We start from the raw sequence: 72,089 nt of genomic DNA, 5'->3' as shown, positions 1-72,089 counted from the left end.
CAAGGGTTGACAGTTTCCCCATGTGAAAAAGGGGAAATATCGACCAACCTATCTTTGTTGTGCTATGATTAATGAATATTCATTGTTTGTCCATAGTTATCAGTGTAATAGGCTTCTTAGAAATGCCTGAGATCAATTTCTTGTTTAAATCCTGGGCTGCAGCTTAGAAGCTCTGGGCTGCCTGGCAGGAAGCGTGGTAGTGAAGATACAGTCCTTGATCTTGGGGCTGGTGGGATGCTCGCCCAATTCAGTGTACACTAGGGCCATATGGATATAACAGTCGATCAAATGCATACAATAAACATCAATTCTAAATTCATAACCATCCATCAATGGACTATTTCAGTGTATATGGCTTGTTGTTACTGATGTGCTCTCTTTTGCTTAGTGCGCTGTATGAAACATACAAACATTATACACAAAGGCAGAAAGAATGAAAAATAGCCACTGGGTCTCATTTTATTTAAAAAAAAAAATCTAGTACCAGATCTCTCCATCTCTTGCTCTATTCTTGAAGCCTTAAACCAGGGGTGGGGAATCTAAGGCCTGGAGCCTGGATGCAGCCTGTGGCTTGCCTGGATCTGGACCCTGAGGCTTGGGGCTCCCTCCCAGAATTGGGGAGCCTGTGCAGGCACTACAGCCCCCTGCCATCCCACCATGGAGCAGAGCACAAAAATCTACTAACCTGGATCTCTCTAGGTTCTGGTGTGTGAAGGGAATGTGGGGAGTGTCTTTCTCCTTTTCAGTCAGGGGCCATGTCGGTGAGAGTTTGATAATGTTTTTCCACTTGTGTGCAGTCCCCGACTGATTTTTTTTTTCCTGCGGGTCAGCAGCCCCCAACCCAAAAGAGGTTCTCCAGCCTGCCTTAAACACACCTCTCATTGTATTTAAGTTTCTTCTTCAGTTTGATGTTCACTTGTTTATAGATGGGGAATATGCTGCCTGTAAACCATAAGCTCCCCCTCATCCAGCCTGTCCTGTTTCATCAGCACCAAGAAGACTTTTCCAAAATTCTCTGGTCACTGGTTGACTCATCACTGACCCCTGAAAGCTTCCACTCCAAAGGAATAACATTCCACCCAGGAATGATTTCAGCTCCCCCTCCTTGCACAAACATGCTATACAATAAATTCTAGCACGGGGAGGGAGAAAGCAGCTAATCTTTCTGCTAGCTAGATTTAGCTGTGCCATTAGCTGAATCCTACACATAAAACTAATTTTATAATTTGTAAACGTAGCTGAGTGGTTTTTATAGAGGAATGTCAGGAAGTGATAAAATACCATCAATAGATTTATAAAGAAGTTTAATGCCAATGACTTTTTTTTTCCTTGAGTCACGTACAACAGCAAACATGTCCAGAGTCAGGATTTTGTGGCCGACATCCAGGCCTTTAATTTTGTTTTTACAAGACATTTTTACAATGTTGAGAAGAATGGAAAAGCTGCAAGTACTGCATGCTTAGAGCCGTTTGGCTGGAGAGCTTTGGATAGAATCCAGACAACATTTGGTGGCAAAGGAAGATAAGATAAAGGTCTTTTTAAAAATCTTCTAAACAGAGCCATTCCATGTAACTTAGAAGTGTTGGAGGTTGGCATGGGTGGAGGATGCACCTCCCTGGAGCACCAAATGCTTGAGGATAAGTTTGGCAGCACAAGATGGTTGGCTCAAAATGAACTTCCTGAGCTGCTGGATTTCTTCCATTTATTCCTGTTTAAATTTTCCTTTCACATCTCCTCATTTAGATAATACAAATAAAAGTGCAGGGATGTTTTTTTTTAACAGATTTTTCTGGGAAATTGTGTAAACTTCCCCTTTAGAATGGGAAAATTCGGTTTGGCACCTGCATTCAGTCATAATATCCCTCCCTACACAAATGGAATCCCATTATACTGGTGGGTGGGGGTAGAAACCTAGAAAGATGGATTAGCAGGGAAGAAATTAGCATGTAAGTAATGCCAATGTGCATTATTATTGAAGTTGAGACCAACCCTGCACTCAGCCACCTGGGGCATTGTGTATGTGCCAAAAGTAGAAATCATGTCAGTACAAGGATCTGTCCGAGGGCCATAGCTGCTTGAGGCAGTCACACATCTAGGCCGGTTACCCTACCATTCCCCATTAGCTCCTCAACAATCAGGGTTCTGAGTTGCTGGTTTATGGTGCACTCTCAGACTTTCCAAAAACAGCAGAAAAGAGACAGACGACTCCTCTCATGCTCTCCCTTTTGGGGCTGGGATATTTTGGGTGCAAACAGATGGACAGTGCCAAGCAGAAGTTGGCTACTAGAAATTCAGTCCCAGACAATTGTCCGTGTGTGATTTAATATGACTATTATCCAGTGCTCAGCTACCTGCTGGCGCTGAGCCCACCAGGAATAGATAAGCATGTTTTCTGTGGGAATATTTGTATAATAAAACTATATTTTCCATACCTTTGCCATATATTTAATGAAATAATTTCACATTTATGCTATACATAGCACAGGCAACCAGTGCTCTTAACTGAACAGACCATTTGTTCCCAAATTGTTACATATCTAGGGTCTGTTCCAAGTCCTATTTGAAGTCCAATGGACTAGCTCCCTACTTTGGTCATGTGATAAATACACACCGTTAATAATGAGACTTCATGCCTAAGGTCTCTCATGTATATATGTTTTTTTTTCTTATATGAGCCTGAGCCTTGTTTACATAGGGTCAGCTCTTGTATACATCAAACACACATGTATCTGAAACATGAAAATGTATAGTGTGGTGCACAATATGTTTCCTTCCCTGTGTGGAAATCTGTGTGTGGGAAAAGGTTTCTCCAAAATGCAGAGACAGAGCCAAAGAAATGATGAAAGCTCAGGTTCTCGTGGGTGTGAATAAAGGAATTAAAGATGTCACTTAACGCTTTCCTGCTAAGGGTATGCAGAGGTCTTCCAGAGGTCTTCCACATCAACTCATCTAGACATTTGCCTAGTTTTACAACAGGCTACATAAAAAGCATTAGCAAAGTCAATACAAACTAAAATGTCATGCAGACAATGACTTGTTTATACTGCTCTCTCTATACTATGTAAGTAAAATATTTATATTCCAATTGATTTATTTCATAATTATACGGTAAAATGAGAAAGGAAGCAATTTTTCAGTAATAGTGTGCTGTGACCCTTTTTGTATTTTTATGTCTGATTTTTGTAAGCAAGTAGTGTTTTAAATGAGGCGAAATTTGGGGATACACAAGGCAAATGAGACTCTGGAAAGGTTGAGCGCCACTGGCTTAAGACATCCTCTACTACATAAATCCTGTTAGCTGGGCAAGAGGCCATAAGGAGAGATTGGGTGCGGATGGGTTGAAAGGTGGCTGGAAGGACTCTTTTTCCCCCCTACTTCTCTGAACAGAAGCCAGCAGTTGCTGGTGATTGTGGCTAAAAGTGCCTCACCCTGCACTCCAATTACACATTTTAGGACATGGTGTCTGAGCTAACGTATTGGGTTTGTGTTGTCTGCAGAAGAGAAGAGTGAGGGGGGATTTGATAGCAGCCTTCAACTTCCTGAAGGGAGGTTCCAAAGAGGATGGAGAGAGGCTGTTCTCAGTAGTGACAGATGGCAGAACAAGGAGCAATGGTCTCAAGTTACAGTGGGGGAGGTCTAGGTTGGATATTAGGGAAAACTTTTTCACTAGGAGGATGGTGAAGCACTGGAATGGGTTATCTAGGGAGGTGGTGGAATCTCCATCCCTAGAGGTTGTTAAGTCTCGGCTTGACAAAGCCCTGGCTGGGTTGAGTTAGTTGGGATTAGTCCTGCCTTGGGCAGGGGGCTGGACTTGATGATCTCCTGAGATCTCTTCCAGCTCTATGATTCTGTGATTAGCCAGCTTGCTTTTTTAGTTCTATACTGAGTGCTGTAGAATAATCATGCCCTGTCTCTAGTATGGAAGAGACTCCTTGTAAGCTAGGTCCTACCCATCTCTATACACGAGCACAATAGAAGGCAGAATTCATCCTGTTAAATGTTAAATCTACACACACATGAGAAGGCAGGGGCCCAAGGTGGTCAGAGGGCAGAGGAATTGCCTCGGGGAACATCTACACTGCGGCGCTATTTTAGGATACTTCTCATATCCTGAAATAGCTATTCCATGTCTTTTGAACAAGCCCGTTATTTCAAAATATAACAGGCTCACTATTCTGGCGTCCCTGTAAACCTCGTTCCACGAGGATTAAAGGGCATGTCAGAAGAGCAGTTTCTTTCAAAATTAACTCAAAATAGGCTGCACAATTTGCAGAGCTCAAATTGCATAGATTATTTCGAGCAAATGGTGCAGTGTAGATGCACCCTTACAGTAGAGCTCTGCTCAATTTTTAGTATTGGAAATGGCTCCCAATTAGGGCTGTCCCCTGATGTTCCTGTGGTTATATGATACTACACTGAGACCAGAGTTTCCTCTTGTCTAGATAAATCTTCAGCTGACTCAGTATAAAAGTCAATCACACTGCAAGCCTTCAAAGCTTGTTAACCAGTGATGGGCAACCTAGGCTAGTGAGTGGGCTGTATGAGTGGCCCTCCATGTCAGTGGGCTTCAAGATTGTCAGAACCAGATGGTCTCCTGGGACAGGCTAGTTTTGCTAACTGTTCTTGTGTACCTAGAATTTGCGGATTGTGCCGACTGAGCTGTAGCAGTGTTTTGGCTGTGAGAGCAGTGCGCTTCCACTGCAACCAGTGTATTGTGCAATCAGCACACCCTTCGTTTCATGTGCCCTTGCTTTATGTGTGTGCCATTTTATTAATACCGGTAGGGGGGGAAATTGCATTGCTAGAAACCAGTGGAATCTGGCAATCCTGAATGTGGGCAAAAAGTAAACAAAATGTCTTGCTGGCCACTCACAAAACCCCAATGGTCCACATGCAGCCCTTGAGCCTCAGGTTACCCACCTGTAAACCACCGAGTAAGAGAGGAGAAGAAGAGTCATCGGGCAAGATGTGTTTTGAAAAGCGTCAGAGTAAAGAATCTCCTTCCTTTAACTTGCTAGCTATGTTCATACAGATCATGCTCTGGTCAATTTTTTAACCTAGTATTTCTTTCCCATTATCTTTTTTCCTGCCTGCCTTTGTATCTGTAGTATTAATTTCTCTGGGGCACTTTGCCCCAGGAGAGTTTGAATCAGGTCACTAAAGCACAGGGACTTGGAGGCCCAGTGTATTGACAAGAAATCATTACTAAAACCTCTTAATGCATCTTCTGCAATTAATGTAGGAGGGGGAATGAGGAGAATTTCTTGCAGATGAAAGGTTTTTATGCTTTAAATGCACAGAGTATGCTGAACTTCAGTCATTTCTCAATGGGTTAAAAGATGCAGTTGCCATATATTTTTGGTTCTGTAAATACTGTACTGTCCTCTTTATCTGCAAATGCAAAGGTGGGAGGCAGCTGGTGCCCACGAACCAGATGGAATGAATCACTTTCCATCCAGAAAACGCAGGGTGAGGTTCATGGCAGAGAAGAAATCTGCTCAGTGTCCATTTGCACACTCATCTGAACTGACCCCAGCTTCACAGTTGCTTGCACCTTGCCCCACACTCATGTACTCAGCTATTTGATCTGCCACCACACACCCATCTGTTCATACACTCAAGCATGGTTTAAATTTGCAGTCCCTGGGAGCATGAAAGCTGAGCTACACCTTTGGATGGGCTGTCGTCTTCCGTCTCTGCTGCTGGGCAGCTCACTCTGCTGAGGTAGAGGCAAGGCAGGACCATAGCCCCTGTGCACCCTGTCCTCTTTTGGGCAATTTACTTCCCACTCTCAGCATAGGAACTGGGATGGCCCCTGTGCCCTGCATGCATAATTCACCAGAGAGTGGGTTACGTGTCCTCTTCTGTGTCTGACTCACACAGGATGTGAGTCCGCTGTATCAGCCAGCTATAGGGTCTGGCTTTTAGCTCAAACGTTAGACTCATGCCTTTAGTTCTGCAGATCCCTGTCTCAAGCCCCAGTGAGTCAGCAAATGGTGCAGCCATCACACAAGGAACATGGAAGCGGCTGTAAAGACCTTTGTTCCCATTGCCACCATTCCATGCAAGAGCCAAATACAGTCTGACACGTAATGTTATATAAGTCTGTCAGTGCACAAACATGACCATGTAATGGCTCTCACACACACAGTCCATGTTTAAGCTCCCCACACTTATCTATTCCTGCGAGGGTGACCATTATCCCACTTTGGCCAGGACAGTTTCTTTTCTAAGCCTTGCTCTGGCCATCCTGACTCTTTTTCCTTTTTTCCTCCTTCTTTTCATTTCAAAACGGGGCATTTGTCACTAGTAGACGAGAGCAAACTGGAGTTTTGCCAGAATAGTTGGGTGTGATCTTTCACTGGCTGAGGTGGAATGTACAGCGGGAGGAAGGGGTGAGTGCCAATACCAGCCTTATATGGCAGAGAGGGGCTCAGGAGAACATCTGGGTCTGGACCAGCCCCATGCATGCAAGTGGCCAGGAATCTTGGGCCTTGCAGGAGGGGACAGGGGCTTGGATGAGTGGCAGAGGCTCTTGAGCCAGCCCCACACATGTGGAAGGGAAAAAGAGGATGTCCTCAGACTGGCTGCACAAGTGGGAGGCGAGGTGGGGACGGGACTCATGCCAGCCCCACACATGGGGGAAGAAGGAGGCCCTAATGCCAGCCCCAGGTAGTGTTCCATTTTCCCTTTGAGAAGATATGGTCACTCTAACTCCTACTCATATATTCACAATGCTCCCCCAGATGTTTTGAGAGAGATTTCAGCCACTGGATACATTATTTTTTTGGATCAGTGTAGAGTTTCCCTTACCTGCTGGGCTTATTCTAGTATCTGTGCTGCTGTAGGCTGTACAATTTTCTTGATTTTTAGAAACAGGTTGTGTGCTAAGCTCAGATACTACAGCTACAGGTTCTGAAATAAGAACTTAGATAAGAAATTAGGTAGATAGTATGTCCCAGACCCTCCTAAATGGTCTGATCTTGGTCCCCTGCTATAAATGTATTTTACACTTGCTTTCATTTGTCAAACAAACTGTAAAAATTGTTCTGAGCTCTTTTAGCCTCTTGCAGACTTTTGTTTGTAAACCAGCTTCCACAGCGCCTGTTCTGTATAAGCAGAACAGGTGGTCACCTAGGGCAGCAAAATGTTTAGTGGCTGTTTATTGTGTAAGTGACATTTTCCAGTTTGCCTGCGGAAGCAAAAAAGCTCAAGAACTGGTGCTGACCTACATACATGCACAATTATGTCTGCGTGCGTGCACACACACAGCCCACTTCACAAGTTAAAGGCAGTGGATTGGGCTTGGGGTGATGATATGCCAAGATGAAAAATAGCCGGCGTGGAGTGTTTCTGAGAGAATGCCAGACTCGGGAGACTTTGGCAGATGGGGGAGGACCAGTGGCGAGTTCAGAGGAGACATACTGTCACATTAAGCCAAATGCCTATTTATTCACCATCAGAGTGAGAAATGCAGCTGATTCTGTGGTGAAGAAAAAGTAGCCCGACCTATGTCTCCTGGGACCTTCAATGACCTCCATTCATTATTAATCAGCGAAGACTGAGGGGTACCCAGATTTCTCAGTGCAGTTTCTGCCTGTCTGTCTTGAAGAGAAGTATGGCATTGGCCAAAGAACCTAGCAGTCTGAATAACTTCTGGTTTTGCCTCTGCACTGCTCTCTCTGATTTATAATTTCCCATATTTTGTTTCTATTGTAGCTTTTGGCTTCTTTGATTTTTTTTATTTGTTGTTTGAAAATGAAAGATGGGGGGGGGGAAGGGTTCTTCAGTTTGATTTTCATTTTATTTGATGTCCCTCACCTTACTTGTTTCTTCCCTTGGATATTGAAAGTTTGGAGGCAGCTTTTGCTGATGCATGGAGGCCTACTGGGGATATTTTATCTCCCTCCCCCATCTGAAAACTCTTGCTATCATCTGGGTTCCAGAAAGCATGTTGTTATATGTGATACACCCCCCCCAAAAAATGGAGATAGCTCTTCCTCCAAGATGGGTACATGCCAAGAGGCAATTCAGAAGAATGGAGAAGAGCCTGCCATTAGGCAGTATGTGATTCTCCATGGAGTGTGGCCTGGGGCAGCAAGTGCCTGGCGGGAAAGGAAAGATGATAGGTCTCTCAGTGACACTTACAATATTTTTGCTACTGTCAGCAGCTCAGGCTCACTCCTGCATTTACAGTGGCACCATTTAAGGAAGCTGAGAACTGTGGGTTTTAATATTTAGTAGAAGAATCGGCAACACAGACTTATGTCTAGGGAACGTTTGCTTCACTAGCCAGAGCTCTGGGAGTCACATGGTCTGTGGCTACCAAATGGTTGTGTATGGATCCTGGGGAATATAAACTGGGCATATGAACTCTCTGTTGCTCTGAAGAGTTACTGTCCTCATACATGCGATGGAACTAAGAGGGAGGGGGAGTCGGCATTGGGTAACAGGGGCAAGAGAGGAGAGGGTGGGGCAACAATAAGCTTGCTCTGTAGTAAGATATTGAATGTCCTCAAATCAAACAATACAAACCACTTCCCCCCGCCCATTGTGTTTTCCCTCGTATACCATTCAGCCACTCAAACTAATTAGCTAAATCAATCACCCAGCAAAATCCTCTCTCCCTCTCTTAACCTCCTTCCCACCACCCCCGGGCAGGCCATCCATCTTTGCTTTCCTCTTTGCAGGGTGGAGGCAGCAGGGTGTGTGTGACTGAATTCTAACCCCCTCCCAGAGAGGAGAGACGGGACCGAGGGAAGCCTGTCGAATGGCAACCAGTGTGCTTCTCCCATTAGACCACCACCAGTGTAACCACAAAATTTATTGCTTGGTCCCCTCTCCTTCACCTCACAGCAGGTCATAATTGCTTGAGCCAGTGTCACCATCACCCCTCATAATTTAGATAGTCTGACCTTAGGCACCCCATTGGCATGCTGCTGCTGTAGGCTACAGATGATGGAAAAACGGGAAGGGCTGCAAGGATGAAATGTTACAATTAAAAGACAATATTTCACCAGCATTAGACTCTGCATTTTCAGTATTGATATTAATAATCCTAGTTTAGCTAGCAGGCATCTGCATGAGATCCTGTTTCTAGCCATAAGAAAACCCATTACAAGCACCTCTTGAGTCTTTGGTAACAGACACTTCTCTCTTTGACACAAATTGTTTGCTCAAGGGGAAAAAAAAAGAAAAGAAAAGAAAATTACCAAGAGAAAGAGCTGTATTACAGAGAAATTGTAAACTTCAATATTTATTTTTAATGCCCAGTCTCTGTAAATCCCCACTTAGATGTGCAGAAATAACATTTCCCACCTCCGCTCCTGCTAATGTTGTCATTTTGACAAAGATTGTTTGTGCGAGTCAGTTTCTAATGGTTCTTGAAGTTAACATGGATTTTTTGTGTGTGTATCCTTGCACCAGCATTACTTGTGATAGCGACATGACAGAGAAGGGAAATAACTGCTGCTCCGTTTTATTTCTTGGCATCATGGCTACATTTTTGTAACTTAAGGGACAGAGTTCCTCTGGGGTACCTCTCATGTTCCTCCTCCATATTTTCTCTCTACCACCCTCCTCATTCATATTGCAGGGATTCGATCCCTGGCTATTGCAGCCGTCTCTCCCCATTTTGATCTGGAATATCTACGGAATGTTCAAAAATGACACTCAGAGCCTGTGAAATTTCAAGTTGTGAATTGACATAATATCGTGATGTCTTGTAAATGGTGGCATGATGGCATTTGGAGGTAATGTGCTGTTTGTAAGTGTGTGTTTATGTTGCATCATGGTGCCACGTCTCTATGTTGTCATGGGTCTCAAATTTCATATAGTTACTACACCTCTGGACGGAGTATCATATAGATTCCATCAACGCTTCTCCCAGCATTTACACGAAATGCTGCTTCCACAAAAGGGAGATCGTGTTGGCTGCACAACAATCCCACCATCTGCTGGCAAGAGCTCAGTGGAGCTCAGGCTCTGAACCCAGAGATTCCCACATGTTGCTGTAAAGGGCTGCCATTAAGCCAGTAAAGTGATCCAGGCCATGTAGTGGGGCGGCGGTGGGGGTGGGGAGAGGTAGCTCTCTAGAATCCAGAGGTTGTTTATCACTAGATTCACATTGTTGTTCTCATGTCCCTCTTGGAAAAGCAAAACACCAGGGGTGCGTCTAGACTGGCAAGATATTGCGCAAAAGTGGCTGCTTTTGCGCAAAAACTTGCCACCTGTCTACACTGGCCACGAGAATTTGCGCAAGAACATTGACGTTCTAATGTATGAAATCAGTGGTTCTTGCGCAAATACTCTGACGCTCCCGCTCAGGGATAAGCCCTCTTGCGCAAGAGGGCCGGTGTAGACAGCCAAGTTAATTTCTTGCGCAAGAAAGCCCGATGGCTAAAATGGCCATCGGAGCTTTCTTGCGCAAGAGAGCGTCTAGACTGGCACAGATGCTTTTGCGCCAAAGCACCCATGCCAGTCTAGATGCTCTTTTGCGCAAATACTTTTAACAGAAAAACTTTTCCGTTAAAAGTATTTGCGCGAAATCATGCCAGTCTAGACGTAGCCCAGGGGTTTGATGCTGAGAAGTGCTGAGCTCCAGCAAGTGTCATAGGCTTCTGCAGCTCCACATGGCAATTTAAATCTGAGCTCCACGAGATGTTACATACATGGAGAGCCTTCTCCAAACTAAAACTACACATTTTATAACCCCTTGGATCCAATTTTAAAACTGTTCTCCTTGGCTGTTTGTATCCGATTACTGAGACTTGACTATAGCTGGTGAAATCTAGCAGACACACGCTGTCAGGAAAGATAAAATGGGGTTTTCTGAACAATTGTTTTAATGAAGAAGTTGGTTGGTTAGCCCTGGACCTAGTTGAGATTGGGAATGGATTGGGGTTCATCCCAGTAAAGACACAGGCAATCTTGGTTTGTTTGTGGAAATAACTAGAGGAAATGGCTGAGATCTCTGTCCCCTCAGCTGAGTGCAGGGCCGGCCCAATGGTTTTTGGTGCCTATGCAAACTATGGCTTTGGCGTGTTCCCTCTCCCCCCCCCGCCCCATGCATTGAACCTTTCCCAGGGTACGTCTACACTACAGCGCTAGTTCGAACTAACTTAGTTCGAATTAGTTAATTCGAACTAAGCTAGTTCGAACTAACGCATCTAGAACTAAAAACTAGTTCGAACTAGCGTTTTGCTAGTTCGAACTAGTAAGTCCACATTGAGTGGACTCTGAACAGGGCTTAAGGATGGCCGGAAGCAGTGCCGGCAGGGCATAAAAGGAGGACTTAGAGCATGGAGATGCTGTCTCAGGCTAGCCGAGGGCTGCGCTTAAAGGGTCCCGACCCCCACCCCGGACACACAGTTCTAAGGGGTGCCCCGCTTGCAAAGAAGTTCTGGCTTGGAGTGCCCTGAGTGCCCACACTGGGCACATCACACCACTCGGCCATCAGCCCGGCTGCACTTGCCGCAGGCTGCCATCTGGGGAGAGGGAGTAATTGGGGGGCTGCAGGAGAGCTTCCACCCCCAGAAGCCCGCAGAGCCAGCCCAGTCCTCCCCATCGGGGGCTCGTACCCCATTCCTCCCTCACCTCCTTCCACTTGCCCTTCCCTAGCCCCCCTTCTTATTGATGTACAAAATAAAGATAACGTTTCTTCCAACATTGACTCTGTCTTTATTGAACAAAACTGGGGGAGACTGGGAAAAGGAGGTGGGAGAGGGGAAGAGAAAGGCTGGGAGAGGGGAGGGCAACTAACATGATCAGGGGTTGGGAACAGGTCCCAGATGAAGAGAGGCTACAGAGACTGGGACTGTTCAGCTTAGAAAAGAGGAGACGGAGGGGGGACAGGATAGAGGTCTCTAAAAGCAGGGGTTGGGTGGAGAGGGTGCATTCAGAAAAGTTCTTCCTGAGTTCCCATCAAGAAGGACTAGAGGACACCAAAGGAAAGGAATGGGTAGCAGGCTTGAAACTAGTAAGAGAAAGTTGTTGTTCTTGACAAAGCAAATAGTTAACCTGTGGAACTCCTTGCTGCAGGAGGCTGTGAAGGCTACAACTAGAACAGAGTTGAAAGGGAAGTGAGATAAAGTGATGGAGGTTGGGTCCATGGAGTCCTATTAGCCAGAGGGTAGGAGTGGTATCCCTGCCCAAAGTTTGTGGAAGGCTGGAGAGGGATGGCACGAGACAAATGGCTTGGTCATTGTCTTCGGTCCATCCCCTCCAGGGTCCCTAGGGTTGGCCGCTGTTGGCAGACAGGCTACTGGGCTAGATGGACCTTTGGTCTGACCCAGTACGGCCATTGTAAGCTCAGGGCTCAGTGTCGGGGGTCTCAGTGGACCCCCTTGATTTTCATGCACACCTGGTCCTGGGTGGCCAGGCTGGCAGCTCTCCTGCCCTAGACGGCCACTTTCCTGTGCCTAGTGCGGAGATCGTGGACGAGGTCCACGATGTCCGCACTAGCCCAGGAAGGTGCCCGCCTCTTGCGGTCCAGGGCAAGCTCCCGGGAGCCGCCAGCCTGGTCCCGGCAAGAGGGGGTGGGCTGGGGGGCATCGGGTGGGTGGGTCTGTGCCGTGCCAGGTTCAGGGTCTGCTAGCTGGGTGCTGGCAGGCTTGCACCTGGCACGGGCAGCGTAGCCAGCCCGTGCCCCTTTAAGGGGTCCGGGGCCGGGAGGGGGGCATAGAGTTTCCCTGGTGTTGGCCAGAGTGGCCACCAGGGAAACCTGGGGAGGGCTAGCCTCCCACTAGTTCGAACTAAAGGGCTACACAGCCCTTAGTTCGAACTAGCTAGTTCGAACTAGGCGTTAGTCCTCGTAAAATGAGGTTTACCTAGTTCGAACTAAGCGCTCCGCTAGTTCGATTCAAATTCGAACTAGCGGAGCGCTAGTGTAGCGCATAGGAAAGTTAGTTCGAACTAACGTCCGTTAGTTCGAACTAACTTTGTAGTGTAGACATACCCCCAGTGAGTTATTCCCATGTAACACAAATCTGATAAATGTTAATGTACTTGATCATTTTTACACTATTTTAAAAATTAAACCGGCCAGAATTTCTATTTTTATTGTAATTATAACTGAAAGAATTGTATATGTTAAGTGGTATTTAGTATTAGCAGTCAAGTGTTCAAAAATCAGGGCTTAACTATTTTAACTGTAATTGTACATTTATTATAGACTATCTTAATCTGATAAGTACTCGTGATTCTCTTTTTATAGTCTTGTTAAAACCTCTTACAAAATTTTTCAGGTCCAACACATAGGGTTGCCAGGTGTCTGGTTTTCACCCGGACTCTCCATTATTTGGGGGTCTCATCCGGTAAAGAAACCAGAAAATACCGCACATGTGAAATGTCTGGTATTTCCTGTTTCCCTCAGACGGAAGCCTGGTGGGGACAATTTTCCCCTGTCTGGCAGGAGCGGGGGAGTGGGCAGTGCGGGGCCATTTAAAGGCACAGCACCCCTTTTTTTTCTCAACAACTTTGGTCTCCCCCTTTTTTTTTCCCAACAGAATTTTTTCCTGGTGCTTTTTGTGTGTGTGTGGGGGGGGGGGGGGTTCGTTATTTTTTGTTAACCCATCTGGCAACCCTATCAACACAATACAAATTCTTTATGAGCACAGCGTTTTTGGGATCATAGCTTGTAACACAGCAGAACAACTGTTGCAGGTTGCTGACCAGCCTTCACTAAGCAGCAAGCAACGCTGATTCAGCTGCATGACTGGTCAACACTGGGCTACTGAGAATGACTGACTGAATTGCCAGGCCCCGTTCCCAGGTAGCAAAGCCAGGCAGTGCTCTTTTGAAGTTACACCGTAACACATTTTAGCTATATTTTCTTACACAGCCATACTCCATAATATAAAATAAATAATATAACTCAACTTCTGAAATGGCAGTGATGCACTGTTTTACAAGTGCAAAATTTGGGTATGTCTACACTTGCACCCTCTTTTGATAGAGGGATGCAAATGCAGACATTCGAAATTGTAAATGAAGCCTGGATTTAAATATCCCACACTTCATTCCTTATAAAATGAGGTTTAACAGTTATTTCAGAATAAGGGTTTTCTTTCAAAATAGCTGCATCTACACAGCGTTTTTATTTTGAAATAGTGCCATAATGTGATTATGCAAATGAAGCACGGGATATTTAAATCCCGGCTTCATTTACAATTTTGAATGCCTGCATTTGCATCCCTCTATCAAAAGAGGGTGCAAGTGTGGACATACCCTTTGATATTTTTGTTCCTAGGAGTAACATATTAATGATCTTTTAAATAGAGTAAAAAATCACTTCTATCTAATTTGGTACCCCTTAAAGCCTGGTGCGCTAGACAACCGCCTGGTTCATCTGTATGGTCTGGCTGGCCCTGGCTGAGGGAGTTTGCCTGGCTTTTGATATCAGGTTCACAATGTGGAGTTCTACTGTATGTCTCCTTCTGAATATGTAAAAGGCTGCAGAAGTCAAGAGTGTGAGCTTTCATCTGTCTTAGGCCAGAAGGTTACAAAGCTTATTGTCTTGTGTGCCAGACTTGCCACAATTATTCAGACCTTTGTCATGTGATTGGAGTATCACTGTTTGGGGCTGCACCTGAGAAGCATTTTGAAACTTTTGCTAGAATACACTGATCTCTTTATTTAGTGATGACTCCCACAATAAATGTATTATAACCATGTTGCAGGATCCAAACTGGTTTCTTGTTTATTTCCAAATACAAATTAAGGGGTTGGACCTATAAAGCCCTTTATGGCTTAGGTTCTGCATATCTACTTCTCCTGTCTCCTCCCAGAAATGGAGACCAGTTTAATCCAACAGAGCCCTAGTTCGTAGGCCTGTCAGTCACAAGAAAAGGCCTTGTGTTCTGGGATGTTTTCTGAGCATGCAGTCTGTGGGGAGAGATTTACTTGTCCAGGTTTAGTGGGAGAGAACATTTTATGTGTTTGACAAAACAGTCTGAAGCTTTTGCATGCATATTTATAACACAGTGACAATGTTCAGAAAGTTTAGGAAAGACTCACAAACCTGAATAAATCAAATAATTAATTGAACTGTTAATAAGACTGGTGGTTAAAATAACACTTCCCCATTATGAGAGGTTCTAATCATAATCTGTGTGGGCCAATATGTGAATTAACTGGAGTAAATTTATATAAATCTTTTCAGCATTGTTATTTAAGGCCAGGATTTTCAAAGAGGCCTGAGGGGCTTAAGGGCCTAGTGGAATTTGAGCATCTAATAATTCCCTTAAGGCCCCTGGCAGATCCACCTCAATACAAATTCTTCATTTATTATTTCAATGTCAACTCCGAGTTATTTCTACCCAAAAGCACACCCCCTCATCCTAATATTTGAACCATTATTTTGATGAAGAAGCAAAGCAAAATGCACAGTATTGAAGCTAATTTGTGTAGAATTCTGAATGCATCTAGGACCCCCTAAGAACTAGTGAGAGCATCCATTCTGAACATTGTACCCCATTCAACTGTTTGGTTTTTTTTTAAGCTAGTTGTTCTCAATTATTTATCACACTGATGGAAAAATATGGATGTTCTTCAGTAACTGGATCAACACCTCTGCATTTAGATGTGCTGTCACTTCACATTTCAAATCCTGAAAAGGTTGAGCTTTTATGAAACACAGTTACTTATTTTTCTTTATTGTGGGTTTAGATTAATTCTTACTTTTTTTTTCCATTGTAAGAAAACAAAACTAGAGAAGATATTTGGCTGAAGCCACATTAAAGCCACAGCTATGATAATGAAAGGAGAGCCTGGACACACACAGCTTTTTTATTTTCCTGAAACACCCACACATAATTGACTGCAGGTAAAGCTAAATTAATCACTCATGACAGAAGAAGGGCTAACCTGACTCTTAGTCCTTTGGAGAATTAAGCTAATGATTAGGACCTATTATATTGATGGGTGTTGGTTTTTTTTCTAACTCTGACTGGTTTGCACTCTTACAATGTTTCCCTGGTCAATCAGGCAGGAACACATGGGAGCTTTCATCTTCCTCTGCAGAATGGGGCACGGGGCACTTGCTGGTTTGAACTAGATCAGAGTAAATGGTAGATTCAATGTAACTTCAGGTCTTTAACTCAAGATTTGAGGACTTCACTAACTCAGTCAGAGGTATGGGGTCTGTCACATAAGTCATATATGAGGCCTACAGCTCAGCAGGCTAGGATGGAAGTTTCCATCGTAGCTGTACACAGCCTGGTAACCTCGTACCCTGTAAGTGCAAACAGAAGCTGGCTTTATCAGCTTAAATCCTAGCCTTGATCTGGGAAACTACTAAGAGGTAAACAAGTTTGACCTCCGTCTCAGCTCATGAGAATGTTGAAAGTGGTGTTGAGCCAGTACGCACACAGCCGGTAAACAATTGTAGTATAACTGGTGTAGGGAGTCCCGTGCCCGGTGAGTCTCACCAGGGACCTAGACATTGGAGGGTGCCCTGGATTCCCCCAGCTGGAGCTACAGCCACTGCGGCTTGGTGTGAAGTGACAGGAATGGGACTCCCTGAAGACTGAAGGTGCGTAAGCATTTCTAAGTACCTGTTGCTCTCTTATGCATTGCTCTGCCTGTGCTTATTAATGTGACACTTTGCTGTGTAACCATTTGGCAGTATTAAGTCTGTAATAGTAGTGATGTAGTGAGATTAATAAAAGCAACTATCCCTAATCAACTCTGTTGTGAAGCATATCCATAATCCTGTTTGGCCAGGAGCCTGTGAGTTGATAGGTCTATTACAGGAGTGGCTGGATGAGGTTCTGTGGCCTGCAATGTGCAGGAGGTCAGACTAGATTATATTGACGGTCCCTTCTGTTCTTAGAGTCTAAGGCTGCGTCTAGGCTGGCAAGATTTTCCGCAAAAGCACTTGCTTTTGCCGAAAAATTTGACAGCTGTCTACACTGGCCACTTGAATTTGCACAAGAACACTGACAATCTAATGTATGATCATCAGTGTTCTTGCACAAATACAATGACTCTCCCGCTCGGGAAAAAGTCCTCTTGCGCAAATGCTTTTGTGCAAGAGGGCCAGCGTAGACAACTGAGAACCATTTTGTGCAAAAAAGCCCTGATGACGTAAATGGCGATCAGGGCTTTCTTGCGCAAAACTGCATCTAGATTGGCACAGACGCTTTTCCGCAAAAAGTGCTTTTGCGCAAAAGCGTCCGGGCCAATTTAGACGCTCTTTTCCGCAAATGCTTTTAATGGAAAAACTTTTCCGTTAAAAGCATTTGCGGAAAATCATGCCAGTCTAGACGCAGCCTAAGTGTCTGAGTTAAACTCATTTTAATTGATAGCAATAAACACATCTAAGTTCTCCTTAAGTTGTGTGGCTGCACAGCTTTCCATTAAGCCCTGTGCAGGGACTCAGAGCTACTGTGGGGCTGATATAATTCACCGCCTATGACTCCAACCACATGAATTTTGTTATTTGCACCAATAAGAAGGTGATATGTCGCTTACTTGCACATCTCCTCCCTGTGTCACACATCACCTCCACATTGGTGCACATCAGAAAATTCATTCCACTCAGGGGTGTAAAGAATTAGAGGGAACACTGAAACTCACCCCATATCTTCTGAACATTCTGCCCACATCCACTATTCAGAAAGTATCCTGGCTTTCTCATGTAAATCCTAAACAAAGTTCCAGGGGTATTTTTCTTTCATCTTACACTGACTTGCTTCCACACCATTTAAACTGATTGACTTCTGAAGTGATGATTCATGCGCCAGATTTCACTGACAATGTGTCTTGAATCCAGCTAATCTTGCATCATTTTATCTTCCCTACTTCCCTATTCCTTTTTGTGCTACTTGTATTAGGGCTGTGTCCCTATTTTAAAAGTTCTATATTTAAGCTAGATCTGTGCTGAGAGAGAACAGAATCTGTCATAGCTACCTATGCACGCTCCATAACCCCAGAGCCCCAAACTTCTTGGGAGCCACAGAGATTCTCTCTCTGTCCACTGCAAGGCATCAGGGGATACAGCAGCATAGCTGCCTTTTGTGCTGGCAGCTTCAGTCTCTCAGGAAACATGCCTCATGGCTCTTCAGTCATACTCACTGCTTTGAACTGGGAAGTAGCAGAAAACAAGGCTGGACTGAAGGTTTCTCACTCCCTTTTCCCCCTCCTCTCCCTTTCCCCATTCTCCATCTATGTGTTTGCATGTGTGTGTCTGGTGGCTTAAAGGAAAAATGTCATGTTAATTTTCATTCTAAACTCTGCTGAAAAATTAACCTCATTTAGATTTGTGCCAGTTGCTTAAAGCAATCAGTGAGACCCCAGAGTGATTCATGTGCTGGGGACAGTGGTGTCAGACTGGTAATGTTTCAGAAACAAAACATCCCTCACAGCTGGTTCCAGTGGGTGTGCAGGAAAGTTTTGCTTTTGGAAATAGGGGTGAATTTGATTCCATATTCACAACAGGGCCAAATGGAGCATTTCTGCTAGCTCAGCAAAATATGGCACCATCAACCTGTCCTTTCTGTCTAACTCTTTGCCCTTCCAAAATGATTCCTGTCCCTCCCTTGCAATAATAAATATTAATGGACTCTTGTTCACTATGCTCTCACCCAGTGGGACATTAATATGAGCAAGGAACACTAGCCAGTTCTTATAAACAAGCAAGGTAGCCAGGTGTCCCTGAAAACCATGAATGACCTATTCCCAGGGCCTGATGTGGGGTGTCTCTTGGGTGTTTTTTTTTAAATCCCAGCAGACTGGCCATCTGCTAAATAAACTACCCATCACCAGGTTGAGTGGGCTGATATGCAACATAGTCCCCCTCTTTCAACTCTTGCCAGTCCTCCCAGTGACCACCTCCTTCACGCAGCCTTCCCCTTCCCCTTGTGTCAGATCCGTGTGCAGGAGACACAACTGATAGCACAAAGCCTAGCCACTCAGCTACACTTCCATCAAACACAGGGGCTTCTGCCTCATAGGAAAGCACTGGGTTGTAGCAGATTCTAGGGATGCAGAGAACAAGGGGGAACAAGTGGGAGGAGACAGTGGGATGGCAGAGTGAAAAGGTGTGTTAATGGGAAAATGGGGGCAGAGATGAACTGAGAGATAGGGAAGGAAAATGAAAAGGGAATAGGTTGATTGTAAAGAGAAGGAGGAAGGGTAGAAAGAATTAAAAGTCTCTAAAGCAAAGCAGAATAGGCATCATTTTCTCTCCTCCCTCCCTTGTACCTTCAGCTGCCAAACTCTCCTTTACATATTTCTCTGACCACCCCCTCCCCCCAAGAAAAATATCTACTGTGATTTAGCTTTCTGTAGTAAGACAGAATAACATCAAGTATGTAAATTGAGGTACCAGTAATAGTCCCAAAAAAGAATATAAAAGCTTATCTCCCAGAGTCTCACACCCGTCTTTTTAGCTTATGAGATAAGAACATAAGAATGGCCACTGGGTTAGACCAATTGTCCATCTAGGCTAATGTCTTGCATTCTGACTGTGGCCAGTATTGGCTGCCCATAGGGAATGGAACAGGCAATCAAGTGCTCCATCCCTTGTTGCCCATTTTTAGCTTCTAGAAAACAGAGCTTGAAGGATGAATTTGGTTCTCTGTGCTGTGGTTACCTCACCTGTGAAATAGTGATGGCATTTGCTCATTTCAGCAAAGCACATTCAGATATTGGAGTGGAGCCTGCAATTTAAGCACAGCCAGCCATAGTTAATTCGCTTTCTAATTTCTGCATTTTTAAAGGTTTTTATGATTTTATAAAATTGTAAGGTGCTTATGTTTTATTTTCAACATTAATTACCCTCTGTCCCTATTCCTTGATAGGAACAACTATGGAAAGGCCTAGCTGATTTATATCGGCATGAATTGCCTCTCACATTTTAGAAGAGACATTAGTATGTGTGGCCCCATTGCTCATGTGACTGGCCGAAAAATCAGTTACTTTATCAATTAAAGGACTGTCTTTCCAGGCTGTGTAGATATTGCCCAGCACAAAGGGGTTCTGATCTTCAGTTGGGGCTCTAGGTGTCATCAATATAAATATTACTTCACATTCTTAAAACAGTAGTATTAGAACTTCATCTGAACCAAACTTCCTGGATCTGAACACCTTACTTTTGGGGAATTGGAGCCAGGTCCAAATTTTATAGCTTGAGCTTATCTCTGCTTAGAGAGCTGTATTGTGTTTGCTTTGTGTACTTGTCTTCAGGCCTCTAATTATGGTTGGTACGTTTCCCTGCTCAGTGCTCCCCATTCCTTTCTTTGCAAGTTTTCCAGATCTGTGACTAGTGTTAAACTGTCCCCAAATCTCCCTTCATTAAAAGAAATTTCATTTTCATCACTTTTTTCTTTCTTTCACAGCAATACATTTCACTGTAGCTGTGAATCAAGATTGGAGTTCATGCAGCGGCCACTGTGACCAGTACTGAGTGAGAGATTGGGTACTACTGCCCTTTCAGACTAACTAAAGAGGTCTTTTTTTTTTAGCAGTGACTGCAAATAAGTGTTAAAAGCTTCTAATTTTGAAAGGAGTCAACTTTTTCCTCCCTTCCTGCTTGTGATATACCATTGATCTCTCTCCTGACATTTCTCTTGTAACATACTCACTCCCTGAAAGATGCTGATGTATTGGCAGACAGCTGTGTAAACCAGGAAGGGGTACCTATAGCCCCCCCAGCTTACTTTGATCTGGCCTGCAGCGATTAGCTTCTATGATGAGGTAACTGGCTCTGTGGAGATGGGAAAGTCAGTGGATGTGATATACCTTGACTTTAGCAAAGCTTTTGATACCGTCTCCCACAATATTCTTGCCAGCAAATTAAGGGAATATGGGTTGGATAAATGGACTGTAAGATGGATAGAAAGCTGGCTAGACTGTCAGGCCCAACTGATAGTGATCAATGGCTCGATGTCAGGTTGGTGGTCAGTTTCTAGTGGAGTGCCACAAGGATCTGTTCTAGGACCGGTTTTGTTCAACGTCTTTATTAATTACCTGAATGAGGGGATGGATTGCACCTTCAGCAAGTTCACAGATGACACTAAGCTAGGAGGAGAGGTAGATACGCTGGAGAGCAGGGATAGGGCCCAGAGTGACCTAGACAGATTAGAGGATTGGGCCAAAAGAAATCTGATGAGGTTCAACAAGGACAAGTGCAGAGTCCTGCACTAGGGACGGAAGAATCCCAAGCATTGTTACAGGCTGGGGACCAAGAGGCTAAGTAGCAGTTCTGCAGAAAAGGACCTGGGGATTACAGTGGATGAGAAGCTGGATATGAGTCAACAGTGTGCCCTTGTAGCCAAGAAGGCTAATGGCATATTAGGGTGCATTAGGAGGAGCATTGCTAGCAGATCCAGAGATGTCATTATTCCCGTTTATTTGGCTCCAGTGAGGCCACATCTGGAGTATTGTGTCCAATTCTGGGGCCCCCACTATAGAAAGGATGTGGACGCATTGGAAAGGGTCCAGTGGAGGGTGACCAAAATGATTAGGGCACTGTAGTGCATGACCTATGAGGAGACACTGAGGGATTTGGGTTAGTTTAATCTGCAGAAGCAAAGAGTGAGGGGGATTTGATAGCAGCCTTCAACTTCCTGAAGGGAGGTTCCAAAGAGGATGGAGAGAGGCTGTTCTCAGTAGTGATGGATGGCAGAACAAGGAGCAGTGGTCTCAAGTTACAGTGGGAGAGGTCTAGGTTGGATATTAGGAAAAACTGTTTCACTAGGAGGATGGTGAAGCACTGGAATGGGTTACCTAGGGAGGTGGTGGAATCTCCATCCCTGGAGGTTTTTAAGTCTCAGTTTGACAAAGCCCTGGCTGGGATAATTTAGTTGGGGTTGGTCCTACTTTGAGCAGGGGGCTGAACTCGATGACCTCCTGAGGTCTCGTCCAGCTCTATGATTCTCTGAGGTCTGGTGCTTCTCAGTTAGTCAGTGACTGGTTTTTTTGGATTTTTGCTCATTGAGAGACAGGTCAGTGAGGTGTGTGTTTGTTTGGGTGGGTTTTTGTGTGTGTTTGTTGTTTTGTTTCATTTGTTTTGCTGCTCTCGCTGATGTGTGGCCCCCAACTGATTTTTCTGTGGGGTACTGGCCCCTGACCGAAAAAAGGTTCCCACACCTGGTCCAAACCACAGGGCATTTGCACATATTTCCTGGCAGCAGGTATTCACAGAATGCCCATTTGGAACGCTGCATGGAGAATCATTGCATTGACATTAACACAACTGTTGTTTTTCTTCGCTTTTGTGCAAGAGGGTTAAGAACTCTCTTCCCCACTATGAACCCTCCAGTTTTAGCTTCCCATTCCAAGCAGGCTTTTGAATGAGGAGGATAGTAACTACATGGTCTTGGAAAGGAATTCTGTCACTGGTACTGCTTAATCAGCCAGAGAGGCTGCTTGTTCAGTGAGATGTGTCACTGTCTCTGTGCAGTGTGGCACTCCCAGAACCCTCTGGCTTGAGGAGCATAGGAATGGGAGAAGAACTGAACCAAATTGCAACATGTTACCATTAAATCATCAGGCTAGACAGCTTGTTTTAATTCTAAGAAACCCAATATACACATCAAATAGAAATGTAGGACTCTGTGGAACTCTCTTAATGAGAGCCACATTTGCAAAAAGACAGATTTGGCCTCTCCTTTTCACAGAGGCAACTTGTGTCAGTAATTTTCTACCTATTAATGAACTGCAGAGTACTTTCACCTCTAATTAACCAATTTGCACCTGCTATTCAGTTGCATGTGAAAATATGAGCAGGCAAATCTCACAAGTACTAATTACATCCACAAAGGGAAGCTGCCTATTGAAAGTATGGCCGTGAATATCTGGAACAAATGACCATGTTCCCTAACATATGACCTTTTTAGCACACAAGTTCCAAAACAAAATTGTGAAGGAAAAGTAAATGGTAAAAGGGATGCAATGGAACATGAGTTTGTGAAAGGCAGATCATGCCAGACTAACTTGATTTCCTTATCTGGGAAAATAACTGATATTTAGATAATGGAAGTGCAGTACTTCCAATATCCTTGGACTTCAGAAAAAAAATTAACATGATGCTATATGGGAAATTATTAGTGAAATTTTAGGGAAGACGGGGATCAGTGCAAGGTGCATAAGGAATTGTCTAAAGGGGAGAAGGCAAAGGTTTGTGCTGAAATGTAATAAATGATTAGTTTGGAGGGAGGTTACTAGTGAAATTCCTGAAGGATGGGTGCTGAGACCAATCTTATTCTATATTTTTTATTAATGACCTGGCTACAAAAAGTAAATGTGTGTTAGTGAAATTTGCTGACGATACTTAAGTTTGAAGGCATCATAAATACAGAGGAAGATCAGAACATTGTACAGGAAAACGTGAATGACATTTAAGAAAAGTGGCAGAAACAGATGAAATCTAAGAGTACAAAGTAATATACTAAGGGTCTAATAACACTAATTTCTGCTATAAGTTGGGGGTTTATCAGGTGGGAGCGACAGAGGATGAGAGACACCTAGATGTGTGAGTTGATAACAGGATGACTATGAGTCACCAAAGTCATGCTGTTGTGAAAAGGCAAATGCAATACAAGGATTTACTAGACAAAGCATGTCTAATAGACATAGAGAAGTATTAATGCCTTTCTACAAAGCATTAATAAGACCTCATTTGCAATCACATGTACGGTTACGGTCACCAATGTTGAAGAAAGAGGTCAACAGTGAGGTGGCAAAATTTGCAGATGATACTAATCTTGTCAAGATAGTCAAGAAAGCAGACTGTGAAGAGCTTCAAAAGGATCTCATAAAACTAGGTAACTGGGCAACAAAATGGTTGATGAATTTTAATGTAGATAAATGCAAAGTAATGTATATTGGAAAACGTATTCCCAACTGTATGTATAATATAATGGGGTCTAAATTAGTTGTGATCACTCCAGAGAGATTTTGGAGTCATTGTGGGTAGTTCTCTGAAAACACTCATTCATTCAAGGTGCAGTAGCTGTCAAAAAAGCAAACAGTATGTTAGGAATCATTGAGAGAGGACAGAGAATATCTAAATGCTTTTATCAGGCCTGTATGGAGGGTGTGTGTGAACACTCCCCTCTCCCTCTGTGGTCCTTCATCGCCTGCCATGGGGCCGATTCCGGCCAACCTAGGAAAGGCAGGGGTGGCACATTGCCCCAGCCTCCCTTTTCCATGCTCCAGCTGGCTGTGGGAAAACAGGGAGGCACACAGCCCCAGCCTCCCTCTCCTGTGCTCCAGCCGGCTGGAAAAGGATGGGGCTCATTCTCTGCTTCCTCACCCAGGACCAAGACTAGGGGTGGAGCTGGGACATGGGGTGGAGCTCGATAAATTAATGGAGGATAGGTTCATCAATGACTATTAGGCAGGATGCGCAGGGATGGTGGCCCTAACCTCTGTTTGTCACAAGCTGGAAATGGGCAATGGGACACATCACTTGATGATTATTTGTTCTGTTCATTCCCTCTGGGGCACCAGGCATTGGCCATTGTTGGCAAACAAGATACTGGCTAGGGGACCTTTGGTCTGACCCAGTATGGCTGTTCTTATGTTTGTGGTCAAGAAACATGACTTAAACTGGAACAGGTATAGAGAAGAGCTAGTAGGATGCTCAGGGGAATAGAAGGCCTATCCTATGAGCGGAGACTAGAAGACCTTTGCTTCTTTCGTTTTGCGTGAAGAAGGCTGAGAGGGATAACATGCTGCCAGTGCTACCCAGAACTGTTACCTCTCTGCCTCAGCAAGCATGAGCTTTGCTAGAGATAGAAATGAATATTAGCTCCCTGCTCCAGCAGTCTGTGTTCCTTACCAGCCAGCTCTTCAAGACTCTCCCAGCCCAAACCTTGTGTAGCAGGTAACAATCAATGAACTCCAGCCTCCTAGCTCCTTCGGCATTTTTCTGTGCAATGCTCAGCAGCTGTCACTGCTCACAGAAGATGGTAAGTTTGCTGCTCGGTTAATGAATCAGTACATCACAATTTATTAATTTAACGGCAGGTAACTACAGCCTTCCCTTCACAGCACTGAATTGGCTTATAGTAAATGTAAAACAAATGTATTAATGAAAGAACACATTAAGTGATACCAATTAAGAGATAAAGGTAGAGAAAGTTACAAGCAAATAAAAGTGAAAGGGCAAATATAAAAGTCTAAAATTAATCATAGCCATATACAGTTTTTTTTCTTCAAAATTGTTTGTCTCCTTTCCAGCTTTTTACTCTCTGGCCAGCACCCATCACAGAGTTTCTCTGTATCGTTAAGGTGAAGGATAAAAATGGAATCTTTTTCTTTTCCTTATATTCCCAAAGGAATGTCATTGTCTTACAAGTCAGTAAGAGTTCCTGGGAATTCATTCTCCTGTGTCTCTCTGTGGTGCAGGTGCTATGCTAATTCTTTGTCTCTTGAGCTGAGGAACAGGCTAACCTTCCTTGTTTTGTTTAGTGCTTGGGATATAACCAGTTAAGCGGTTATCTTACCAACTTGGGTGGAGAGTCTGCTCTAGCCCATCCAGGCCCACTACCCACAAGGATCCCAGTTAAACGTAACATTTAACCAGTTAACTGATGAAACAGGATTTTACATCCCTCTTTAGTGCTAATATATGTAAATTGAGAACAACCCACTTTTTTTTTACTAAGACACTTGTCTATCACCTGTACCTAATCTAGGTTGGTCAGTCTTAAACATGTTCTAGTTACATCATACAGAGAAAATACATATCTTCACACTAACAATCAATGCATACATTTGCAATTATAATAATACCTACTGTGTTAGATTTCATATGCTACTTTGAAAAGCATATTTTATGCACATATTATTGCAATAGTGTGTAGGCTGTTAATACAGGGCTGCCTAAGGTCAAGGGATATGATGGTTTTCTATAAACACATGTGGGGGTGCGTGATTCTATTTAAGCTAAAGGTGAATGAGGGCATCAAATACAATGGATATCAACTGGCCATGAACAAATTCAGGTTGGAAAGTACAGGCAGGTTTCTAATGATCAGGAGTGAGGTTTTCACACAACCACCAAGCACAAGTTGTGGAGATAAGCAATTCAACTAATTTTAAGAGAGGGGGACAAAGTTATGAGTGGAATTGTATGCCAGGATCATTTGTGATGGCAGGAGGCAGGGCTCAACAGCCCTGGTGATCACTTCCGGTTTATGCCTTATGTTCTAAAGGTTCATGCTTCAAGGTTTCAGCCAGTGATTGGAAGGGCCAGAAAGAGATTCCCCCTACCAGTGAATTTGTGGAAGGTATTTTATCTCCTTCCTCTGGTCCTGGCTACAGCTACCAGTGGTATATTGTGGGGAACATGGCTCTGAGGCAGTACCAGCATTCTCACTCTCGGGTGCTTGGCTGGCTGGACCTTCTTCAAATACTCAAGGTCTAGCTGATCACCTGATGTGAGGATACGAAGGATTTTCCTGCATGTCAGATTGGCAATGTCCTTGGGGTCTGTCGCCTTTCTCTGCCAGGTGCTGGTCTAGATTGCTCACCAGGATTATCTGCACATGTCTCAGTCATTTCCCTGCCATTGTGGGTGGAGATGGGGAGCCTCAAGCACTGATGCACCTTCATTCATCCTCTCTTGTGCCCAAGCCTGTCTGGTTTTCTGTGAGCTGTATTACTTGGGTCTAATTTTGGTTACTAGGTTAGTGTACAGGTGCTACACAGGGAGCTCAGACTAGACAACCTAGCAGTTCCTTCTGGCCTTAACCTCTGAGACTATAAGAATCCCTTTTACATGCCAGCCCTGCTTATGATAGCTGAGAGTTTTTACATTGAATATATTCAAGTGGGAGCTCTGCTGAACAATGTGCATTGTATTAATGAATAGCCCTAGTGCTGTGCTGTGATAGATTCCCCGTGGAGTATTGTCACTGAAGAAAGATGCATTCATTATTTTCTGAAGAAAAGATGCAATCTCACCTCATACACTAAATTAGTTTAATTAAATGGCAGGAAAGAAGAAAAATGCTGTACAATGTTCATGTCTTTGTGTTTGTATGTGCAGTGGATGAACTATTCCTACAGTTCTAATCTGGCCTGGATGAATGAAGTGTCATCTCAGCTGCATTTTTCTGCTGAGGTGCATCCATTAGGAGTGCATGGCTCCAAGGGCTGGGTTTTAATTAAAAAAAGTTTTATGTCACTATTGTATTAACCAATGGGACAGTCGCATGCAAATATATAAGGCAAAAGAAGGAGAGGGAATCATTGGCTGATCATTGCACCCAATGTCAAAATCCCATTGGGGAGGAAAAAGGAGGTAACAGAGGAGGAATGGAAGGGGATGTTTGCCTAATTCTCTTCTAGTAACAGCAATGAACTGGGAGGGAAATTGGAGGATACAGAGGAGACCAAGGGGAGGCTGGAGAATGGATACACAATCTTACCATCCAATGTGGAGTTTTTCATAAAGTAGCAGAAGGTGAGTGACTTAGGGCAAAGAGAATGGAGGGCCTGGCTCATGCCTATCCAGAATAGGTTATCACCTAGATTAGCATCATTATTTACTACAACAAAATCTAATGGCCCATGCCAAGACAGGTCTCTCTTGGGTTGGGTGCTGTGCCAATAATACTGTAAAAAACAGGCCCTTCCCCAAAATATTTGCCAGTTAGCTCAAGACAAGATATAATAGGTGGATGAAACAAGCAAACGGAAGGAGTCAGGATGGATAATTAGTGGAACACAAGTCCCCAATGCAATGCTGTGACCAAAAGGGCTAATGCAATGCTTTGATGTGTGAACAGGGGAATCTTGAGTTAGCAGAGAGGTTCTTTTATCTGTCTATTTGAGATTGGTGCACCTGTAGCAGGCCTACTGGGTCCAGTTCAAGAAGGATGTTGTTAAACTGGAGAAGGATCAGGGAAGAGCCAGGAAAATGATGTAAGGATTAGAAAACATGCTTTACAGTGATGGACTCAAGGAGCTCATCTGTTTAAGTGAGCAAAGAGAAGGTTAAGGAGTGATTTGATGATAGTCTATATGTACCTACATGGGGGAACAAATATTTAATAATGGCTTCTTCAGTCTTCCAGAGAAAAGCATAACAAAAGCTGCAAGTTGAAGCTAGAGAAATTCAGATTGGTAATAAAGCATCATGTTTTCACAGTGAGGGTAACTATGCTTTGGAAAATTCATCCAGGGTCATTTTTCAATCAAGATACCCCCCCCCCCCCCCCAGAGATGTATTGTAGGAATTACTTTGGGAAGACTAGATGATCATGGTAGTCCCTTCTGGCCTTAGAAACAGTGAATCTTCTTCACTCTCTAGAGGGTAAGAGGGACTGACTGACTCTTGAGCTTTTCACTAGCAAAAAGCAGAAGAGGGTAAAAATAGCAGAAGGGGGGGGATGTGAATGAAGTTGGTGAAAGAGCATAAAATGAGTTGTGGGTGAGAGAGGATGGGAAAAAATATGTGAGTCTAAGGATTATCTACAAAGGAAAACTCTTCCATTCCCAGTTTTACTGACAACCCCAAAGGTATAAACATCCTGAGGCAGGTCCCAAATTAAAAATAACCCAACTTCTTTTTCTTTTTTAATTTGTTCTCTGGTTTCTGAGCAATTAGGTTATACTTGGGTCATATTTTCAAGCTTTTCTCTGCCACTACAAGGCTGCTAGAAACATACCCCCTCTTCTCTTCCTCTTTGTTGCCCCTCTCTCCCATTTAAACGAAAGGCAAGATTCTCATCTCCTCAAACTCCCACCAGGGATAAAAGCTTTAAGAAATGCATCAAATATTGCATGAGTTGGCAAAAATGCAATTTATTTCCTTTGATACCTACTATTCACATCTTTTCTTCCATCAAAACATTTCCTCACCTCTTTAGCATAATAACTTTCCTCAGCTTTCTGATCCTCAGTAGGCCTCTTCCCTCCTGCTTCATGTCTTTCTATAGCAACCCTCTTGCCACTCACATTAACAACACTTTTCCTTTCCCTCCCTCGATAACCCAAATATCTAGCTTTACTTTCTGCATTTAATGGTTCCTTTACTGCTCTCCCTTATTTTCCAGTGTGCCAGGCACTAGAACACTCCTCTGTTCCCTGCCCTTTCCTGTCTCCACAATTCCATTGTTTGCCTAATGCAATGTCCCTGCCTTCCTGCCTTCGCTCAGCCTACCCTGTATTCGTTCTTTCTTTTCATAAATGCTGGATTCTCTTGATAAATAGTAATATTGAATGTCATGCTCTGACAACCGCACAGCAGAGATGCGCTTTGGTAAATGTCATGTTGTCAAATACAACTGGCCCTTGGAACCAACTCCCTTACACGTCAATTACATGGCACATGTCATGCATAAACAGTTATATAACATTCTGTGTGCATCAGAATGGAATGGGATAAAATCTCCCAGAAATTTGGAGAGAAGTGGTTGTGGTAGGACCCCCAAGCTATCCGTATTTTCTGTGGGCTAAAATAATTCCTGGTCTGAACAGGAATATCCAGTATTTGTTAACTTGCTTTTTCTTTTCCCCTTCCACCTTTTCATTTGTTTCTCTCTGCCCAAACAGTGAACTTTTCATGCAGTGGCTCACTTTCCAGCTCATGCATTTTCACTGCCGATGACACACGACACGGTGCTCAGATGATGGACACCCTGACCCAACCCAAATTGCAGCAGCATGACCCTGCTCAACATAGCAACATGCTGTGTGGCCAGCCTCTAGTTTTTCTCTTCATATCTTTGTTAAGCCAGGACCACCAGTTAGATTGCAAGGCTCTCTCTGATTCATTCTCCTCTGCAGAGCTTGTGGCTCATGAAAGGTTTCCTGGAGCATGGCTGGGCTTCTTTAGTGCCACAGGATAGCAAACAAAAGAAACATTGCTGGGGATTTTAACCAATTTAAGGGGCAGAACCTTGCACTGATGGATCACAAGCTAAAGGCCAATGAAGGGCTAGCTTGTGCCACTCTTACTTATGTTAAGCAGCACCTAACTATGACTAGCCCAAAAGAAATAAGTGGAATTATTTGAAAGCAAGGCACTATTTAGTGTTAGTAAGGATAACAGAATATCGCCTAAAACAATTCCTTCAAACCCTGCAAGGTGGGATACAGCCAGCCAGGCAGAAATCCTCAGAAAATTGAGGAACCTGCCAGAAACTGCTTTAGATTTTAATTCTTTATACCCTGAAAAAGTTGTCCCGTAACTGCTCCATTCCCTTCCCCTTCATGTCCTCACATATTTTTTTTTCTTTCAGAGTCTAGATTGAGGCTTTTGCAGGGAGAATCTTTCCCTGTCTATTAATACATGAAAACTGATTAGAGAAACGATTCCACCAGAGGTACTGCAAGTCACTAGCTTTCCAGAGTGAGAGAATGTGGGATGTGCAGGGGTGTTTATGTGGGAAAGTGAAGCTCAATAGGGAAGTCTGCCCCTTTCAGTTCTCCAGGGCTCAAGGAGTTAATCCACTGCCCTGTCCAGAGGTTTCCCATGCAGAGAGCTAACAGGTTTGTTCTTTCATTGAAGAGAATAGTGCAAATAAGCACTTTGAGGCAAAGGCTGTTGTTTGCTACATGTCTGTACTAGGCACTACACAGTCTTAAATAGAAATAAATCTCACTGTCCAAACAAAAGCTTTGAGGCATATATCCCTCTCCTCTCTGCCACCATTGGGTGCTGGGGAGAGTTGAAAACCTTTTTGTGGTAACTGCTCATTACTGTTGCTGTAGTGCATGATGCAGAATAACAGGATGGACCAAATTCCTGGGGAGACCAGATGGCTGTGACACATCAGACAGGTGAAGCCCCCCTGATTTATTCAGTGCTAATGACACTGAAAGTATTACCTTCCCCTTACTGTACCTCTTGTGGTGGGGGTGAGAGGAATTGCATGGTAGAGAGCAGCCATGGTCGTCAGTGAAGATGTAAGAAAGGAGTCTAAACTCTGGAAGCTGACAGGACAGATGTGCAAAAGTTGCTGCTTTCCTGTGACGCGTCCCGCCTCCATGTTCCCACCGCCTGTGTCTAGCATTGACATATTGCTTGCTCAACAGCAGTCAGGCTAGAACTGCAGCCTGTGCAAGAAACCTGGTCTTGCGGCTTGGCTTCTCACATCACAGCAGGTTCATGGCCAAGAACAAACTCCTCCGTGCTCTGAACTCCAGTCACTGCCCCCACAATGCTTTCCACCATCTGACAGGAGGGGGGAGCACATTGTGACCCATTCCTGCAGACACCAAGCAAACAAAGGATAATGTAAAATGCTCTGTAAAGCCAGAGACTGCCCAAGGAGCGTGGGGGGAGCAGGGAGAGGGGATGTTTGGTTTTGGTTTTGGTTTTATACAGTGGAGCAGATGCTAATGTTCAGATTTTAATTGAACAGTTTGATATTAAAGTTTAACAAGACAGTTTGTTTTGCTCTGTCTCTGGTTTGAGGAAAAGAATATTCAATAGTTCAAGTGATTGAATTTCTTGCTGCAAATGGCTTTGTTCCCTCACGAAACCCATTGCTTCCTAAACGAGGCTGGATGCTCTCTCGCCATCTAGAATTGAGTTCATACACGTCCCTTGCAAGCACTGCAACGGAGGTCATGCCCGTGCCACCTTGCACGTGAGCATGAAAATGATCCCGGCTTACCTGAGATTGAGGCATCTTCCTCCTCCTGTGCTGGCAGGTACCTGTAGCCAGGCCCTTCCTGAAGCTCTCACCCCTAATGCACTGCTTGTAGATCTCAGTCCATTTTTTCTTTTTAAAATAACCAATGTCTGCACATTCAGAACGCTGTCTAATTCCCTGTCATTTGAATATGGCTCTTGGAGCATTGTTGGAAGGCCAACCATGCCTGGGCCACAAATGGCAGTTCCAGACTTCAACTCTTCTCAGGTTGTTGCTGTTCTTTTTTGTCCCTCTCAGAGCTGCCTCAGGCCGTGGACTGGCTTTCTGCTTGCCTGTGCAGCATTCCCCTTTTGGCCCCAAATGCCATTATTTCCACTTTCTGCTCAGCCTGTCTCCTGCCTCCTGTAATCTCTGGCTGGAACAGGAACAAATAGAAACACTGAGCAGGTAACTGCATTTGGATGGCCTGCTGTGGAACAGCTGATGTGCAGAGGATTATGCACTGCAACGTGATTACTGTTATGGGAGCAGAGCACAGTGCCAGGACTATGCTAGGAGCATGACAGAGCTCTCCCATCAGTCACTCAGCCATGTGGCAGAGTTTGGCACAACTTTGGTTTTGTAATCGCTATAGCAGTCTCTTAGCAGAAGGATGAAGTTAAGCTGGGTCAAACTGGAGCCTTTCCTTCTCTTCCCTTAAACTGGCTTTCAAAGAGGGAGACAGTCCTGAAAAGGGAGTCCCATCAAAACACAATGGGTCCAAAGTAGTGACACTGTAAGCACTTTCAGGGATTGCATTGATTTGTGAAAAAGAAATAAACAAACAGACTAAGTTTAAATTCTGTACCCACTATAAGCCTTATGTTTTTAATTGGGAAATTGATTTTAAATCAAAGTCTCTTTAAAGAAAGAATCCATTTCCTTAAACAACAACAACAAAAAAACGTAAAAGCCTCTCTCACATGCTTTTCAAAGCAAAAGGAGAAGGGGAGAAAATTTTTGTAAGTTCTGCTGCAGTCTTTTTGTGAATTGGTTGATTCTGTGATGGAAAGGTACATTCCAGACGGTAAGGCTACATCTGCACTACAGCAGCAGGTCAACTTAAGGCATGTAACTCCAGCTATGTGAATTACATACCTGATCTTAAGTCGAGTTACTGTGGTAACTTGAGCCGAGTTACTGTGCGGGAGGTCGACAGGAAAAACTCTCCCACCAACTCCCTTTACTTTTCTTGTCCAGGGTAGAGTATCATGATAACCTGGAGAGTGATCTGTGTTTGATTTGGCAGGTCTTCACTAGACCTGCTAAATCAACTGCCAGTGGATCGATCTCAGAGCATGGCTCCCTATGGTAGTGTTGATGTAGGTTAAGACATGACACACCAGGGCATTTGCTATGTTCCTGGTGTTGGTTGGGAAGAAGATGAAGTGTCCTAATTACAGAAACTCAGTGTTTCGGGAGAACCTTCTGAAGAAAATAAGACACGCTCCTGGAGAAGGTACAAGGTATGATGGTTAAAAATGCTGGTCAATCTGATGGGAGAAGAGCTGGTCAAATCCAGGGAGAGGTTTTGATTATTTTGGTTAAAGTCAACATAGTGCTGGGGAAGTGGGTCACCCTGACATCACATTCCTTCCAATTAACTGCTATTGCATGGCTAGTGTGAGGACAAGCCTAACAGCAGGGATGAGAAAGTGGTGTGGTCTCCATGCCTGTTCACTCTTCCTTTACGTCAAAGCACTGTAGTAATGGCTGAAAGGAGCATAGCAACCCCACTGTAATTTGCAGGGTTCTGACTTATTATTACTGTAGCATTTTCTTTGTAAGTGTTCACCTCCCTACTGAGAATACAAACAAGCTAACTGTTAGACTGAATGCTTTGGTGATGGGGTCACCTGCCCACCAAGGACTGGCCCAAGATCAGCAAATAGTTCCTCAGATGGGGATTGTTACAGGACCAGTGGTCCTGATCTGGACAAGCTTTTCCCCTGTGGTCCTGGCTATAGACAGGGACTTAGCAAGATGATGGCACAGTACCCACTTCTCACTTTTTTGGACTCCCGCCACTGATCAAGTTTCACACACCTACAGCTGCATCAGAAGTGTTTCTGTTTACAGGAACAATGCCAAACAACAGCCTGCAAAAGGCTAGGAGACACCCTGCCTGCCAAGAAGGAGCATTTCAAACCAGTGAGAGGCTATTCACTCACCCTCAAGCTGCGAAGACGACGTATCAGCTGCATAAAATTAATTTATTTAGTTAAAGGGAGGTGTTAATTAAGAGATCTCATTTATTGTGTCTTTGCAGACAGCTCTCAGGGGCCTTTGAATTGTCAGCTCTGGTGACAGCAAAAGCTAATGGTGTCAGAAGTTAATAATAGGATGATTCATGTTTAGGAATAAAATAGAAGAAGAGACTGTATAAAAGGTTGGAATAAAATACTGAAGACATGGGTAGCAATCAGTGTGGAGCTGCTCAGATACACCTTACAGAAAGTACAGTGTGTTAAGAGACTGTTTGTTATTGTCATGAAGGAGAATAATAGTGCCAGCTATGGGCTCCCAACTGACAACGCTGCAGCTGCTCTCTGAAGCATACAGGTAGCTTCCATTAATTTATAATTAACTTTACAATCCTGTGTGGGAAGATTCTGGCTCATGGACTCTGGTGTCCTCCACTAAACTCTTCCCTGGACAAAGCACCTCAAAAGATGAGACTAGCTCAGTTTCTAGGAGCTACTTGGTCTCTGGGTTCTCTGATGAAACTGCCAGAAAAGATGGGTGTGATGTGGACAGAGCTGTCCTACAAATAGACTGAGCCTATCTATATATTTCACATAGGCCATGGAAAAGGAGATTGTTTCTCATACCTCTCCCCCCAAAATACCCTGAAAGAAGCATTGTGAAGACCTCTTAGAATCATAGAACACTAGAACTCGAAGGGAGCTCAAGAGGTCATGGAGTCCAGTCCCCTGCCCTCACGGCAGGACCAAGCACTGTCTAGACCATCCCCGATAGATGATAATCCAACCTGCTCTTGAATATCTCCAGTGATGGAGATTCCACAACCTCCCTACACAATTTATGCCAGTGTTTAACCACCCTGACAGTTAGGAAGTTTTTCCTAATGTCCAACCTAAATCTCTCTTGCTGCAATTTAAGCCCATTGCTTCTTGTCCCATCATCAGTGGCCAAGGAGAACAATTTTTCTCCTTCCTCTTTGTAATGCCCTTTTAGATACTTGAAAACTGCTATCTTGTGCCCTCTCAGTCTTCCCTCAGAGGTCATGTTTTCTAGATGTTTAATCATTTTTATTGCTCTTCTCTGGACCGTCTCTAATTTCTCCACATCTTTCTAGAAATGTGGTGCTCAGAACTGAGGCCTAATCAGTGCAGAGTAGAGCGGAAAAATGACTTCTCATGTCTTGCTTACAACACTTCTGTTAATTAATGCATCCCAGAATCATGTTTGCTTTTTTTGCAACAGTGTCGCAATGTTAACTCATATTTAGCTTGTGGTCCACTATGACCCCTAGATCCCTTTCTGCCGTAGTCTTTCCTAGACAGTCACTTCCTGTTCTGTATGTGTGAAACTGATTGTTTCTTCCTAAGTGGAGTACTTGTATTTGTCCTTATTAAACTTCATCCTATTTGCCTTACACCATTTCTGTAGTGTGTCCAGATCATTTTGAATTTTGACCTTATTTTCTAAAGCACTATCAACTCCTCCCAGCTTGGTGTCATCTGCAAACTTAATAATCGTACTTTTTATGCCATCATCTAAATTGTTGATGAAGATATTGAACAGAACCAAAATGAAATACTTAATGAAATACTTCAATCGGGGTAAGGAAGCAAGCTAGTATCACCCTCCCTCGGGGCCCTGTGGGGCTTGAAATAGTGGATTTTGCAAGGAATCACTGACTGTGTGCATTGTATTTATTGTTTACTGCTGTTTTTTATTATAGTAATTATTACTTTTATGTATTTTATGGGAAAAGCTGAATGGCAAATAAAATCCAGAGACACGTGGATCCGCATTGCCGATGCAGTACAAAACTTGTCTGCACACTTACCAAATCTGCACAGCTGAGACCTGGATAGTCCCGTTCGCTAATCTGTTTGTATCACAGATTAATGAAATCCTTCAGTCATTTTTCATTATCTGTTGTTCTCATCAGTATACAGAACCAAGAAGACACATGAACCCCACTTTCAAGGTGTTTAAAATACACAGTATTACGATGAAGACCTTGCATCTTCTTTGAATGCGTCCAGTTTTGCTGGAGATCTGTCTGACAGGATTGGGCACAGCGATCCTCTTGAGACTGTCACCTGATGAGCTGATCGTATCACTGAGCCTAGCTGTCTGCCCTCTGGGGCGTCCTACTACCCTGTCCTACTGAGCCAGAACCTTTGGTCTCTTCGACCAATGACACAGCATTGGGGTTTCAGCCCACTGTCTGTGAGCAGAGCAACACAGTCACTGAGAGCAGCTCAGCTCAGAGAAGACTTAATCACAGGGTCTTGACACAGCCCCAGTAGGACCAAAACCCCTGATAAATCTCTCTTACTCAACACAAACGTTTTATGCCAAGCAAGCTCATAACTTGTTCCTTCCCTTTATCAATGCAAGAGAGAGAGGCAGAGCCGTTGTCCTGCCCCAGGTAACAGGTATTTACATTTGGTTTAATAATGAACAAAAGCAATTTTATTCAATATAAAAAGTAGGCTTTAAATGTTTGTAAATGATAACAGACAGATCTAAGTAAGTTACTAAACTAAATAAAACAAAACACACCAGCAAAGCTTAATACTTAAGGAAATGTGTTATATGTGGTTTCTTACCCTAATAGTAGTTTTAATCATCTTCACTCACAATCTGGGAAGCCTTCCAACTTGGGCCTGTTCCTTCCCCTGGTTCAGTCTTAGAGGTTTCCAGTGGCCATATGAATTGTAAGCAAGGGGTGTCTTGATGTCTGGTATCTGCCTCTATTGCTTGGTTTCCTGCCTATAAATAGATTTTGCCCACGGCAGGAATAATTTGTGTTCAGTTTCAATTCTTTTACAGTGCCATGGAAAAGTACCACATCCAAAATGGATTCCAGAATCAGGTGACCTGGCCACATGTATTGGCAAGACCAACCATAGTTTAGGCAAACAGGAAAAGCAAGACTATGCACAGATTATTGTCATAAGTACTGAGTCATTAAGTTCCTTGAGTATTACTAATGGCCTTCATTAGCGCATCTAGATATTTAAGCAGCTTTGTACTTCATATTTCTAACTTCAAATACAGGAATGATGCATGTACACAAATAGAATATACATATTGAGTGGATTACAAGCTCTCCAATGATAGGTTACATTCCACATTTTGCATAAAGCATATTCAAGTTAGGTATGTTCATTTTCAAAAATACAGTTCCATAAAAATATGGGGATACAAAGTCACAATCTGCCTGAAGCTAACTTGTGCTCTGGTGTCCCTGCCTAATTATGCCATGATGTGTCTCGTGCAACTCCCCAAAATGGAACCTTGAAGCACAGTCTCTGCTGCAGTTGTTACAACATCCTGGACCACAGAGAGGAACTTCCTAGGATTTTATGCACTGGCTCAGCACTGGTAACTGGGGTTATGAGGCAAAAGGCAAGAAAATGTACAATGCTCCAGGTCTACATTGTGTCTTTAGCCTAGCCAGGAGCATGGCTGGATACACTGTGCCTCTGAGATACCTTCCTCCTCCCCTCTTCCCCATTCCTTCTGGAATATGGTTGCCTCCCTGCTTTCCCTTTGCTCTCCAAGGCCTGGCCTACACTGGGACCTTAGTCTGAAATTAGCTCCCCAAGGTCAATTTTCTAAGCAATGCATCCACACTACCAAAAACTGTAATTCTGGAATACGAGGGCTGTGGAATTTGAAATAACAGGCCTTCAGGTGGCCTCCCACAGCTCCCCAGAGTTCTCCATTAATGTGGACGTGCTATCTCGGACTACATTCCAGTCTTCCCCATAGTGAGGACATGGAACTTCGAATTTGTAAAAGCGGATGCCCAGAAGTCAAACTTAGTAAATTTGAAATAATCACCTAGTGTAGCATGACCCTGAGGTAATTTGCTGCTGACTCTAGCAGTACCAACTTGCAGCATCCTCTCCTGCACAGAAACCTGTGCCAGTTAGCATGTGGAGGGGCAAAGTCAACACTCACACATTCCATACCCACTCCCTGCCCACTGCTGGGGAGGAGGAAAGGGAGATGAATGTGAACACACAGTGCTCACCTTCTCCTGGGCACCTGTTCAAAAGGGCTGAGGTGTAAATGGGATTTGTATGGCCCCTTGTACTCCTGCATGGCCAGGTAATGCAAATTGATGCAGCACGGGTGGGGAACCTCAGGCCTAGGGGCCGGATGCGGTCCCTGGATTGCTTGGATCCAGCCCCCAATGCTCAGCACTGGGGAGCCCATGCTGGTGCCCCGCCCCCCAGCCACCTACCATCAGGGCTGGAGCACACAAAATCTACTAGCCTGGACTCCCCTAGGCTCTGGTGTGCAGTGGGGAGTGTCCTTCTCCTCGGTCAGGGGTTTCAACTTTGCTTCTCACTTGTGTGCAATCCCCGACTGATTTTTCAGTGGGTCAGTTCCCCTGACCCAAAAAAGGTTCCTCACCCCTGCCTTAGGTAATGCCGGTGGCGAGTTGCTCACCAGAGGCCTTGCTACACCTTAAGAGAAGGTGTCGCTTGCCCAGCCCATAGTGCTGCTCTTATGCTGCCCATGCCTTCAAGTCAGCTGGCAAGCTCCCTACTAGTGCCTTTCCCCACTGACCTTTGGTGAATGCTGGCTGCAGGAATACTTTTGCCTCCTGCATGGGAGAACTAGATGGGTAAAGAGTTCATTTTGCCCCCTTTTGCCTTTCAGCACATCCCTGCTGGAGTAGTCATAAGCACTGAACTAGACACAGGAGACTAGGCTCTATTCCCAGCTCTGCCACTGTTTCATTGAGTAACCTTGGGCAAGTCACATCCCTCACTGAGCCTCATTTTTCCTCATCTGTTAAATGGGGACACTTTCTACTAGCCTCTTTTGTAGAGCTCTCCTTTGAGATCAATGGATGAAGAATGTCACATACTAGTGCGGTGCTATTATTTTATATTCATTCGGCCCTATAGCACTTTTTCCTTCCAAGGAAAGAGGTTTGGCAGCGGGATCTTTTTGAGTTGTTTCTTCCCCCTTCACCACATCATCACAAGTTTCTGCCTTTTGAGTTATTTCTGGCAAAGGAAAATAAATATACATTAGTTTTTAAAAGGTGCTGCTGTCACTGATATCGCAGAGGCCAGCTCATCCCTCGAAAGATTGCATTTTCAGAAAGCAGAGCTGCCTCCCCACTGTCTTGGCATATGACAGCTGAGTTCCACCTTCACGCTTGAGGAACTCGAACTGCACAGTGAAAAGCAGGGCGAAATGTGAAACGATAACTTTAAAAACAGAGGCGGCGGCACCGCTCCAGGAGGCTGTGAGAACTGGCCTGAGGAATCCCAGCAGAACGCTGCGGTCTGACTGGCTGTGATGTGTTATCCCTTACTGTCACCCAGGAAGACGAGTGCATTCAACATAGGCAAATCTCCAGCAAGCTGTGTATCTGCAGGCACTTGATCACTTCATGGGGTGGCTGAAGATAGCACCAAGGTTGCTGCAAGTTCAGCAGAAGAAGGCGGGTTGGGACTCAAAAGATGGCGTGTAGTTTTGCCTTGTGGTTTACACTGACAGGTAAAGTGTGATTTAAAGAGACAGGAAATTTTCCAAAAGAGCCGCTGAAGGTCTTTAATCCACTAACATCATTGGGAGTCACCTCTGTGCTCTGAAATCTGTGCATAGCATGCTGCACCCTTTCCCAAAGGCCAAGACTCAGAATTTCTCTTTGCCAGTGTTAGGCAAAAAGAAGAATGTGGCTTGCCTTAGCATTGATCTCCCCCCCCCCCCCCCCCATCACTTCACTTTCATTCTCACTTATTCCTGTCCTGCTGTGTTTTCAGCAAAGTGTTTACAGCAGGGATGAGAGGGAAGTGGAGGGAAACAGAAAACATCCCTTCTCCCATCCACTCCCTTTTCATCCTTCTCAGATATATGGGAGACTGAAGTTGGATCCGAAACAGGGCTAACAGTAGAAGATTGTTAAGCTTGATGGTCCTTTGTTCACACAGAAGCACCCCTTGGATGAAGATTTAGCTACCACCTCAAGAACCAGTCAGATCAGGTGAGCTGGTAATACAGCCTGGTCCAAGCCAAACCCTGATTTCCGAGCTAATTTTAAGGACATCCCTAATTTTGAGACAATCCAGATCTAGATGTGAACTTTTCAGTTCAGAACACATCTATATGTACCACAGAGATTATCAGACAAGGCTGTTAACTATTAGTTTATGAAATAGCTAAAATATGCAATTGAGTTGCAGAGGAATTAATTTGACCCATATGTAGAATTTCACGGGATTTCACCCCACATTAAAAATTACAATGAAAGAGGAGGGATATTTGTGCATGAGCAAAGACATGGATTTGTACACGTAAATTTAATCTGCACGTGCCAAGTCTGGCCAGTCTCCACATGCAGTTGTGTTTTGTATGTGCAGAATGTATCTGCACAAATTATGCCAGCAGTTTTAAAGATTACCATTGAAAATGTTCCTGTCTTTGTTAAACTGAATGTTATTTTAGAACATGAAAATTGGTCAGTACACCTTCCCCTCCACCCCTAGGGGTTCATGGAGGATTGTGACCTCTACAGCCACCCTTAGGGTAGGTCTACACTGCAGAGATTTTTCGGAAAAAAGGCTGTTTTCCCAAAAAAAGTCACGTCCACACTGCAATGGCATTCTTTTGAAAAAAAAAATCAAAAGAACAGAGGGGTTTTTCCGACATTGGTAAACCTCTTTCTACGAGGAAGAAGCCTTTTTCCAAAAGAGCTCTTTCGGAAAAAGGCGTGTGTGGTCGGGAAAGAGGGAGTTCTTTCAGAAGAAGAGGAAAGAGGAAAAAGCACAGGAGCCCCGGTGGCCATTTCATCCATAGAAATCACAGCGTAAATGCGAGATAGCGGCCATTCAGTGTGGACGCTATCTTTCGAAAAAGCAGATCGCTTTTTCAATGTGCTTTTGCTGTGTGGATGCGTTCTTTCGGAAGAAGTTTTTTTGGCAGATCTCTTCCAGAAAAGCTTCTTCTGAAAGAAGCCTGAAGTCTAGACGTAGCCTTAGTGTCCTGTATTGCAGCCAAATGCTGCTGGCAAAGACTGACCGGAAATGAATCATTTTCGGAGTGCATCACTGTAGCTGAGATTTTCAATGGGCCAGGGGCGAAGGGGTGATACTTGACATTGCCCCCTAATGTGTGCATCGAGTATCCAAAATGTGGGACCATTGCAAACAATGGCAGGAGGTGTTCATGGGTGAAGTGTTAATTCTATTCACATGTTTTTGCATAAGGGGGAAGAAATTGGGGACTAAAATGACAGAAAGTATGTAGTATGAGGGACAACTGAGAGAGTATGAGTACTGCTCTTCACACCCCAGAAGGGGGGGCTGTTGAGCAAAGAATGGGAACAGGGGAAATGAATGCGAGATGATCATTTGGGTTACATTTTCACTGTGGCGTTGGATCCTGCCAAGCTGAGGACTTCTGCTTATTTCCATATTTATATATGAAAATTTCACAAAGTGGCTTAAAGGCAATTGAAATAAAATCAGGGCTGTCAGAGCTGGCAAAGTGCCAGCAAATTTCTAAAGGCCCATTTTGTATGGGTTTAAAAAAACTCCGAGCAGGCAGAAGAGTTCTGTGTGCAAAATGCTCACCAAACCCGTGTGGGGAGGCAGCTAGATCTGGCTGCTACCGAAACTGGGTGAGGCACTAGGCTAACATGAGTTTGCAGGTGTGGGGGCCTTCCAGTTTGGCTTAGCTCACCAATGCAATGAAATAGGGTCTCAGCTTAGACCCTTAAGATCCTTTGCATCCATTACAAACGCATCTAGTGCTTAGAAAAGACCTCATACTGGAAAAGCAGGAGATGCCAGAGGTGAGGAATGTGCAGAGCTGCACATGCGCCCAAACTGGACTAGAAGAAGGTGGTGCTGCAGACAGGGAATGATCTGGAGCTTTGGAGGGAATTGGGTACAGGGCCTGCCCATATTGATTCTCATCAGTGCTACCTACCATGAGTATTCTTTCACCATGAGCTGATTTCATAACTTGATTGTTAAAAGTATGTGGCATGCCTGTCAAGATGTCCTTATAATGCCTCTGTAGCTGTGAGCACTGGGCACCAGCTCCTCCACCCTGGCATAAACTTGCTTTGCACAGAATTCTCCATGGGACTGAGCTGCAGTTGTGGCTTGTGTCCTTCATGTCTTCAATTGTGTACTCATTGCCCATGCCTTGGCCCTTCCCTGTTCCACTTCCAGTCTCTCAGGCAGCCACAGCAGAACACTGCTGCACATATAGCAGGGGAATAAGCCCCAATGGGGCTTCTTTGCAGCCTGCCTTACTGTCTATACAACAGATCCCCCATCGGGGAGCTGACAGCCATGCTGGGCCCCTGGGAAAGATGGGGGGGGGCTGGATCCATGCTCCCAGAAGGGGTGTGGTCTCAGGTGGAAGGGGCAGGACCAGGTGCAGCCAGCCCTTTAGAATTGCTGGGCCCTGGGACAGTTGCCCTCTTTGTCCCCCTAGCAGTACGCCTGTCCCCCATATCTCTGCTTCCTTTAGAGACTTCCCTGCCTATCTAAAGACTCACAAGGGTTCCCTGTTTGACTTCACCGAGATGGTGATCAAAACCTGAGATCTGGATTGAATGGTTTGGCAGCTACTAAGGAAACTTGTACTCACACTGAGTGACTCTTGATAGGTTTCTGTTGTATCCATGGAATAACAGGGAAACCTGCTGCAGCTAATTTAATACCTGTGAATTCCCACAGCTGGTAATGTAAGATCATGTGGCGGAGTTGGCAAAGTGGGCAGCTTACACTGCAAAGTCTGTGAATTCACAACCTACTCAGGCTGCATTTTTATCAACATTTCTTTTTCCTGTTCAGCCCCATCTCCAGTGTCTGTGCCCCTTTCATGTTCAATTTTTGGTAACTGGGCAAAATAGAGTCTGGACCTCCCCTTCCCACTTTCAGAGGTCTGCTTTTTTGGTGCTTCAGTTCCTGCGAATTATTTTGAAGGGTCACTAAAAGGCTTATGTTTGATCCTAGGGCAAAGGCCTATAGCACTGGCCTGGGACAGCGCTGTTATGTCCCAGATAATCCCTGACTGCCATCTTCCTGCCCTTGGCTCTTTTTGATTCCTTCCCCCCTTTGATCTGCACCACTATAGAACATGCACCTTTGTGTCTTTCTCACACTCTGATATTTGTACTTATTTCCATTCAGCCGCCTGTGTTGGTCATATGGCCCTGACACGTGGTCATGTGGCCTCGTGGAGGCCCTTTTCCCCACCCCTGCATTAGACACTTGGTGTAAATTCCTGCCTCTGCCACTGAAGTCCTGTGTAACTTTTGCCTTGCTTCAATCCGCTTCTCATTCAACTCCCTACTGGAAATGCATGCTTCCCAATGGGCCTCGTCATTACCAAGCACTAGGATTGTCTAATAGGCACTAGCCCAGGGGTGTGCAATAATTTTTTGCCAGGGGCCACTTCAAAATTTTTGCCTGTGCCGCACCAGAAGGGATGGGGCCTCAAAAGGAAAGGGTGTGGCTAGGATGCTTCAGGCTTCCCCACCCCCACACCATAATTAGTCTGCGGGTGGGGGAGCCCCTTGGCCCTCCCTTCCCACTAATCACCGGTGCCCCTGGCAGTGGGAAGAGACTCCCTGTGCTCCTCCCAGCCTGCCAGGAGCGCATGGCACTTCTAAGTCAAGGCAGGCAGGGGTAGGGCGGGGTAGGGTGGAGGCCTAATTGGCCTGGGGGCAGGGAAGTGGCAGGGCCTCCGCGGGCTGGATCAACCCATTTGGTGGGCTGGATCCGGCTCGTGGAGGCCCTTTTGCCCACCCCTGCATTAGACACTTAGTGTAAATTCCTGCCTCTGCCACTGAAGTCCTGTGTAACTTTTGGCAAGTCACTTAATCTTCTGGGTACCTCTGTTCCCCAACTATTCCATGGGGATAATTCTTTCTTACCTCTCAGGTACCGTGTGGATAAATCCATTAATGCTTGTACTTAGATGGTATGGGCATAATGGCCATATTAGTGCCCAGATGGCCAGAGAAGTGCTAAGCAGCTGAAACGCCTAGAAATAAAAAATAAAATACAATTAAAATACAATTAAAATCCATACAACCGATAGACCTGTAGGCAAGTAAAGTCTCCTATTTAACTGCACTTCTTCCCATTACAGATCCTTGCTCACCTTCATCTATATGTACACTTTTTAGTCCCAATCCTCTGTAGGGTTCTGCGTGGTTCTAGGTGCAAGATCAGGATCGGTGGTTTTAGGATTAGAGATTACTCTCAAACTTCATGGCTACATCTAGACTAGCATGATTTTCCGCAAATGCTTTTAACAGAAAAGTTTTCTGTTAAAAGCATTTGCGGAAAAGAGCGTCTAGATTGGCACGGACGCTTTTCCGCAAAAGCACTTTTTGTAGAAAAGCATCCGTGCCAATCTAACCATGCTTTTGTTCAAAAAAGCCCCGATCACCATTTTCGCGATCGGGGCTTTTTTGCGCAAAACAAATCTGAACTGTCTAAGCTTGCCCTTTTGCGCAAAAGCTTTTTGCCCGAACGGGAGCAGCATAGTATTTCCGCAAGAAGCACTGATTTCAGACAGTAGGAAGTCAGTGTTCTTGTGGAAATTCAAGCGGCCAGTGTAGCCAGCTGGCAAGTTTTCCGCAAAAGCAACTGCTTTTGCTGAAAAACTTGCCAGTCTAGATGGAGCCCATGTGTCTAGCAAGGAATGAAGCTGTGAAGAATGTCAGGGTATGTGTTGGGTACATGTTGTTACAGGCACAAGGTATGTGGTAGGTACAATATGTGGCTGGCAATTTAATAGTGGTTTGAATCCTAAGAACTCTGATGGCCCATTGCACATCTAAGAGCCACCCTGGAATGGTAGTTTTGAAAGTCAGTTGTGGGAGGAGAGAGTGTGGAGACTTCCTGGATGGAGCTTGCTTAGTCCAGGCATGGTGACGTTGACAAGAAAGGTTTCCCTAGACTCCAGAGACTGCTCCATCACGGACGGTGCAGGTCAGAGCTGCTGAGATGGTAGCAGAGGGACCATACTGGAGAACATTGGAGATGGACTCTATGGTTGGTGAAAAGGAAGCCTGAATTGGGGTCTGAAATGAGTCTTGAAAAGGAAAGCGGGGGCACCTCCAAAGGATGAGTTTTGGAGTTAATGCCGAAGTGTTAATGATAGATAATACATATTACACGCGTGTTAACTGAGTCTGTAGAGGAGCTGTGATTTCTGTAGCAGTGGTAGAAGGACCCTGCCCTCTACAGACAGAATTGGTCACCATTACACAGAACACTGGCAGACGATGGGACACACATGACTTAACTAGTCAGAGGAAAAGGGATGTGGACCTTACCATGTGATATTGACTGGTCTCAAGAGACTGTGGCAGGAAATACTGTTATGAGAAGTAAACTGACTCTTTGGGGGAAAGGGAGCCACCTGAAGGAAACCTGGCAGCAGTGACTAGAAGGAAGTGGTTGTTTTCAGCACTTCCAGATTTCCTGGAAGCCAGTGGCACTACAAGAAGTTCAGAGGGTGAAATCTCTCTAATGACAGGTCCACAGGCACCACAGGTTCATGCCAATGATTACAATTAATGCCAATGGTTATGGGGAGGACAGTGCATTATGCTAGTGGAATTCATTACATTTCAAGAATATTGTGATGAACCCTACAATGCCCCTTGGGAAGGCAAATTTTATTTACAAGAAACAAGCTGCCAGGTGAGACTACTGACCATTATCTCACTGACCTCTGTATTAAAACTAAATCATGTGGCTATGGACAGTTAGACTAATTAGAGAGCTAATCATTTATGGTATAATTGATAATCAATGCAGAGTAAGGTCATTACAAGAAATGGACTAAACTTTCAAAGGGCCGAAGAAAGCTGCAGGGCAGGTGAAAGCTGCTTCTCGAATGAGTGTTACATTGCGACGGTTACAATATGCCAACATGGCAATATGATCACCATTTCAGAAACTATGTTGTTCCCAGCAGAGTTATCACTAGTCCTCAGGGTCAACCCTACAGTGTGTGAAGGGGCATCTGCCCCCACACTGGTCCTTTACAGGAGCTGTGGAGCCAGCAGCTGTGGCCAGTATGAGCCTATTAAGGCCCAGCTGAGGGCGGTATAAATAAAGGTTCCGGGAGGGGTGGAGACAGACACATTCTTGCTCTGGCTAGGGACCAGAAGGACTTGGCTGCTAGGGAAACTGAAGGCTTCCTGAGACAGGGCAGTGCTGGGAAAGAGGCAGGAAGAGCTGCAGGGCCTAAGAATACTAAGGCTGTAGATGGAGCAGAACTGGGGAATGGCAGGCAGTTGAGGAAGCTCTGGCCAGGCAAGCTCCCAGGCTGCAGGGCCTGAAGCAAGGCCTGAGGGGTCTAAGGCTGCAGAGAAGCATCCAGGGGATAGGCAAAGGCATCAGCTCCATACTCCCTTGTCAATGGTGAGTGGCCATTTCAGACAGCAGTTTGCCCCTGAGGTAAGAGGCTAGATGAAGACTGGCAGTGGGTCACTGAGGCAAGGTGGGTATAGGAGCTTGGGGGTTCCCAGAGTGCGAGAATCCCAGAGTGCAGAGACATGGGGAGACACCAGCCAGAAGGGGGCACTCCAGCACCAGGAAGCTAATTCTCAGAGTGACCAGCAGGAGGTGCCCCGGTGATGAGTCATGCACTGTGTTACAAGGAAAACCAAAGGATGTCTAAACAAAACCAAGGCCATTGGCTGTCTGTTTCTTGACACAGAATGTTACTACTGGTGCACATGAGCTGACATGGACCCACCTAGTCACTGATGATGAACCATACCAAGAGCAGAAAATACAGACTTCAGGTGGCAGATCCTCCTTGGTGCCTGAATGTGCAACTGCAGAAAGAGCAATTTTGATAACAAGAAATGGCCGTAGGTTCAGGAAGCCACTGATGATGTTCAGAGGTAGGAGTTACTGACAGATGTAAGCAAAACAATCCACTCAGTTCTCAGGGGAATACATGTCACCTACCCTGATTGTCAACCAAGAGGTCTTGGAGTGCTGTTTTAATTGGCAATATTAGTTATATTTTATTGCAAGAGATAGTTAGCAAATGTGGAGGTGGTGGGAGGAAGAGAAATGGCAAATACATGTGTTTCATTTTCTTGTTGTCATACTATTTTCCTCCAGATTATCAAACCAACTCTAACTATTTATTTGATTTAAAAAGAATAAAAGGAAAGATGCAACCACTGCCACTGGATAGCAGTGCAGATGGAGTTGCCAAGCACCCGGTTTTCAGCCGGAATGCTCAGTCGACAAGGGACCCACCCTGGCATCACAGCTGATCAGCCTGCTCCCTAAAAGTCCAGTTAGCTGCAGCAGGGCAGACAGGCTCTGTGCTCAGTTCTGCACAGCTCCTGGGAAGTGGCCAGCATGTCTCTCCAGCTTCTAGGTGGGGGATATCCGGGGGGCTCCACGTGTTGCCCCTGCCCACTAGTGCTGCCCTGAGCACATACTGCACAGCTTCTATTGGACAGAAACTGCATCTGAGGGCAGGGGAAGTGCATGAAGTCCCTGGGTGGCCCCTCATCTTAGGAGCCAGAGGGCCATGTCACCACATCCCAGGAGCAGTGCAGACTTCCTCCATCCTTGGGGGCCAGGAGCACCTGAGGTCAGCACCACCCAAAGTGCACCCACATCACCTCTCAGATCCCAACCCCCTACCACAGCTTCTGAAATGCCTCCCATATTCTGAATCCCTTGGCCTCATCCCAAATCCACCCCAAAACTCTCACACCAGGCCCAGGCCAAAGCCTGCACTCCTAGCTGGAGCCCTTAGCCCATTGTGAACCCCAACTCCTTGTCTTAGCCCATGAAAATGAGGAGTGAGGAAGGGTGGGAGAGAGTGATGGAGGAAGGGGGGTTGGAAAGAGGGAAGTAGGGCTTCAGAAGGGACGGGGCTGGAGTGGAGTTTTGTGAGGAGGGGGCAGGGCAAGGATGTTCGATTTTCTTCAGTTAGGCTCTATCTAGACTACAGGCTTCTTTTGGAAGAGATCTTCTGAAAAACCTTTTTCCGAAAGGGAGCATCCACATTGCAAAAGCGCATTGAAAAAGCGATCTGCTTTTTGGAAAGAGAGCGTCCAGACTGAATGGATCTTCTCTCACATGTAAGTTGTGATTGAAATGGCCACCAGGGCACCTGTGCTTTTTCCTCTTCCCTCTTCTTCCGAAAGAACTACCTCCTCCCCGTCCACACATGTCTTTTTGCAAAAGAGCTCTTTTGGAAAAAGGCTTCTTCCTCATAGAAAGAAGATTACCAGTGCTGGAAAAACCCCTGTGTTCTTCCAATTTTCTTTCTGAAGAACACAATTGCAGAGTGGATGTTCCTCAAGTTGTGTCAGAAAAACAGCTGTTTTTCCAACAAAACTCTGTAGTGTAGACATACCCTTAGAAAGCTGGCAACTCCAGCTGCATGCCTGGGATGGGATTTAACCAGCTACAGCAAGGGAAGTGCAGCTCCCCATCCTGTGCTCAAAGGGGAGGGGCGTACCTCATCCCATCACTGAGCTGGGAGAGCAGTGCTTCTCCCCAGCTCCCTCCTCCCTGGCTGGTGCAGTATGAATTCTCCCTTCTGTTTCAATTTACTTTAACTGCTAAGTATAACCCTATGTAACTCTGACCAATGCCAGGTGATCAAGACACAGTCTCTTCCCAGCACTCCTCTGCATCTCTCCTCCGCAGTCATACACCGACAGCTTACTAGGTTCTTCACAGCCAGGTATAAAAACAAGAGGCCTGAGCCTCCTCTATATTGAGAGAGCTCCACTGTCTTCTGTCACAACCCTGGGTTTCCTAAGAGTGGGTATCAGTTACCTGCTGCCACCACCAAACTTCTCATTTGGAAATTTTACCTTAGGACACTTTTCCCTCTGCTCTCTTGTCACAAAGTCTCTGTCCCCATGCACAGGGGTGCCCAGTGACAATGTCTGTCAGTGTTGCAGAAGAGGGCAGCAAAGTTAGGCATACTCTTCTCACCCCCGCTGTCCCAGTGTGTGTCAATTCAGAGAGCTAGGAACTGAGGTGTAGCAACTCGCCACAGTGGGAGCAAACCATGGGGCCATCCCAACTTATGGTTCTCTAGCTGTTGCCTCCAAGTACCGGGAGCAATTAGAGTAGCTAGGTTACATCTAGACTAGAGGCTTTTGTGGGCAGAAGCTTTGTTGACAGATAGGGTGTGTCTAAACTACATGGTTCCATTGACGGCCATGTAGATTAGGCAGGACAAAAAAGGGAAATGAAGCGGCTTACAGGATCTGCTGACGAAGGGTTCTAGGGTTGGCAGATCCCCGTCTAGACTGCCGCGCTGTACTGACAAACAGCTGATCGGCACAGCGCGGTGGCCATTTTGATTTAAATGAAGCGGTGATTATTTAAATCGCCGCTTCATTTCCCTTTTCCAAGTAAACTAATCTACATGGCTCTGTCGACGGAGCCATGTAGTTTAGACATACCCATACTGTCGACAAAGCCTCTGTCGACAAATAGCGTCTAGACTACAGCCAGTTCTGTCGACAAAGCAAGCTGCTTTTTCGACAGAGTCTAGACACTCTCTTTTGAAAAAGCACAGTGTAGGTGCAATAGCGCCTTTTGTCAACCGAACTCTGTCGACAAAAGGCATTATTCCTTGTAGAATGAGGTTTACCGCCGTCGACAAAACTGCTGCGTTCTGTCGAATTACTGTCAACAGAACTTGGCGGCAGTGTAGATGCAGGTATAGTTTTGTCGACAAAACCCTGTAGTCTAGACACACCCCTATAGTCAGCAACCTAAACTATGGCAAATAAAATCTTCTCTGGTTTGTGTGAGGCAATGACTGCAGAGCTGCTTGGGTGTGAAATGGGGGTTCTGTCTATGCCACTTCTGAATTGTGGATGATTTTATGAAATTGAATCATGAAATGGCCATGTCATGGAAGCCTCGATGTATGTGACTCTCCCATGAATTAGCAGGGTGGTGTCATGTCTTTGCCAGGTCAGAGATGACAGTGAGTGATCAGCACTCAGTAACAGATCAGATGCATCCTCCGTTGAAAGGAAAACACTTCGGTACAATGGGTTTGCTCTGTCTGGGAGAACACTTCCTCCTCTCAGCTAAAGGGCGGGAAGCTTGGGAGTAGTGGACAGTTACCACTAGCAGAATAAAAGAATCAGCTATAAAAGGGGAGTGGGGACAGTCATTTTGCACCAGATTAAGATGATGGAGGAAGTTGTGGCAGGGGCAGGGTAGTAAGGGGTGGAGGACTGTGCTGGTCTGCCTGCTTGACTGGCTGACAGAACACAGCCCCAGGCCTCTCAAGGGTGAGCTCGTGAGGGGTATGGGATTTAGTGTCTTTTATTGTTTGCATGGTCTGTACCCTGCACCTACAGGGGATAGACAGCTGGACTGCAGGTTTCTTTGGAGAGAAGGGTGCTGGATAGCAGGTCTGCACTCTGAAAGTGTGCTTAGGGACATCAGCATTGAGAGCAGCAAACATACAAATGGCCACAGTGGGTCAGACCAATGGTCCATCTAGTCTAGTATCCTGTCTTCTGACAGTGTCTGAACTCCATTCAGGCTCCTAAAGCTTGAAACAACTAGAGAGCAGGGACTTGGATTCCCTTCCCAGCAGTCCTAGCAGGTGGCAAGGAAAGGGTTTCGCTAGGATCTGTGACACTGATAAATAATGTGCAGCATTTCCCCCCAACTGACATGTTTGAATCTGTCTCCATTTGACAAATCAGGCTACTTGCTCTAAGTGATAACATATACATATTGCAGGCATTCATTTTACATGGGGGTACCCAGAGAGTAAGAAGCTGTCTGAATCACCCCCTGTATGGCAATTACTGTCCATAGACTTTTCCTTCTTTCCTCCTTCAACTGAGAAGGCTATCAAGGGCAAGATGGAGTATAGGGAGATTCCCCCTCTGCCTTAGGTTGAAAAGTTTTTTTGCATACTAAAAGGCACTTTTAGATTAATAGAGCACTGGCCAAGAAAGTAGTGCTGTCTCGCAGAGGAGCCGGGCTAATTTCTCTTACTTAGACAGACATCTCTACTAACTAGTCCAGATACTGCACCACTTTTCCCTTTAACATTGCAAAAGTCTGTCTTTTGTTGTTAGCTTCTTTTTTAGAAAATGAGTAGGTTAGGGCCATATTTCCCACTGCTGGCATCTTATTGTAGTCACATCTACGAAAGAAGCAGAAAGAGGATATAAAGCACTGTCCCCATTTTATACCCGTTTTGCATTTTACACCCATTTTGCACTCTCAGGGTATGTCTACACTACCCTCCTAGTTCGAACTAGGAGGGTAATGTAGGCATTCCGCACTTGCAAATGAAGCCCGGGATTTGAATTTCCCGGGCTTCATTTGCATAAGCGGGGAGCCGCCATTTTTAAAACCCCGCTGGTTCGAACCCCGTGCACCTTGTGGAGGCAGGAAAAAGGAATAAAGGAATTTGTGTGCAGCCATCTTGGTCTTGTTAACAAGAGAGCAAGAGTCAGGCTAAGTCTGTGGCCTGACAACACGAGATCTGTAATTAGACGCTGTCTTCGCCTCTCGCCTCCATACGGAGATAAAGATAGAATGCTGACTCTGGTAAGGACCTTGAAATAAGGAGCATCTAAGTGAAACTAAATAACTGTTAACCATTAGTGTTTGTAATAGGAAAGAGACTAATTGTTATTGTTATTATATCTAATAGACAGTATATAAACTGCTTCATAATTGCTTGTATTCGAAGATCTGCCTCGGGGGGGGGGGGGGCTTCCCCCCCTGTCCGAACCAGTTTTTCCCTTGCTGCAGCTCGTAATAAAACTGCCTCTGGCTACTTGTTGCTTACAAACTCAGAGTGAGGACAATGTTTTCTTCCACAACCTCATTTCACGAGGAGTAACGGTAGTTCAAACTAGGAAGCCTAGTTCGAACTACCTAGTTCGTGCCCCGTGTAGCCGCGCTGTACGGGGTTCGAACCAGCGGGGTTTTAAAAATGGCGGCTCCCCGCTTATGCAAATGAAGCCTGGGAAATTCAAATCCCGGGCTTCATTTGCAAGTGCGGTATGCCTACATTACCCCGCTAGTTCGAACTAGCGGGGTAGTGTAGACATACCCTCAGTCTAGATTACAGGGTTTTTTCGAAAAAAGTGACCTTTTTTTGAAAAAACTTCCCCTGCATCTAGACTGCTGCCGCAGTCTTTCAAAAGTAAATTGAAAGAACATGGCAGTTTTTTCGGCCGTGGAAAACCTCGTTTTACGAGGAATAACGCCTTTTTTCAAAAGTGCTCTTTCAAAAAAAGGTGCTATGTAAGGCAAACTGTGCTTTTTCGAAAGACTGCCTGGGTGCTCCCTTTTGAAAAAGCAGCTTGCTTTTTCAAAAGTACTGATTGTAGTCTAGACGCTCTTTCAAAAAAGGCTTGCAGTTTAGACGTGGCCTAAGGGTATGTCTACATTGCATTGTTCTTTCAAGAGAGGAATGCAAATGCAGCTGAGCAAAATTGCAAATAAAGTGTGGATTTGAATTTCCCGTGCTTCATTTGCATAATCATGTCCGGGCGCTATTTCGAAATACCCTATTTCGAAAAAAGAAACGCTGTCTAGATGTGGTTATTTCAAAAGAAAACCCTCCTTCGAAATTACCCTTGTTCCTCATAAATTGAGGTTTGCATTCCTCTCGAAAGAGGAATGCAACGTAGACATACCCTAATTCAGGTGAAGACACCAGGGCATGGCAACAGAGAGCTAGGGCTCTCAGCCCTTATAAAAGCAAGGGCCTCATAGAATCTGCTAGAACCAGACACAGTGTGAGCAAACATTGTACAAGCTGACCCCACACACAGCCTTGTCAAGGCAACTCAGTCCTGAGCTGTAGCATCCTGCTTTCTTTGGGCTATGGCTTGCATCACTCTTTGCTATTCTGGTACAGAGATTTCTCCACAGAGCGGCCTGTACACCTGAGGCCCCTGCTCTATTCCACTCCTAGGTTTCTAACTTTACAGTACTTCTCAGCCCTAGCGAGTGCTGTTGTGGGTCTCCTGGAAGCTTGCCAAGTTGTGCAGCTAAGTTCCTGCTAACTGTGTGGACTGCACACTTCTCAGAAAGCCCCGCACAGGGGCTCCAGGCTGCAGCGGGAAGAGATGCTTCTCCTAAAGCTGTGAAGCTGTTGCAGCTGGCTGGAAGGTGCCACTCCCCGCTGGTTCCAACAGGGAGCTGTGGCAGCCGGGTCAGTTCTGTACTGGGGCCAGTGAGGGAGAGGTGCCTCCCCACTGGCCAGAGCAGCTCTGTGCTGGGGCCAGCAGTCGGGGTCCTTCTCCTCCATCCGGGGCAATTCTGTGCTGGGGCCAATGGGTGCACCTGGTCTAGCTGCTAGGCCTGTGGGATTTCACAGACCGTGAAGCCACATGCTCCCCACACCAAGGCGCTAAACCTGCTGGCTGCCTCTGGAGAGCAGCTCAGTGTCCCAGGACAGGCAGGCACCAGGCAGTCTGTCTTAGCGCTGCTGCTGCCCAGGAAAGCCTGAACGCCATCTTCTTGCCCAGCCGGGAGCCACTTCCTGCACCCCAATCTTCTCAGTCCCAGCCCCCTTATGAGACCTGGCCCAAAGCCCACACTCCCTCCTGCACCCAAACTCCCAGCCCTGACACACTCCCCAAACCTGGAGCCCCCTTTTGCATCCCAAACCCCTCATCACTGGACTCACCCCAGGGCTCTTACCCCCTCCTGCACCCCACCCCCTGCCTTTAACCCACAGTCCTCTCCTGTATTTCAAATCTCTCATCTGCAACTCCACAACTTGGCCCCCCCTCCTGCACCCTGAACTCTTCATCTCCAGATCCCTTTCACCCCATCCTTGTGCCTAGTCCTGAAGCCCTCATCCCTGGCCCCGACCAGAGCCCTCACACCCCTGCATCCAGCCCTCTGCCTGAGCCCACTCCCACAGAACCCCTGGTCCCACTCTAACCACGTGACTTTTGTTATGTGCACCCATATGACTGTGATGTGCTGCACATCACCTCCATGCCAGATATCACCTCCCTGTTGCACAGCACCTCCACATAGGTGCACGTGACAAAATTCATCCCACTCCGGAGTGGGAAAAATGAGAGGGGAACACTGCTATTATATTTGTCTACTATGGGTAAATGAGCAAGTAGGCTGAGTCCATCACTGCAAGAGTGGGGGAGGAGGGCATGCAAGTAGAGAGACGGATATATAAGCTTTGCCTTTTCAGGATTCTCAGAAGGTAAACTGAGACGAGGTCTGGCTGCTCTTTGCTTTTACGCATGGGTTGGAGGAGTTCCAAAAAGCATCTGGGCCATCACTGCAACACTATACATTGTAAGAAAAGAAACCCTTCCATGGTATTTCAGTGTGGAGAGCCGTGAGCACTCATGGCCCTGCTGCTGCCTAGCCGCTATGACAGGCACGTTTTCCAATACAGCTATTAAGTGCTTTTTAAAAAGTTAATTCTGGGATAGTCATTTTATTACAAAAGATTTCTGCAGCTCAGGCATGTCCAGACCATCTGGTTGGAGTTCACTACGGCACAGCCCTCAACCCGTAGTAACAGGCACAATGCCGTTCTAGGTGACTGGCTACAAGACAGAAAATGCAGGTTAGTGCAGCAATGAGGAGGAGAGAACACATTGCAGGGAAAGGGCTTTTTCAGGCAATCCACATATTTACTAATAACAATGACTCCAGTTCTAAAAAAATCCTTCTACCTGCTGTTTATTGTTCTGACTTGTGGCCTCAGCCTAGCAGTGATGTTTCATGGAAAGGTCTGAAAAATAGATCACAGAAGCAAACCGTATATAGAGAACCAGTAGATGTCACTGCTAGCATTTTACAGAACTTGGGGGATTTACCCCCTTAGAGTCTTGCAAGGCTGTTTCCTTTGATTCTCATTCCTTCAATTTTGCTTTGAACCCCAAGTCCTAAAATCTCACTGCTGCCATTTTTATATTATTTTGAAGCAAAACCATCATTTTGGCTCCCATTTTACTTAAAATTGAGCCCTTTGCACTCAAAAGCTAGGCCAGGGCTGCTTTAAAAAGTGCGTGAACATTTCAATGATCTTTATGAAACTTTTATGAGGAAGCCCTTTATAATTTAATAGTGATATGCATGTATTTTTATTAAATTCTGTCAGATGGCTTATAATTTAAAACCCCCCTCTCTGAAATAAAATTATGTCTTAGAATAATTTCTGTAGATCCTAGTTTTATTTCTATAGAAGCCTATTGTTGATTCCCTGTAACATTCTGTATGCTTTTTTTCCTAAGGGTGTTTGTGCATAGATAAAAACTGAATCAGAGCTTCTGGCTGTTCACATGCTCGTGCTATATGTGGCAAAGTTAAGGTTGTTTGGGATACATTACCTGCATGAATGGTTTGTGTGTTTCTGCAAAGTGGAACCCTACTTTGTGATTTCAAGTCTTTCTAACATTTTTGTTTTCTGAGAAAACAGCCAAGTCCTAATTCCCTTAAAGTATTTTTAAATTAAGAAAGTGACCGATTCTTTAATTTTTAGCTCCCAACTAACAAAAATTTTCCTTTAGATTTAAGAATTGCTGAGAGACGGGAGCCCCTAAAGACCATTGCAAATTGCTGAGGCTCAGACCCCTTCTTTCTTACACAGCCTTCAACCTCCACATGTTACTTCTTCCCTCTTATTTCTCATACCAAACACTATGGCTATGTCTACACTGGCATGATTTTCCGAAAATGCTTGTCTAGATTGGCAGGATGCTTTTCCGCAAAAGCACTTTTTGTGGAAAAGCGTCCGTGTCCAATCTAGACGCGGTTTTCCGCAAAAAAGCCCCGATCGCCATTTTTGCGATCAGGGCTTTTTTGTGGAAAACAGTACTGTGCTGTCTACACTGGCCCTTCTTTTGCCCGAACGGGAGCAGCATAGTATTTCCAGAAAAGCACTGACAATCGTACATGAGATCGTCAGTGCTTTTCCGGAAATTCAAGCAGCCAGTGTTGACAGCTGGCAAGTTTTTCCGGAAAAGCGGCTGATTTTCCGGAAAAACTTGCCAGTCTAGACACAGCCTTTGTGACTGTCTCTCTTTTACTCTTCCCAGACAATTCCCACTAGTCAGTGTGGTTCCTGGCCATCCATTTCCTTCAGTGTAACTGTCTGCATCTGGGCTATGCACATTTTGCAAAGCATCCATGGGGCCATGCACACTTGACAAAGTGTACATCAGACTGACACATGTAAAAGCTAATCAGAAATGGCCCCTTCCCTCCAGCCCACCACAGCAATAACTGGGAGTTTGGGGCCCAAACACTGTCAATGGAAACTCAAAATTTCCCATAGGAAATCAATTTAGACAATGTTTTTTGACCAGTTCTAATGCATGTTCTATCAAACTACAAAAATGCTGTGGTTACATAGGCATTCAGTACATGAGTGTTTACACCTCCAAATATACAGTAGTTTTGTATTCTCATAGTAACACCTTCAAAGCTCCACAGTCCCTACAATACAGCCCTCAAAACCTATCAAATGGATCTGTACTCTTTAGTCACATCTGCAGATGTAAAACAAAAAAAGCAGTCATGTAGCACTTTAAAGACTAAGATAGTTTATTACGTGATAAGCTTTCGTGGGGCAAACCCATTTCTTCAGATCATTCCTGGAGGAGTGAAAATTGACACTTTCATGGCCTTGTAACAACTACATTGTAGACACTAGCCGCCAGCACTAGCCCCTGGCATAGACACACATTAGTGTAAACAAGAATGCATTCAAGTGGGGTAAGCCATATGGCTCCTCGTTATAGTTTGCATTCATGCAGCTCCTTCTTCACTAGGGGTTTGCACTGGTTTAGATGCATTGGGCACTAAAATCACTGGGGAAGATGAGCCCTAAATTAATCTGTTTCAGGCATGTGCTGAGGCAAGGAAGCTTATTGCAAATCCATGAAAAATGAGGGATGCAAGCTTTTTAAATGATGCTTCTGGGAGTTGTGTGACTTTCTAGAGAAATCTGGCCTTGGGATGAGTCTGTGTCTGGTAAAGCTGTGGGAGCATGGCTGTCTGAAAACTGGTCACCACATTTACTGCAGCGAAGGTTGCAAAGTAGTAACAATTATAACTCAGATTTTTCACATGCCAACAGCATTTACCATCTGTGGCTGAAACTTTCTACTCTTTGTCTCTGAAGGTGTATTTGTGTTTTTATAGCTTGAGGAGTCTCTTTGGACTGTTGCCTCTCTTCACCAAACTCAACAGAAAAGCATCCTTTTCCTGGGTTGAAAACCTTACCACAAAAATTGTTGAGCTGGGGCAGAGGCATCTGACAATTGAAATTTGGCAAGGACATTTTACTGTCATTGTCAGTGAAAAAGAGTGCATTTTTGCTGGGTATGAGAAGAGATATTTTAAAATAAAGACACCATTGACCATTGGAAGAAAAAAGCATGGGCTTGATCTGTGGATATCAGCTGAGATTCACTGTTTGTTTTCCCATTTTCTTATGTTAGACTTGACCTTGAGACCACACACACATTCCCTCTAGACACACTAATGGATTAACTCCTGCTTACAAGACCACTACTTTGGTGATCAGGAAAACCTGAAATGCAGCACAGGACAGGATGTAAGCATTGATGGCTCTTTTCCTTTTGCAACGTTTCAGGTTTCTGAAGTTTTAGGATAAACTTCATACTTACTTCAAGGTCATGTCAGGGACATAACTTCTGTAGTGCAGTTGCCTAATTGTGTGAGAGGAGGGGGGATGGTCTGGCTTGTTCTAGGACAATTTGTCATGTGTCTGAGACATGGGTGTGAAGCAGGGAAAGAAATTTGGAGGGGTCAGGAGTGAAACAGGAGTGTTCCAAAGCAGTGAGAACACTGAACCCAGCATGTTCTGTGCTTAAGTAAGGAAGATGGAGTTGATGGAAGGGCAATGTGTGGGCTGCAGGGGTGGGTGGGAAAAGCAACCTGCTATTGTTCAGGAAGCAATCTAATTCCCGCTCTGCTTCATTTGGAGCAGACACTTTCTTCTATGTCTCTTACAGCCTATGTAATAGCCCATACTAGCAGCCTGTTTTGGGATAGATGAGTCTCTCTTGTTACAGCATAAAAAAATCCTACTAGTCACCCCAAACGCCAGCAACACTTACATTCTGCTAGGCTGCCTCTGGACATGGCCAGGACTAGAGAAAACAGAAACCAGGTACTAGTATTCTGTGGGCACTGTGCTGTTGTAGCTTCAGGAGGAGGAGGAGGAGGAAAAAAATTAATTGAAAGTGTCAGTGTCTATACTTCATCAGTTAAAAACTGCCTATAGCCACCCAGCTGTGTCTTTACTGTCAGCTGGAAGATGTCTGTACCAAGAGGGAGCACTTTAAGAGCATGTAGTCTGGGGTTTTTTTCCCTTGTGGCAAGCAATTTTCCAGTGGACAAATATATAAGAATGTTCTTGATATACACGTGGGCTAAATAAGGTCTAGCTTTGCCTGTATTTTTTCATGGATTTTTTTTTCAACAGGTGGATGATTGGGATAACTTGACTTAATGACACTATTTCAGCACTGATTTCAGAGGTGACAGTTACAAACGGTTTCAAGATAAGAAACAGGTGTTTCAGCATGGTCTGTTGGGCAGAGGAAGAACAATGCCCTCCCCAATGTCATTGTTCATAATATACTGCTTTCTGATGAAGATTATGTTCACCCTTTTAGGCAGCATTCTATTTGCTATGCATATTTTGGGTGAGCTGGTGGAGTGGAAAGCCTTTAATTTTTTTTAATGCAAACACACATCTCACAGATTCTTATCCAGGACTGCAATAGCTGCAGTCCTTTCATGTGTACATAGGAGTCACTTGATGGCCCGTTTGCAGGAAACCATACAGGCTAAAATTAACACAGAGAGCAGCATGACAGATCTGAGTGAAACTGAAAGACCTGAGCAAGGTGACCATTGTCTTGCAGTCGAGCAGGAAGGATCTAACAGCCTTCTTTGCTGGTTTTGAATTCAGTGTTGTAAATGGGAAATATGCCATAGGGAGTACAGCCATGATTTCAGTGTCTGCTGACAGTTCCTCTGAATGTTCATGAATATGGGGGAAAGAGAAAGTGATTCTGGATGCCACACCCAAAGGCAGCACTGGAAATTCTTTCAGATGAGATGTTAGTGTCCTAATCGCGTGTGACCATTATCCTCTGGTGTGAGAGTAGTGTTGTCAGTCCATGTGTCAAGTTAAATTCCTACTCTGGTATTTACATTCCATGTACCTACAACTCATCCTGTCACTGCAGCTGCATGTATTGTAGTTTTTTCACTTCCCTCTAAACAATGATATATGTAATATTGATCCCATCCACCTCTCAGAGATGGATAACATGAAATATGTAGTACTTGAATCTCGTGCTGAACAGAGCCTGGCTACCACCAGAACCTGATAGGAAGGGGAGAACTGTGCTTTATTTTTGCATCCCATCTAGCCTAATGGTGACCAGGGTCTGCTTTGGGCCACTGAAAGAGTCATTGGAGCATCCAGGAAAGACCCTGCTGCCTGCGCGAAGGGAGTTGGTGAAGATAGAGTAGTTGGTACTCTGGCTTTTTGTCATGCAGGGATACCCACTGGAGATTTTCTCCACCATGAGAGGTACATAACTTCATATGTTACAAACACACACACAGACTGCTAAGGAGATAGTTAAACACTGTGTACTTGCACACATACACCGTGGAATCCAGCCAAAGGGAAGGCAGAAGATAACATGGTTGGCCATTGCAAAGATGTGCAGGAAGAGGCTGTAATAGGCCTTTCATCCCTATGTTACACCACAGGCCCAGGATTGCCAACTATCTAATTACACAAACCCAACCTCCTTACCTCTCCCCTCCACTTCCCCTTCCCTGAGGCCCCCTCCTGACCCGTCCCTTCTCTGAGGTAAGGATGTTAAGGACTAGTCAACTAGTCAACTATCCGATAAGCAAATGCTTAGTCGATTCCCCCCCTTTGCTGCCTCTGTCACATATGTCAAAACAGCAGCGCCGCACAGCTGAGCGGGGGATCACTTGTGTGGCGCTGCTGCTTTGAAACCCCAAGGCAGTGTTTCAAAGGGGCAGCTGCCATACAGCTGATCCGCGGCTCAGCTGTGTGGTGCTCCCCTTTGAAAAGCCAAAGCGGCATTCAAAGTGGCAGCGCCGTGGAGTCTGGCATTTCAAAGGGGCAGCACCGCACAGCTGATCCCTGGCTCAGCTGTGCAGCAGTTGCCTCCTTTGAAACACCCTGGAGCCCGGGGTCAGCTGGGGACTCCCCAACTGATCCCAGGCTCTGCGCGGAATTTCCCTAGAACCCGGGGTCAGCTGCGGAGTCCCCAGCTGATCCCGCATTCTGCTGATATACCACATGGAACCCAGGGTCAGCTGAGGAGTCAGTTGGACTTTCTGCTGGCCCCGGGCTGCACGCTGAGTTGTGCATTCTTCTTTGAATTGTACAAGAGCCCAAGTGGGGGCTCTTGTGCATTTCAAAGGAGGAATGTGGAAGTGCCTATCAACTAGTCAACTCATCAATTAACTGCAATTTAACATCCTTATTCTGAGGCCCTGCTCCTGCTCAATCCATTTCCCCCCCCCATTACTCACTGTCCCCCACCATCACTCACTTTCAACAGGAGAGAGCAGGGGATCAGAATGTGGGAATGGGTCAAGATGTGGGCTCTGTCTGAGCAGTGTTTACCTTAGGCAGCTCCCATGCAGCAGCACGGGGGGGGGGGGGGGCTAAGGCATGCTCATTCCCTGCCCTGACCCCTTGTTTCCAGAAGCAGCCAACATATCTCTATGATCCTGGGGAGGTGGCTTTGTGCAATACCTCTGCCTGCAGTCACCGACCTAGCAGCTCCCATTGGCTGGAATTCTCGGCCAATGGGAGCAGAAGAGTTGATGCTCAGGGTTGGGCATTGAGCAGAGACCCTGTGCCCCCTCATCTAAGGGCTGCAGGGAGGGACTTGCTGGCTGCTTGTGGTGTTATGCTTATAAAAGTGCATGGAATCTTTTTAGGGGGAACAGTGTGTGCATACATTCACACCATCTGTGCACACGCGTGCACACACACACACACACACAAACACACACACACGGGAGCTGGGCCTCACCCAGGCATGCCCAAGTCTCCATTGCTGTTGCAGAATGACCCAACGCCCCTTGGCTCTCACCCATCTTTTATAGCAACTAAGCCTATGGACTGTGCTGTGTCATGCTGGGATTGATAATCACAAACTGATTGTTTTCACAGTTCTCTTTCATCAGCAGTGGGTTGACACATGGAGGGGGCCCAAGAAGGAGCATGTGCCCCAAATGCTGTGAGCGGGAGGGGCAAGGAGCCATAGCCTCTGGGCAGACTAGCGGGTAGGCTGGTGCTTGCAGGTGTAACCCCAGCCCTCCCCACGCACTCACTGGCAGTGGCAGGGGAAAGCGGAACGACATGGCCCCAGCCTGCTCCACTGCCCCCCAGCTTCCCTCCCTCTTTCATATTTGGTGGCCTCTTTTCTCTTATCTATGCACAGTCCACACGTAGCTCATTCACACACAGAACAGTACAATCATTTCAAAAGTAAACTTCTAACAAGACAGGGCAAATCTATCAAGGCAGAACGGAACAAACACAATCTCCAATATTTCTGAATTGCTATAGAACATCAATATATAAACTAACATGAAAACAGTTTCATCAAGTACACTTATACTAAAAGCACTTTGTCCAGGACAAAACAATTTCATGCTCAAATCAATTTTACCACACGCCAGGAGCAGGACAGGGCCAGAGCAGTAGGGAGCCCGCCTTGACAGCACTGCACCACTGGACTTTTAGCGGCTGATCTCCTGGTTTGGCTTCAGGAGTTTGAGAGATTGAGCCAGATTCTGGGAGACTCCTGGCAGAACTGGAAGTGTTGGCAACACTTTAAGGGCTGTATCTGCAAGTTCTTAATGTGGGTTGGTGAGGAAGGGGTGGAGGTGCAGAGACTTCTCCTTCTGTGCTTCTCTGAGGTCCCCGAACCTCCAGCAGACTGGAAAGAAGTGGGCCAAAGATTCTCTCCCTCCTCTCCCTTGCACAAGCTGGCTGATTTGGTTGGCAACAGAGGGGAGCAAAGGGGCTCATGTTGACCATGAAGGGATGTAGCAAATGGCTCATTGCATAGCAGGAGCAACAGACTGTCTCTCATGCTTCCCAGGGACAATGCCGCTCTGCTCTGCCCCCAGTATAGGGCTCTGAGCCCTCAGAGCTTCCTGCACAATGAGGAAAAGAAGATTAATTGGTGAAAAATAATGTATTTTGTTCACACCTAAGGCCGTCTGGCCTCCAAAGTGTTCATTTCTCCAATGACAAGGAGCTCCGTGTTAATAGCTATTTGTCACCCATTGTGGTGCTTAAACAGGCCGAACGGAGCAGCATTCAGCTAATACGTCAGTGCCACAGGCAGATTTTCCCATTATTATTTTTTAAAAACCTTTTCTCCTGTGGTGATGGTTCACAGCAATTATTAGAATGGAAACAATTAAGATATTAAGCACCCTCATTCTGGGACAACTTAAACCAAAACTTTCATGAGAAAACAGAGACAGAAAAATATACTAACCTTTTAAAATCTCCCAGCATGTCTATATCTATCTATATGTATAGCTATATCTATTACACACACCACCCTCTCTCCCATGCTGAGTAAAACTGGAAGCAATAGTTACCATTATAATTTTTAAATGAGGGTTGATTACCATAAAGCAATTGATTTTAATATCTCCTTCTGTATAGTGTATAAATCAAGGCTAAGATGGCTTTGTGAGTGTGCTTTTGTCTTCTGATATTCTGGCTATAAACAATGATTTTCAATGCTGGGATTTAGCAGCATGAGCCTAATGTCAACAGGAATGGTAGTTAAATCCTCATAGACTTTGCTCGACATTGATGATTTCCCCCTTATCCCCACACACAGCATCCATACACTCGAGATAGTACAGCAGCAAGACCCGGTTGTACTTAGATTCCTTTTCAAGTACCTGGCGATGCCCCCCAAATGTAACCTGGATTGAATATAGAAATGGCTCAGTGAATCAGTCTTAGTAGATTGCACTTCCAAGGTGGCCCACCAAAAACCTGATGGGTCTTTACCAAAAAATAAAGAAAGAAACAAATGATGGTGCAAAAGTGTTTGTTTCAGGCTCTCAAAATCTAGGCATCTAGACTAAGCTCCTAAATGACTTGTACTAATTCACCTAGACATGTCTATGTGTATGCAAGTGCATGGAGGATTCTGTTCCCCTAATCTTAATGGCTGGTTTTATGTTGGTGATTCCTTCTTGATCTGCCAAGTATCATTAGCCTCTAATTTTGGGGAGAGTGTGATGAATTACAATTCTTAGTTCTTCTAATGGCACCTTTCCTGTGAGGATTTCAAAGCCCTTTATATGCATTAGGGAATCTGACCCCAGTTCTGTGAGGTACCTTTTACTGGTGGCCATCTTGGGTAGTTACAAGCCCATAAACTTCACACCTTATCAACATCTGACTATGGTGATGTAACGCTTGCCTGTGCCATGTTGTGGTGGTAGCTGTATTTTTGGGAACTGTATCACCTCATGGCAGTTGGGTTTGACTCTCACTCCCAGATATCTGGATATTTTCTGAGGCTGGCAGTATAGCGGCTACTTTCTAGTCCCTCTGATCTTTGCTCCATTATCATTTGTATTACACTCACTTTGCTGAACTTTAATCTGATAGTGGTGCCTTCACTCAGATTTGTCTCCAGCTCCCATGTTCTTTACCTGTCAAAAGGTAGCCACCAAACTCAAGGTGGACGGGGATTTCTTCCACAAAGACCCCAAATGCCACAGTTGTCCTACCTATCCCTAGGAAGCTTATAAAGTCTCTCTGGCCCTTTTTCTTCCCCCTCCTGTGAGGGCCCACTTTGCCTTGCAAAGTGGTGTCATTATAAATGCATCAGACTGTGCCAGCATCACACATGCAGCCTTCATTTAGCCCTCCAAGCTCAATTACATCCACTGATGTCTTGGGGGTAATTAAGTAATATTAGAACCTTGCCCTCCCTCCCTCCAAATGCTGCTCAAAGCATAAGCCTGTTTGCTCACCCAGTGGATCCCACTCCTCTGAGTGTCTGAATCCTCCCTAATGCACCTCACCGCGAATGAGGGCTAATTACATTTCTGAAAGATGTCATTAGCAGCATATTTGTGCTGGATTTCAGAAAGCTGGCACAAGGCAGGAAACGCTCCCTTAAGTGTCTTGCTGCTTTAACATCTTTGGAGCTACAATGAGGGGGGGTGGAGGGGGAAAGGGAAACCAACCTTTTCCAAAGCTGCCTTTTGGATACTGAAGGGGAGCTAAGTCTGGAAAGGGGACACCGGGATGTCTTGGGTGTTGTAATTCATTTCTCTTCTCAAATATTTTGTATCTTTCATCTGATGATTTCATACCAGTTTACGTAAAATAACTAATTAAGCCTCTCAGTGTCTCTCTGCAATAGGTAATTATTATGTACAGCAGTGATGGGCAAATGAGAGATGTTAAATAACTTGCCCATGATCAGAGCAGATCAGAGGCAAATCCGGAAATAGAAGAAACCAGGCTACAACCAGGCTACAACACCCAGGCTACATCTACACTACAAGGTTTTTGTACAAAAATCCACAGAGCGTCCACACCTCAAGCACGTTTTTGCGCAAGAAAATCTACAGTCAATTGACAGAACAGAGGGCTTTTTGCAGTGTAGGTATACCTCCTTCTACGAGGCATAACTCCTTTTTGCGCTACAGCTCTTGCACAAAAAGGCATGTGAGGACACTCCGTAGGGGCTTCTTGCACAAAAAGAGCCTGTCTGAAAAAGCACAGGTACTCTGATGGACATTCTGTGAGTGGCAATCAGAGCTTTCTTGCGCAAGAGCATCCATGCAGTGTGGATAGTCTCTTGCGCTTTGAGATGTGGACGTGCTTTTGCACAAGATGTTTTTGCACAAGAACTCTTCCACAAAAGACTTCTTGCACAAAAACCCTGCAGTGTAGACGTAGCCTCAGTCCCATTCTCTAGTCATTGGGCAACACTCCCTAATATGATGAAGAACCAGTGGTAGTAAATCAGTAGTAGGAATGACAAACCTGCACACAGAAAGGTATGATTCTATTAGAATATACTCAGCATGTCTACAACCAGACATTCAAGGCTCCCAGAATGCTTCTTGGACACCGTTGGAAGTCTTTATGGACTGTCAGCTGAACACTTCGATTCCTATTCTTGTGTAAATCCAGTTAACTCCATTGACTTTAGGAGAGTTTACATGACATTTTCACCAACATGACTAAGAGCTGGATTTGGCCATTTGAAAAGTTCACTATTATACTAGGCTTCCCATTCATAGGAAATGCATTCCTGCGGGAGTAAATGCTGCAGTGTGTGTGTGCGAGGATGTGGTTTTGATTTGACATCAGTGTGGCGGGTTTACGGGTGCGAGCGTCTCGCGCCCCCTCTTCTTGGCTTCGAACAGAGCCAGAGGCGGGGCTCCGCGGACCCACCGCCTTCGTTGCCCTCCTTGTCCCTAACCCCAGGGTTTGTTGGCAGGGCCTGCTGGGGGTGCGATCACCTCCCGACCAGGGGCGGCCGAGAGGGTTCGGCGAACCCCGAGTTCGGACCCCCTCCTCCGGCCGGAGGAAGGGGGTTGGTCGTGGCGTGTTTGGGGAAAAGGGGTTGGGGTCCTGGTCCTTGGAGGGTTCTGCGGCTGGTGCAGTTCACCCAGCTTCCAGTTCTCGAGAGTTGCAGGGAGGGTGGGGGAGTGGGGGACCCGGGCCCTCCCTCACCACCGGGTCCCAGCCCGAGGCCCTAAGTGGAGTTGGCGTCTAAACGTCGCCCTCCACGGCGGATGGGGCGGCAGCCCTCAACTCCTCCGTCCACGGGCGCCAAAAGGGCCCTGCCTCGGGCTCCTTCCACTCCCTGCTTGTCCGCCCCGGCGATGGGGCTGATCGGGGTGCACTCACCGCGTCGGAGTCTCCGGGTGCGTCCCAGTGCGAGCCGCCAGCTGCCGACGCCGTCCTTCCTGGTCGCCCCGGGGGCCGGGACCTTGGTGCCCCTGGAAGCCAGGGTCGCCACCTCCTCACTCCTGCCCCCTCCTCCGGCTGCCCGGCCGCCACCTTTATGGGCGCCGGAGAGTGACGTCTGGGCATTCCGCCCCGCCCGTACGCCGCCGCCGCCCCCGCCCTTGCCCCAGCGTGGGCCCGTGCCCCGTTTAGAGCCGCAAGCCGGGGCGGGCGGGCTGGCCGCTTCCGCGCGGTCCGCGCCCTCCCCCGCTCCTGGCGGGGTGCCCCGGGTTGGGCTTGCCGCTGCCCCAACTCCGGGGCTGCGATGCCAGTCGGCGCGCCGCTTGCGGCGCGCGGTTTTTCTCGAGGGAGGGGGAGTCCCGCCCCCTCCTCTAGTGCGAACCCCGCCGGGTCCGTCACAATCAGTTTTACAGTGACATCACTTTGTTGTTTTACTCTGGTATAAGTGAAATGAACCTCAGGCCCCAGGAATCTACATTTGATGCTGCTTTCAAGGAGTAGTAACTACCTGTCACAAATTCACAAGATCTGTAACCAGGCCCTTGAGAGCTAACCTGTTAGCGTGCTGGACAGCAAGGATCTACACAATTCCACAGGAGCAGGTCTGTGGCCTTCATGACTCTGGAACTGGGTTTGGAGCCCGTAGCCTTCTCCCCCTGTGGCTCTCTGCATTGAGTCCTACAAGACAGACTCTGACAGGAGGCTTGTTCTGTGCCCTTTCGGGGAGCAATGCTTTTAGTGTGTGCAGTGACACCAGGCTAAAAGAAGGTAACAAAAGATTAGTTTCCAGGCATACAGAATTTAAAAGTCGTTAGGTCAGCACCGAGAAGCATGGGCAACATAAAGTTCAGATTGGCCAGCTGTTGAGCCATGTGTAACACCGACAGACTTTGGTTGTCTGTGGGTGGAATTGATCCTGAGACCTTGGGAGCTTAGTGCATGAGTCTCTACCACATGAACTAAAAGACAGCTAGCTCTTAGCTAAGACTATAGACCTGTGGTGTCCAACCAATTCTGAAGCAGTAGCTGCTGTAGTGGCTTCTGCTATAGCCAACTAGCCATGCTCAACTGGCCAAATAACCACATTGCTCAAGCCAACTAACAATACTCAACTGGCCAAGTAGCCACATGTGGCTAGTGTGTTGGACACTACGGACTCTGAGTTGGGACTACAACAAAGAAATTGCGAAAGGAAGTGAGCCATGGGATGCACTGTAAGTGGTCTCAGTGCCACTAGATGGGTAAGTGCATCACGTGGCTCACTTCCTTTCACAATTTCTTTGTTGTACTCCCAACTCAGAGTCTAGTGTCTCTGAGGGTACGTCTACACTACAGAGCTAATTAGAACTAACTTAGTTCGAATTAGTTAATTCGAACTAAGCTAATTCGAACTAACACATCTAGAACTAAAAACTAGTTCGAATTAGCGTTTTGCTAATTTGAACTAGCATGTCCACATTAAGTGGACCCTGAACCGGGGTTATGGATGGCTGGAAGCAGTGCCGGCAGGGCATCAGAGGAGGACTTACAGTGTGGAGCTGCTGTCTTAGGCTAGCCGAGGGCTGTGCTTAAAGAGACACGACCCCCACCCCGGACAGACAGTTCTCAGGGGTGCCCCGCTTGCAAAGCAGTCCTGGCTTGGAGTGCCCTGAGTGCCCACACTGGGCACATCACAGCACTTGGCCATCAGACCGGCTGCACTTGCCGCAGGCTGCCATCTGGGGAGAGGGGGCAATTGGGGGGCTGCAGGAGAGCTTCCACCCCAAGAAGCCCGCAGAGCCAGCCCAGTTCTCCCCATCGGGGGCTCGTACCCCATTCCTCCCTCACCTCCTTCCACTTACCCTTCCCTAGCCCCCCTTCCTGATGTACAAAATAAAGAAAACGTGTGGTCAAAAATAGAATCTCTTTATTGAACAAAACTCGGGGAAACTGGGAAAAGGAGGTGGGAGAGGGGAAGAGAGAGGGTGGGAGAGGGGAGGGCAACTAAAATGATCAGAGGTTTGGAACAGGTCCCATATGAAGAGAGGCTAAAGAGACTGGGACTTTTCAGTTTAGAAAAGAGGAGACTGAGGGGGGATAGGATAGAGGTCTATAAAAGCATGAGTGGGGTGGAGAGGGTGCATAAAGAAAAGTTCTTCATTAGTTCCCATAATAGAAGGACTAGAGGACACCAAAGGAAAGGAATGGGTAGCAGGCTTCAAACTAGTAACAGAAAGTTGTTCTTCACAAAGCAAAGAGTCAACCTGTGGAACTCCTTGCTGCAGGAGGCTGTGAAGGCTAGAACTAGAACAGAGTTTAAAGAGAAGTGAGATAAAGTGATGGAGGTTGGGTCCATGGAGTGGTATTAGCCAGGGGGTAGGAGTGGTGTCCCTGCCCAAAGTTTGTGGAAGGCTGGAGAGGGAATGGCTTGGTCACTGTCGTCGGTCCATCCCCTCCAGGGTCCCTAGGGTTGGCCGCTGTCGGCAGACAGGCTACTGGGCTAGATGGACCTTTGGTCTGACCCAGTACGGCCATTGTAAGCTCAGGGCTCAGGGTCGGGGGTCTCAGTGGACCCCCTTGATTTTCATGCACACCTGCTCCTGGGTGGCCAGGCTGGCAGCTCTCCTGCCCTAGACGGCCACTTTCCTGTGCCTAGTGTGGAGGTTGTGGACGAGGTCCACGATGTCCGCACTAGACCAGGCGGGTGCCCGCCTCTTGCGGTCCCGGGCAAGCTTCCGGGAGCCTCCAGCCTGGTGCCGGGAAGAGGGGGAGGGCTGGGGGGCATCGGGTGGCTGGCTCGATCCGTGCCAGGTGCAGGGTCTGCTGGCTGGGTGCTGGCAGGCTTGCACCTGGCACGGGCACCGTAGCCAGCCCATGCCCCTTTAAGGGGTCCGGGGCCAGGAGGGGGGCAATAGAGTTTCCCTGGTGTTGGCCAGTGTGGCCACTAGCGAAAGCTGGGGAGGGCTAGCCTCCCACTAGTTCGAATTAAGGGGCTACACACCCCTTAATTCGAACTAGTAAGTTCGAACTAGGCTTAGTCCTCGTACAATGAGGTTTACCTAGTTCGAACTAAGCGCTCCACTAGTTCGAATTAAGTTCGAACTAGCGGAGCGCTAGTGTAGCGCCTATCAAAGTTAATTCGAACTAACGTCCGTTAGTTCGAATTAACTTTGGAGTGTAGACATACCCTGAGGGCTCAGCACTTACCACAGCCACCTGACACCTGTGCCCTTTCATCTCCAGCTCAGTGCCTTTACTACAGAGAAAGCGCGAGGGTGTGTGTGTGTGTATACATATAATATTTCCTCTTGGCCGCTTGCTGCTAGATGTGACTATCCTACTATTGGGACTTTCTTCTGATCCTTCATTCACTTGTGTAGACTATTCAGTTTCTAAGGGTACTTCTACACTGCACAGCTATCCTGAAATAGCTACCCTGCGCCTACACAAGCCGCCCGTTATTTCAAAATATTTTTTGAAATAACAGGCACACTATTTTGCCATTCCGGTAAACCTTGTTGCAAAAGAGTTAAGGGATGGCTCAAATAGCACATTATTTCAAAATTTGGCACTGTGTAGATGTGCCAGATTTTAAAATAAGCTCTATTAAAATAGATTTGAAATAAGGTATGCAATCTGAGTAGCGCAAATTGCATAGCTTATTTCGAGTTTAGGGTACTGAATAGACATGCCCTAAATGACTCTGGTCTCTAACCAGGCATCTGTGTGAGTCAAACACCTTGTCCTTTCTTTCTGCACTCAGTGGCTAGCAGTAGAACTCCCAAAGGGAAACTCAGATGTGCATTAGAGATGTTACATTTAGTTTAATCAACTAATCAACTAATTGATGGAATTTTCAACGACCAGTTGATTAGTCAATAAGCAGAGGAGCCCCAGCGGGGTTAGCTCCCGGCCATGGGAGCTAACCTCATTGTGGCTCTGCCTTTTAAATGTATTAAGAACCAACATGCTCTTAATACATTTAAAAAGCAGAGGCGCAGCATTTGAGATGGTGCACGAGCCGGGAATCAGCTGATTCCTGGCTCACGCCCATTCCCCACTACTCCTCTGTCTCCCCTGCCCTCTGCGGAGATGGTGCTGGGGGGAACTGGCTTTTAGCTCCCCCCAGCACCAGCTCCTGCTCCCCCTCTTGCTGCCTCTGATAAAGGCAGCAAGGGGAGGGAGAAGTGACTAGTTGAGGGACGAGTCGACTATTCACTTACATCCCTAAAGTACATAAGAATTATAGAAGATATCACCAGTATTTCCACATTTCTCACAATACTTATAAACGATCCCAGGATCTAGTTGGGGATGAACACCATCAAAATGCATGCTTACATGTTGTTATTTTATTGCATTCATGTTTGTTTTCCTGTGACAGGGGCTCTACTCGCTGCTGAATGGCCCTGCATCTTTGCAAGTCTGGGGTTTAACCCTGCCATGCTGACCCCTCTTCCTATGGTTGCATTCCATCGCTCTCTTCCACCTCTCTCTGGTTCCAAGAACTGCAGCCTCCACTTTGTGACTCAGCTGTCCATTGCTCTGTGGTTTCCCCGTCTTCTGAGGGTATCAAAGTCCTTCTGCAAGAATAGTCTCGGGCAGTCTTCTCCAGCACTGCTTGGATGGTGCCTCTTGGTAGGAGAGCCTGAGCATGCCCACTACTCTGGGTTCCAGTCCAGGGAGCTATACCTGACATCTGTGGTAGACAGACTTCCCTCCAATCCTTTTGATTTTTCCTTACTTGCAGTGCAGACTACTTCCCTGCAACTACCTGCTGCCAGATGGCTGGCTGAATAAATAGGGCCCTGCTAATTTAATGGCTGTGAAAAACATGTCAGGGATCATGAGATAAGCCAATCCCCATGACCTCTGATGGCTCCCTGTTCTTTGGAGCACTCCAGCAGAGGGGGCTCCTAGCTCAGGCTGGGCAGGAAAGGGACAGTCCTGCTCTGAAGGCAGCGCAGACGTGAGGGTGACACTCCCATGTCCACCCTACAACGGGTCTGTGACACTCTCTTGCCCCCACAGGTCCCATTTGGGTCAGGACCCCCACAATTACAACACTGTGGAATTTCAGATTTCAACATCTGAAAAAATGAAATTTACCAATTTTCAAATCCTGTGACCATGAAATTGACCATAATCAGGCCTGGCCTTTGGGCAAGGCAAGCGAGGTGGTTGCCTTGGTCCCTGCGTATTCAAGGCCCCGCATTGCCCAGCTCCTGGCCCCACCCATCTGGCCACTCACTTGCTGCCCTGACTGGGAGCCATGCGACCATGTGGCTCAAGGCCTCACACTGCCAAGCTCCTGGCCCCGCCCACCCGGCTGCTCACTCACTGCCCTGCCTGGGAGCCGCGCAGCTCAGCTGCGCTGCCTCGGGCCTGCAAACTCTTTGGCCGGGCCAGACCATAATGGACCATGAGTTTGGTAGGGCCCTATTTATAAACCCCATCCCCAGCCACTGGACTTCATCAGTTAATTAGGCTCTAATACGCTCTGGCTTTCCTCCGGGGGCAACTTATCATTTAATTGGCCCAATTTACCCCTTCAGGTCTTGCGAGGGGTGGCTAACCCATCCCGCTTCCCCACTAGAGCCATTCAACTCTAATGCAGTGACAAGAACAGGTTTGTGAGTCTGATGGGTTTTTCACAAATAGAGGCTGACATTCTCAGAGGACTCTCTCTGAGTGCAGTCGAACTTTATGTGTATTGACAGACTTATGTAAGGCTCAGGGCTGGAACAAAAGCAGGTAGTGTGACATAGCACAGAGGTGTATAGGTAAGGAGGTATTCAAGCTCATTAAATAACATGAAATAATACAGTGCACTGCATTTCTGAACTGAGGTGTGTTGAAAGGCTTTTGTTGGAGGGCCTGGTAATGAAATACGGTAATTAAGGTTGCTACAGTTGAGTACTGAGGTATGTTATCAGAGGTTATGTATGTTAGGGAAGTTGCTACACAGTCAGTTCACCAAATGCTTGGTGCAAACCACTGCTTCCCATCCCTCACTTTAATGAGCACTCAATTTTGACCCACTTTTAGACACTTATCATTGATACTGTCATATTCCCCTGTGCAGAAGGGCAGAATGAAGGGCTGTCCAGAGTATCACACATACTTATGGATTTTTTATTGCAGGTATATTTTTGGCCAAAATTATGAGTGGGAGCCAGAAGGAAATAAAAGCCTGTTTCATTTCAGTTAAGAACGAATTGCAAAGCTTTTGTGAAGATATATGCT

At 45.8% G+C, this 72,089-nt stretch overlaps 1 long non-coding RNA gene across 1 annotated transcript; it reads right to left on the bottom strand.

The window, feature by feature from the left end:
* Positions 1-36,441: 36,441 nt before the first annotated feature.
* LOC142830498 (uncharacterized) lies at positions 36,442-65,943 on the bottom strand. Its single transcript, XR_012905793.1, has 3 exons — positions 65,805-65,943; positions 43,723-43,832; positions 36,442-36,569 (listed from the first exon to the last, which is right to left on the bottom strand). It is a non-coding gene; the product is annotated as an uncharacterized LOC142830498 (long non-coding RNA).
* Positions 65,944-72,089: the final 6,146 nt, after the last annotated feature.

The sequence above is a fragment of the Pelodiscus sinensis genome, chromosome 8 (assembly GCF_049634645.1).
Source record: "Pelodiscus sinensis isolate JC-2024 chromosome 8, ASM4963464v1, whole genome shotgun sequence".
NCBI classification, from domain to species: Eukaryota; Metazoa; Chordata; order Testudines; family Trionychidae; genus Pelodiscus; species Pelodiscus sinensis.
Note: the sequence above shows the minus strand (reverse complement) of the source record. Positions and strands in the feature narration are given on the sequence as shown.